Source organism: Phyllostomus discolor, chromosome 1, assembly GCF_004126475.2.
Source record: "Phyllostomus discolor isolate MPI-MPIP mPhyDis1 chromosome 1, mPhyDis1.pri.v3, whole genome shotgun sequence".
NCBI lineage: Eukaryota > Metazoa > Chordata > Mammalia > Chiroptera > Phyllostomidae > Phyllostomus > Phyllostomus discolor.
Window position 1 is genome coordinate 129,955,534 of NC_040903.2, and position 72,089 is coordinate 130,027,622.

The following is a 72,089-nucleotide window of genomic DNA, read 5'->3' on the forward strand; positions in this document are numbered from 1 at the left end:
TTCCAGCACTTGGGTCATTATTGCAATTTGTTGCTTTCTGCTTTTCTGTTTAAGTTGCTCAAGATAAGATGATACAAGGTTTTGTTGTTAATATTAGATACTACCTTTAGGGACAACTCTTTAAACCAGTAGCCCTTGTATCTACACTCCCCTGAAACTTCTTTTATTTTTTCAGTGTATTTAATTTCCTGGCTAGAGGTCTACTAAGCTTAAGGAGCATATTCAGAACTTAGAGTTACAATGAAAATTTTGGGTCAAAAACTAACATTAATGTGTGAGATTGCACACTTCGGGAAGAAGTTTTAATATTACATTTCTCTACCTCAGTTGTCTTCCGGTTGCCGATATTTATTTTGTCTAAATTCCATTTGGAGTATGGTTCAGAAATGTGTGGCACCTGTGCTAAAGACAGGGTACCAGGTGCTTTCAGGGAACTTGGGAAATGGGCTGTAAAGAGAAACTTGAGTTACCATAAATTTGGGGGCCTCACTTTCCAGAATCACCAAATTCCTTTTGGCCTTCCTAATCCAATGTGCACGTACATATTATTTTATTTTTTAAGGTATGTTTTATATTTTATTTTTCTAATTTAAATTTTATTTTTTCAATTACAGTTTTATTCAATGTTACTTTGTATTTGTTTTAGATATATAGCATAGTGGCTAGACAATCATGTACTACATGCACCTGCGTGTTAAAAGAGATCTCCTGAATGACATTGTCCAATGTCCTGCAAATCCCCAGTTAGGCCTTTGCATGAACCTCCCTGGCCTCTTAACCACACTCATTTCAAATTTTCCACAGACTTTCACAGTCTCCCTTCTGTCCTACACTGTGGATAGAGCAGAAACTTGACTCTATTGAAAGGTGTAAATGTGGCTTACACCTTTGGTGGTATGTGAGTTAATGTGGCTACTAGCTGGAGTCCATTGGAGAATACCTCCCAATTATCTCTCCTGATCATGTAGGGTCAATCTCAATAGGCTGAAGCTTTTTAGTCCATAAAATGTTTAGAAACAGAACCTTCTGGGAACCTCAGGTGACTGGCTACTGATGTTATCACTGCCACCCAGACTCTGGAGCTCTGTCAGATTTTGAGAATCTAGCCCAGGTCCCTTGCAAGTGAGAGACCCCAAAAGGATATCAATTTCCTATCTTCCAAGCCTTCTAAGACTATACTTTTAGTATCACTGCAACCCCTGCTCTCTGCTCTGTTAGCTGATCTGCAGCTTGAGGGCCTGGCTGTTGAACTCACAGAGGAAAACTCAAAAAGTTATGCAGGATTATTGTATTTTCTTCACTCAGAAGAATTAGAGAGTTTTTCCTGAAAGCCAACTATATAATGCCATAGGTGTTAAAGGTAAAAAGGAATCTAACCAAACAAGAATATGACTTTTCATTTACGTACCTAACACTTTCGCTTGCCTCATATAAAATTCATTCTATTCAAGAAATATTTATTGAGCCCCTACTATGTGACAGATACAATTCTAAATACTCTATGTTATCAGAGAACAGCAACAAAAACACTACCTACCCTCATCAAGCTTATAATTCCTTCACAGGTTTGCTGTAGTAACTGAGACATGTATTTGGCATAGTGCTTGGCACATCAAAACTACATCAGATGTAGATGATTTTTAATAGCAAATGGGATAAATGGCAATGTTCCAGGTAGGGCATAATCATCTTTGTCATCACTATGATAAATATTGTAAAATGAAGGATTCAAATTGATACTTTCTAAGTCAAAACATGACAAAATATATCCTTAGAGTCACTTATAAAATGGCATTAATCTAATAGTTGATATCCTGATTTTCACAGTAATATTCTAGTGTGAGTATTAACTTAATCCTAGCATAATTTACAAAATTTAAATATTAGTTCTGTTATAGCTGTCTTCTTTCAATTTTGAATAATTCTGAAATCTTCATCCCAAAAGTATGCCATCCTAGGAAAAGACATGTGTTTGATGAAAAGCTGAAAAAAGGGGGAAATTTAGCAATACAGTTTTCCATTATTAAGAATACTTCAGTCTTTTAAGTAATGCTTTCATTTTGCTGCAAATGATACTTAGTTGGAAATAAGGTATTTGATTACCTTTTAATCTTTAGAAATTGGGGATATCTGAGAATTTGCAGGATTGTAAAGTGTTCCCTTTAAAAAGAATTTAATGCTTTTAATAACTGCTTTACTTTGTATTAAAATCCTCAATAATGCAACAAAATGTTATTCTTTATTTTGTTAAATGCAAAGGCCAGAAATCATGGTTGGAAATTAAGAGATTAGTAGCATTAACAAAAAAAGAGTAAAAAACCTGATAGGACTTAAACAATTTTTTTCTACTAATTGGACTTTTATAACTGTAATACAGTCAGAAGACCTGCAATAAACACAGAACAAGAGATAATCCATATTAAATTTTAAAATGCTTTTTTAATATTAAACATTAAGAAAAGGCATTCTTCATCAAATATATCATAACCTAATGAAATTAGCACTGATACTGTTTAACAGTACTGGAAAATTTCCTTAGAATGTCCTTCTTTTGAATGGATATTTCTGTCCATTAGAATACAACCTAATACAGAAAACTGATCATAAGAAGTGAGACCTTCCATTCCTATGTGCTGTTCTATTTGACTTACAAAAAATACTTCTCTCAAAGATGTCTTCATCTTTCTCTACATGAATTTCTATTTGTTTTAAAGCATCTCAACTCATTACAATCCAGGATAACTCTGAGATTTCTGTTAAGGTGTCTTGGACAGATACTTAAGGTACCTGCAGTGTCTTGGCAGATACTTTTGTTTATTTGTTAGAATCATTACAAACCTATATAACTTTACCAGATAACTTTATCAGTGATCCTTGATGACTCAAAGTCCATAAATGTGATACATATTTAAGACAAAACAGTTGTGTTCTCTCTATTTATATCCAAACGCATTTCACAAAGGCTGTTTTGTAGTAGGTTGCAATGTCTCATGAACCTTATTCCACAGATGCAGAAAAGGATAAAGGAATTGTCTGTTTGCCTTTTTACTATCTTCAGGATGATAGAATGGTTTGTGATTTGTCTAACAAAATCACTTTAGCAATTTATTTATTTATTTTTTTAAAAAGATTTTATTTATTTATTTTTAGAGAGGGAAGGGAGAGAAAGAGAGAGAGAGAGAAACATCAATGTGCAGTTGCTGGGAGCCATGGCCTGCAACCTAGGCATGTGCCCTGACTGGGAATCGAACCTGCGATGCCTGGTCCACAGTCCAAGCTCAATCCACTGAGCTATGCCAGCCAGAGCTATCACTTTAGCAATTTAAAATGGAGGCAAGAAAATAAAATACAATGGAGCATAATCTCTCAGACTCCTCTGCACTAGTACAAGCTGTGGTTATTTCTTTAAGGTAATTTGGGTGATCTAGCAAACTTCTTCAGGGAAGCTAAAAAAAGGGGTGTAATTTTGGAAAAAGATGGTATATATCCAAGGTTCTGAGATAGTTTCTTTATAATATCACAGTGAGTGATGTCATAACCTTGAGAGTGTGAGAGAGAGTTGAGCAGGTCTTTGCAAAGGCCTTCCTAGTCACACTGTCACATCATGCTGCTTCAATGATCTGCACAGAACTTACTAATACTGATATTTTCTTATTTAACTATTTGTATGTTTCTTTATTGTCTCCCTTTACTAGAAGGTAAGAGATAGCTACTTTCTGAACAGATGACATTTCAACAGAGATTTATGTTATAGGAAACAATACAGGACATAGAAGTGAAAACTTCCTAGCCAGAGTAAGAATAGCTCATTCCAAAGCCCTATATTGAGAATGAGTTTGTCATGTTTGAGGGAAAGAAAGGACAGGATATCTAGAGAATAGCAGGGTAGAATAGCGTGGAAAGGTTTGGGAGAGGTGGATGAAGGCCAGGTCACATGGAGCTTGGTAAATCAGAATTAGGAGGTTGTATTATACTCTGATGGCAGGGTGTCATCAGCTGCAAGTGACATGATCTGTTCTAAACTGTCCAACTTTTGGCCTCTGTACCAAAAACAAACTAAGGGAAATTGGACAGGAGAGGAAGCAGAAAGGTAGTTGGGAAGACTGAAATATTCCAGTTAAGAGATATCATTGACCTGAACATGGAAGAAAGTAGTGATGATGGAGAGAAATGGTTGGATTCAGAATATATATTGGAGGTAAAAATCAGTCAGGCTTACAATAGATTGGATGTGAGAAATGAGATAAAAAGAACACTCAGTCTCAACTCCCTTCACTCTCCATAAGCACTCCATTTTCTTGTACCAGTTCTTTTGTAATGAAGTAAAATTTACATTCAGTAAAGTAAGAAAATATTAAATGTTCAGCTTGATATTTGTGTGTGTGTGGTTATACAAATACATGTATATGTACATATATATTGTACATATATATACAACGTATGTATATATTTGAATAACCAATCACCAAATCAAGACATAGATACTTGCCAAAGGCTCCCTTTAGTTGCTTCCTAGTTGATATCCTCAACTCTTATCCAGTCTTGATATTCTTCCCCAAACCTTTTATCACAACCCATTTTTCGAACTAGAACCAGATTAATCTTCCCAGACTGTTACTTTGTTCATTCCATTTTTCTGTTTGGTACCTCATTGTTACAAGATATCTAAATTTATGAACTTGTAGTTTCAAACCTTTCCATGACTCACCTCAATCTCCTTTCCCCACTTTTTCTCTTGTCATAGAGAAGACCAATGAGTAAATGACCTTACTCATTACTTTCTTCCAGGTAAGCCTTGCTTATTTCCATCTTCCATAGCTTTACATATATCAATCTTCTAATCTAGGATACTTTCTCTTCTTGGCTATACCCATTCCTTAGGGCCTCAGGTGGTTTTCCATTAAAATATTAGGATAATCCTCTATTTATCTGAAGTGTGTGGCATCTATATTGCTTTAATGTCTACACTGAACTCTCACATTTTGTTCTTTGAGAACATGTAGCATCCATGTTGCTTTGACAACTATACTGCTGTCTCTTCTCTTTTGTTGTTTAATATATCCATAACTTAAACATAGTATATGGCACAAGTTTGGTGTTCAATACATATTTGTTGACCATGTGATGAAAGAAATAATTAATATGCATTGCTAGTTATCTTTGATATTTTTATCCTATCTCCCTACTTAGATTTCATGTTCTCTACAGATCTAATTAGATCTTTACCAGATCTAATGCATCTCTTGCCTATCCTAAACGACTTCACACTGATTCAGGTAACTTGAGAGGCACAGAGGGTGGGGATGACAACGATACACCATTTATGCTCAAATTTGGTGTCTCAGTTGCAGATTATGTGATTTATGTATCTGGGAGACCCTTCTGTCAAACTTAAGCCTAAAGATGCATGCATAAAACATTTTCTGTAACTCTGAAAATGTACCATGTCTGCTCTGGTAAGTAGATTTTTTGCATAGGATTCAGATTAGATTATTTTTAAACATTTCTAATAAATGGGTATGTTATAGATATATGCATCACTTCTATGTAATAAAAACATGAGATTAAGAATAATCAATTCAGTGCTCTCAAAAATTTTAACGAGGGAATTAAACTGACCTTAGGGAAATTTGATTTTTAGAAAAAATAAGTAGCAGTCAGCTATGGCTTAGTGTAAAGGGCAATGGAAGATGAAATGGAGGACCTAGATTCAAGTTCTAATTCTTTCATTAACTAGATGTGTGACTTTGGAGAACTGGCTTAAATTCATTGAAATATAATACCCTTATCTTCAAAGTGGCTGTAACCAGAAAGCCTGTGAGAAGAGACTGAGATAGTACACAGGAAGATCTTTGGCGGTATACATGTCATATATAAATAACAAGGTGGTAAAAACACAATTTAAGAGAATAGGAAAATGTGCACACAGGTCCATTAAACCACAGCCATGTTGCATTACTGTCTTCTGTTCTTTGCTGGGCACACATCCCTCTAAGAAATGAATCATTTCTGGCTGATCCTTTTGCACTGGGAGTTATTGTCATGGTTCTTGTCTCATACCCCAAAGGTCCATTCTGGATTGTCACTTGAATTCCTCCAGGCACCCCTCCATTATTGTTGGATTACAACAGTCATGGAAATTACAAGTTGTCCTGGTTAGTGTGGCAGCTGGTAAACAAACAGCCCCCTCAGTTTTACATAAATAGCTCTTGGTACTTGGGAATTGCCAGATTAAAAACTGCAGTTTAAATGATTAAAAAAAAAAAACAATCTTTGCATTGTCTTAATAGTAAGCTACCAGTGAAGAGTCCAGGAAGCCACTTACCACTGAGTGATCTGTTATAAAAGTAGTTATAACCTTGATATCTCAGCTGCTACCTATTATTGTAAAAGAACAATTAGAATTTTTTTCTTAGAGAATAAAAAATTTCAGAAGTAAACATTTCATCTAAATATGTGTATAAAATAGTTTAGTAAAAAACTATGCCAGAGGAGTAAGATGTCCTATTCCAAGTATAAATATATGTATAAAATTACCTAGTACATAAGATAATTCTAAGTTTACAAAGGAGATCAGGGTTAATTTTATTACTAAGTGCCTTTATCCCTATTCACTTAATAATAGAGGCTACATCATCTATCTAAGTAAAAAATAAAAGTTTAAAGCAATTTAAAATTTCTTTAACAAGGTCAAAATTAAGTTTTCAGGTATTCTTTCCAGCATAAGTACAATGTCATGACTTTAATAGCAACTAAAAATAAATGGATACTTTTGAGTAATATTTTTTTCCTAAAGGAACACAGAATGTTTAAAATACATTGGGGACCTTACTAACCTCTCTGGAAATTAATGAATTCTTATAATATTCCTAAAGGTTATGGATAAAGATTTTCTAATTTTGTATAGCAGATGGGAAACCAAAGAGCTTGGCCAATTTTCAAGGATGGACTAACCAGAACTCTTGTGATGTTCTTCTTTTTTCAGTTTGTTTATCATTTGGCCTTGTCTTTTTTCTCTAATATAGAGTGAATAGGCAGATAATACATAAAAATTTGCTCTTTGTTTTGGAGTCATATCAATCCCTGAAGTTCCTGGGCATACTCTCTGAAATATTTAGAACTAAATGAAAAGCTTCTTTTTTAGTATGTAATATTGTCCTCTTATTTCCAATTATTTAATGTCCAACATACAGGTTTTATATATCCTCACATATAGTCATTTGACACACTAACATGGGCCATGTGACTGCAATGGAATGCAAGCCGAAGTGGCAAGTACAATATCCAAGCAGAAGCTTTGACAGTCCCAATGTGCTCCAGCCAGTTCTCCCTTCCTCTGCACTTACAATGGCATGCCCCAAATGGGAGAATTAGGAAAAATCAATGAAAGGAAAGATGTGTCATTAAAAACCAAGGCTAAGATATTTCACGCCTTCATATTCCCAATTACTGCATAAAAATACAAAAGTTGGACAGTGAAGAAGACTGATAGGGAAAAAATTGATTCATTTGGAATATGGTGTTGAAAGAGAGCTGTACAGATGGCCCAGACTGCAGAAAGATAAACCAATGGGTCTTGGAGGCAAAAATAACAAACCTGAAGGTGTCCTACTTTGAACACATCATGAAAAAGCAGAGTTCTTTGGAAAAGACAATGATGTGGGAGGCAGGGGAAGGAAGCAGCAGGAAAAGAGGAAAACCAAACATGAGATGGATCAATTTCATAAAAGAAGGCATGGGCATGATTCTACAGGAACTGAGCAGAGCTATTGAGAATGGGACGTGTGAGCATCAGACATTCATAGGGTCACCATGAGTTGGAGCAGACTCACCAGCATGTCAGACGTACCCAGAATAAGATAGGTAGAGTGGAGCTGCAGCTGATTCACAGGTGAATCATGACATGAATAAAAAATAAATATTTATTAGTGTAAAGCATTGAGATTTTGCAGTTGGAAATAACCTAGCAAAAGTTTTTGGCACACTGTGATAGATTTAAAATAAAAGGTCATTTTAGTTCTAATGCATAGAAACAGAGATTCCATTGGAAGCTTACATAAAAGCTTGATATTTGTATTTAGTTCATTGTCATTGAATTTTCATCTTAGTTATAGTATTGTCCAGGGCTTGAATAAACAAATACGTGTTCCTTATAAAAGAGACAAAGTATGAGCTTCAGTTTAGCACTCAGCTGTGAAAACACAGATAAGGTTCAGTAAACCCTTTTATGGATTTAAATTTGACCAGAGATATCGAAATTAAGAACAAATTGACAGTAACCAGAGGGGAGATGGGAGGGGATAATGTGGGAGGAAGGGGGAAGTGTTTTCAGGAACATGTATAAAGGACACATGGATAAAACCAAAGGGGGATAGGATCAAGGGTGGGAAGTGGTGATGGCTGGGGTGGGAGGGGACTGGTGGAGAAAGTGGAGACAACTGTACTTGAATGGCAATAAAAAAATGTGAAAAAAATTTGACCCTTACAAATGATTGTTAGATCTGTGACATGTAGTGATTTGTAATTTTGCTGAAGCATCCATTTGAATGGTATTCTCAGTGAATCTGTTGTTAGTCTACCATGATGCCTGTCACTGAGCTTGTGGGAAGGCCTAGTCCTATGCTCCTCAAAGCATAGTCCCTGGACCATCAGCATCAGGGTTCATCCTAAACTGACTGAATCAGAAACTCCTGGGTCAGGACCCAGTGACCTGTTTTAACCAGCTCTCCAGGAGATTCTAGTGTTTGTTAAAATTTGAGACCCATTGGCCTTGTCATTTTCCATGAAGGCCTTTGCTACTCTCTCTACCACAGAGTAAGACAGGACTTGGGAATTGGCACGTTAAAAGGCTTCCTGGTTGTTTCTGATACACGTGGCTTATTTCACTGGCTTACATTTTAAGAGATGATATAATAGTTATTCAGACTGTTACTCTTATATAGTAGTATAAAAGTGGAAATTTAGAAAGAGCAAATGTCAAGGGTCCCAAGCACATACAATTTAAGGTAATAAATTGATGTTCAAATACTCATTATTGTAAAGAATATTGGCTTTTGTAAAATAGCAAAACAGCAGATATGGTCCCACAATGTCTCCTGACATGCACAATAGGGAACTAGTCCACTAAAGAAAACATAAAACATAACAGTCTATTCCCTGCTTTTCTCGACCTCACATTGTACCTGCCTGCTCATCCTATGGTGTTGGAAATTCTGAAGACAAGGGACTAGAAGAGACTAGACTAAAAATGAGAAGTTTGGAAAACAGCGTTCCAAGGACAGAGATCTGAAATTAAAACATTCAGGGAGAAATCAAGGTCAAGTTGTAAAATGTAGCTCTGGCTGGGGTGAGGGTTAGGATGAAGAGGGATCCTAATTGGAGTAAATAAAAATAGTAAGAAAGAGAAAAGAAAGGGAAGGGAAGGGAAGGGAAGGGAAGGGAAGGGAAGGGAAGGGAAGGGAAGGGAGGAGAGGAGAGGAGAGGAGAGGAGAGGAGAGGAGAGGAGAGGAGAGGAGAGGAGAGGAGAGGAGAGGAGAGGAGAGGAGAGGAGAGGAGAGGAGAGGAGAGGAGAGGGGAGGACTAACTTCCCATCTTTTGTGGCAACATCAGGCACATGTTAAATCAGCACCAGTGAACCATAATCTGCTGCTGGTCTTAATGTAGAATTATTTCTTGTGGTTAGAATGTAAGTACAATGGGACCATGTGTCTTGTCAGTCTTGTTATCACACTATTCCAAACTCCTGATCAATCAGTGAGGTGCAGAGGCATCTTTACAGTGAAGCTAAGCCTCAAGCTTCCTCCCTTGCATGAGTCACTTACAATATATAATTTTACTTTTGTAATTCTGTATTATTTTCCTTAAAGAGAACTCTGCAAATTGCACAACTTTCAGATTTCCTCAAATATGGATCCAAATTTAGTGAGGAGGCAATCAATCAAGGTGATATATGCTTGAACAAAGGTGCCAGGAGGAGCACAAAAAGGGAAAGATTAAATTAATATGTTTAGAACAAACTCAGCTATACCCTGTAATTGACTGGATTGTTCAGGCACAAGGCAAAGGGAATGAAGGTCTATCTCCTTCATTCCCCATAGGATAGTCAAGAAAGACTATCCTATGTCTTTCTTTGGTGGTATTATTAAGTTCAAAGATAAGTCGTTTGTAACAGACCTGATATCAGGATATCAATTAACATTAAAAAGCATCTCAATGATACATTTCTTACCAAAATGGAGAAATAGCTAAATTATACCATAATTAGGTAGATTATAAACTAGTTAAGTGGCTGAACAAATGACTCATTGAAAAGTAAACATAAATCTGAAAGTGCTAAATGTCTAGGTCTTTATAGCTCTTCTTTCCAATATGTTTTTCAATGTTTTGAATCAAATTATAAGCTTATGCTCAATGTATTTACATGGTAATATAATTTTGAGGGGCAAAAAGATAAACAAAAAACTGACATGGAGTCAGAATTAGATTCTAAATAAATTTAATTGGGATACAATAAATTTAATTTAATTGGGATGCAATATTGTTCAATGTGGCTTTGAAGTTACTATTGCTCCTGAATTCTCTTTGTGTCAAGTGTGTAATGTCCACCTACTGAGGGTAATGTTATTCTAGGCACATTAATGGAAATGCTACCTCAACTCTAGAATCAATTAAAAAGAAGTGGTAGCCTCATTTGACTCCACAATGTTCACTGCTGTCTTCAAAGAATAGCCTGGCCCTGGCTGAGTGGCTCAGTCAATGAAATACTCCCAGCAAGTCCTGCCGCTCATGAACCTTAGCTCCCAGCTGCAGACCCACCAGCCAAGGATGTGGAGTAAAAGCATGTGGCATTTTTGCACACTCTGCTTTAAGACCCACCCATAATCCCCTGCCTTGGTGGATGTAGATGGGAGGATATGTCCTTCCCATCCAGTCACCCTCCTAGCTTTTGGGTCAGCCCTATGCACATCTTTTTGCTGCATCATGCACATGTGGTCCCAGTTGCAGCATGTGCTGTCTTTGGTGCTTCTCCACCCCTCCCATTTCCAGGGTGTGTCCCACCCATTACAATTTCCCCCTTTAACACTCTGGACACTTGTAATCTTATAAGGGCAGATGGATGGTGGTCTCATTCTTCTGTAACTACTTCTTACTGGACAAGGAGCATAGTCCTACCTATCCCCTGGTAAAGAGGTCCCTAACAAAAGGGCATCTGGAATGGAAGGGAGCCTTCACATGAAGGAGAAGGAAGTTGCAAAGTCCAGGTTAGTTGGTTGCCCCTGGAAAGCAGTATGCATGATGTTCAAAGGGTGGCTTTACTGGATAAGTTGGCATTCTTGCTGAGTTCTGGAGGTAACATATTTGGCACTATCAAAACTATAACAACTAAGTGTCGCAGGTTTGATTCCCAGTCAGGGTACATGCCTGGGTTGAAGGCCATGACCCCCAGCAACCACACATTGATATTTCTCTCTCTCTCTCTCTCTTTCTCCCTCCCTTCCCTCTCTAAAAATTAAATAAATAAAATCTTTAAAAAAACTATAACAACTAAATAACAAATGTAGGGACTAATTCTACAGTGTTCCTGATTAAGAAAAAGTGCCTTCATTGGAGGAAGGTGTGCAAGCATGTCACACCTGTCTGAAACCCTATTGCCTACTCAACTTAAATAGGCTGAGGGGAAAATCCCGAGATTCCCCCTTCAGCACTTCTGAACCCTTTCTGTCCAAACTTTAACGCAGAAAAAGAGAGCAGTTTTAAGGTGAAGCCAATAGGTTACCCCAAACTTCACAAACTCAACCATTTAGCCCAGCCAAACTGTTGAGTCCCAGGAGGTGGTGATGCAGGTGAGCTTCTCAAGTGGGGCCTACACCATTTCTGAGTCCACAGACTGTCTTTTGATACAATATTCAATTGCAAGGCTTTTACTGGAATGATATTAAGAAGTGACAACTCAGTATCATCAGGTGAAACCAGTTCAGCTCTCAAGGAAAAAGAAACATTGAAGACAGCTGCACTAGAGCTTGATGTTCATGACTGAGCATTGAGATTTTCCTTAAAAATGATTCTTCTCCCTAAGTTCAACCCCATTATCCTAAAAAGGATGCTAGTTTTCAATTTTGCCTCATTGTTTGTATAAAAACAAAAAGAATAGCACTGAACACATAGGCTGTTTAAGTCTGCTTTGCTGGAACTTACACAAGGAAACTTTAGACTGACCCTTAGTCAACCCTTGAGGGCACAAAATCCAAGCCCCACACCTGCTATTGGCATTACCTACAGTACCTGTATTCCTCAAGCCCTTGAGTTTCCTATCATTTTTAAGGTTCCTCTTTACTATCTGTCAGGGAAGCAACCTTCATTCCTTCCCTGGAAAGACTGCCATGAACCACATGACAAAAACCTACCAGGCCACTTATGCAGTTGGCTTTCATTAGCTCCCAAGGCTTTATGGTAACAATCAGAGCACAGGCATGCCTCCTTCAAGCATGACATTCCAGTCAAAGTCTTGGTTATTAAAATCATAATTTGAAACTGGTCTTATTGGTTTCATGCCAAGAAACTTTTCTATCATACTTCACTTATTAAGAATGCCAAATTCTGAGGACTTCTGGCCAAGATGGATCTGTAGGTGGATAAACTGTGCCTCCTCATACAACCAAAAGAAGGACAACAACAAATTTAAAAACAAAAAACAACCAGAATGACAGAAAGTCAAACTGTATGGAAGTCTTACAACCAAGGAGTTAAAGAAGAAACATTCATCCAGACTGATAGGAAGGGCAGAGGTGGGCAGCTGGGGTGAAGAAGACTCATGACAAAGTGGTGGTTGGAAAATTTGGGTGGTCAAAGCAGTGGCTGCCAGACCAGGTGATGTGGCAGTTGGTAGACCAGGCAGTCCCAATTTTTCATGCAAATAAACCAAGAGGAACAACTGAGGAGTGAGACAGATTGTGCAACACAGGGTTCCAGTGTGGAGAAATAAAGCCTCAAAACCTCTGACTGAAAAAATCTGTGGGGTTATGGTGGTGGGAGAAACTCCCAAGCTCACAAGAGAGTTTGCTGGAGAAACCTACAGGGTCCTAGAATGTACACAAACCTATCAACCTGTGAATGAGCACCAGAAGAGCCCAATTTGCTTGTGGGTATCAGAGGAAGTGACTGAAAGCAGGCTGAGAGCCCCACAAGCTGCATTGTTCCCTCTTGGACCCCTCCTCCCATACAGTGCCACAATGTAGCATCTTGGGTTGCCCCACCCTGGCAAATACCTAAGGCTCCACCTTTAACAGGCATGCCAAGGCAAAAAAAAAAAAAAAGGCCCAAATGAAAGAACAGATCAAAGCTCCAGAAAAAATACAACTAAGTGATGAGGAAATAGCCAATCTATCAGATGCAGTGTTCAAAACACTGGTAATCAGGATGCTTACAGAAATGGTTGAGTATGGTTGCAAAATAGAGGAAAGAGTGAAGGCTATACAAAGTGAAATAAAGGAAAATGCATAGGGAACCAACAGTGATGGGAAGGAAACTGGGACTCACATCAAGAGTTTGGACCAGAAGGAAAAAATAAGCATTCAACCAGAACAGAATGAAGAAACAAAATTTCAAAAAAATGAGGAAAGTCTTAGGAACCCCTGGCACAACTTTAAATGTTGTCCCATGAGGATGCGAGGCAAGGTGGTAGATGGGCTTGGCAAGGTAGCAGCTCGCAGACTGGGCAGTCCCACATTTGCATATAGATAAGCTGGTAGGAACAACTAGGGAGAGATACAGACCATGCAACCCAGGGTTCCAGAGTAAAAAACTAAAGCCTCAAACCCTCTGGCTGTAAAATCCTGTGGGGGTTGTGGTGGTGGGAGGAACTTGCAGCCTCACAGAAGAGTTCATTGAGGAGACCCACAGGGTCCTAGAACATACACAAACCCGCCAACCCAAGAATCAGCACCTGAAAGGCCCAATTTGCTTATAGGTGGCAAGGGAAGTGGCAGAAAGCAGGGTAAGAGCCAAGCAAGTGGCATTGTTCCCTCTCTGACCCCTCCCTGACATAGGGTGACACAATGCTGCAAAGTAGGTTGCTCAACCCTGGAGAATACTTAAGGTTCCAGACCGACCCTTACAATGTAACGGGTATGCTGAAACAAAGAACTATGGGCAAAATGAAAGAACAGATCAAAACTCCAGAAAAAGAACTAAGCAAAAAGGAGATAACCAACCTCTCAAATGCAGAGTTCAAAACACTGGTAATCAGCATGCTCACAGAAATGATTGAGAACGGGCGCAAAATAGAGGAAGAACTGAAGGCTCTGCAAAGTGAAATAAAAATATACAGGGAACCAACAGTGAAGGGAAGGAAACTGGGATTCAAATCAATGATTTGGAACAGAAGGAAGAAATAAACATTTTACTGGAACATATTGAAGGAACAAGAATTCAAAAAATGAGGAACCTCCAGGACAACTTTACATGTTCCAACATCTGAATCATAGGGGTGCCAGAAGGAGAAGAGGAAGAGCAAGAAACTGAAAACTTATTTGAAAACATAATGAAGGAGAACTTCCCTAATTTACTGAAGAAAATATACTTCTAAGAAGTCCAGGAAGCTCAGAGAGTCCCAAAGAAGTTAGACCCAAGGAAGCACACACCAAGGCACATCATAATTACATTACCCAAGATTAAAGATAAGGAGAGAACCTTAAAAGCAGCAAGAGAAAAGGGGAGATTTACCTACAAAGAAGTTCCCATAAGACTTCTCAAAACAACCCTGGCAGGCAAGAAGGGATTGGAAAGAAGTATTCCAAGTCATGAAAGACAAGGACCTACATCCAAAATTACTCTATCCACCAAAGCTATCATTTAGAACATAAGTGACAAACACAAGGCTCATGAGTCTAATCCAGCCCTCCACCTTGTTTCATCTGGCCCTGCACCTTGTTTCTACCTGGCAGCAGCACCAAGCTCTCACTTAACTGTTAAAGACTAGTTACATTTATACAGTCCTAAAATTACATTCGGCCCTTTGAAGGCAACCTCGAGGCTGATGTGGCCCCCAGTGAAAATGAGTTTGACACCCCTGATTTAGACTAGAAGGGCAGGTAAATTGCTTCCCAGATAAGGTCAAGTTAAAGGAGTTCATCATCACCAAGCCCTTATTATATTAAATGTTGAAGGGACTTATCTAAGAAAAAGGAGAAGATCAAAAATACGAACAGTAAAATGATAACAAACACACAACTATCAACAACTGAATCTAAAAAAACCCAAAAATGAATTAAGGAAACAAGAGGAACAGGAAGAGATTCACAGAAATAGAGATCATATGGAGGTTTATCAGCAGGTAGGGGGAGAGGGGAGAGTTGGGGAAAAAGTACAGGGAATAAGAAGCAAAAATGGAAGATACAAAATAGGGGGAAGTTAAGAATAGTATGGAAAATGGAGAAGCCAAAGAACTTATATGTACAACCCATGGACATGAACTAAGGTTGGGGAGTGATGGTGGGAGGGGTATGGGTCAGAGGGGAATAAAGAGGAGGAAAAATGAGACAACTGTAATAACATAATCAATAAAATATATTAAAAAAGAATTTCACTTTTAAATGCCTAAAAATGATAAATACAAGAAAACAAATGTGTATAGGAAAGTCTTAAAAGAGGAAATATGAATGGCTAATAAACATATAAAAACGTGTTCAACCTTTGCTCAAATTGAGAAGTGTGAATTCAGACCAGAATAAGACATCCATTTTTAATCACCAGATTGATAAGAATGCCATCTGACAACACCAATTATTGTAGAGCAGCAACTTTCAACCATTTTCATCTCCTGGCACGCATAAACTGATTCCTAAAATTCTGAGGCACACCAAAAAATATATGTTTTTGCCCAAACAAAAAGCATATAGGTAAAATTCACACTGGATAACTATTATTGTGTTAGCTGTTGTCATTTTTTAATTTGACAGTCTAAGGGAAAAGGAGTCAGTGCCCCTGACTAAATAATCAGGTATTTCACGTTGTAAAAACTCTTGTGCACACCAGTTGAAAATTGCTGTTGTAGAGGATGAAGATCAACATGAACACTCATAATGCAGGTGGGGGAATCCAGTGACACAGCCCTATGGAACAATGTATCATCTTCTTGAAACTTAAGCATTGGCATTCTGTACATACCAACAATTTCACTCCTAAGAAATTCTGGAAAATCCTGGAAAACTGCTCCACATGTTAACAGGACACGTGACAAAAAATATTTACAGTGGTGTTACTCTTAAGAAAAAAAGAAAGATTCCATTTTTGTTTTAAAAATGCATTCATAATTATTTTTCAAAGAATCTTTTTAATTATTGTAGTCTTTTCAAACATCACTCTTTACTAAATTGAATGGGATTTTTAAAAGATATATTTTAAAAAAGAATGCCAAATTCTAAAGGGATCAAGTAGGGAGAAAAATACAAAACAAAAAGGAAATCCTTGTGCTTCTAACATGCCCCAAAATTGCATTTCCATGCCTTATATCTTCTATTACTTCCTAACTTAATATAAAGTTTTAACCCTTAGGAACCTGTTTTTTAAAAAACAGAAACAAAACAAAAAAATCCAAAGCAAAGACAGAGTTCCAAAACAAACAAACAAACAAAAAAACATAAGAGAGGTCTAAAACTAGTCTTAAAATATTGTCTCCCACCACCTGGTCACACTACCTGGTCACAGAGACAGCCTTTCCCAGGTGCTAAATGGCACAAAGCTCCAATGGTAGAGACATTCCCTCACCTCAGCTGGCTCTAACTAGCATCAGACAACCTTTCCTAGGTCCAAATGGTATGAAACCCCAAATGGCAGAGCTATGTTCTCACCTTTGCTGGATTCTACCTGGCACTAATGGTACAAAACCCCAATGGTAGAGGCATTCTCTTGCCTACCAGTGTGTCCACTGTTCTCCTGGCAGAGACATGACCTCTCATCAATCAGTCTCACAGCAGAGACATCCTTTCTTGCCCCAGCTGGCTCTAACCAGCACCAGATGATCTTTCTTAGGTCCAAATGGCATGAAGCCCCAAACAGCAGGGACATGTTCTCATGCAAACCAGACCTCAAATGACCTTTATGAGGTCCAAATGGCATGAAGCTCCTAATGACAGAGACAAAGGATTCCTGGTGTAAATGAAACAGCTAAGTTCCCCAAGTCCCCAAAAGATCAGAAAGCAAGAAACAAAACAAAACCTAAAGCAAAGAATAACTGGATCCAAGTACTGAGGTTTCTTTCCTTTCAAAGAAAATCTTTTATCCCCTTCTATGGCCTCTACAACCTTCATAAACCTTTTTATTTTTTCAGCTTTCTATATACTTTACAACCTTCTACACACCTCCTGCAATCTTCATAGATCTTCTTACTCAGGAATAATCATAACTCACCTTCAGACCTTGTCCTTTTTAATGATGGAAAGGACCACACTCAAACTCAGTATCTGGCAGCTCAAAGTCCCTGAATCGCCAAACGCATAAATAGAGTGAAGGTACATTGTCACTTTACATTGGGGCCCACTGTCTTCCAAAATAGAAATTTCCAGTCTTTCTGACTGCAGGTCTAGCTTTCCTTTTCAGTGTCAACCACAGCAGCAGAGTTCAAATTCTCCTGAGGCAGTGCCCATTTTACTTGTGTGTGGTGGATCCAAGGCTTAATTTCTGTGAGCTTTAGAGAAGACTACATTGTCAGTAGGCCATCATAGGGACCAGCCCATTGCTTGGCTAACTGCTGTTTAGGTCCTTGAGTCTTCCAAGTCTTTAGTGAGGCTCAGTCCCCCAGATGCAATGGGTATAAGGGCTCATCAGATTGGTAGGTGGACTTGCAATGAGCCAACTTGTGCAGAATGGTTACTGTTTGCCATAAATGTTGTACATATTGCTCAATTTATGGCTCATGCTCCAAATCTAGGGGAGGTGCTCCCAGAACAGAGATTTGTAAGGGCCTCTCATAAACTATTTCAAAAATGCTTAACTTAAGCACACTTCTGGGTGCTACCCTAATCTGGAGTAAAGCAATGGTAAATGCCTGGTCCCATTTCAAACATGATTCCTGGCATATTTTTGCCAGGGTCTTTATTGTGTGGATCATTTTCTCAGTCTTTCCCGTAGATTGAGGTCTCCAAGATGCATGTAGTTTCCATCTTATTTGCAGTGCCTGTCCAACCTGCTGGGAGGTATCTGAAGTGAATGATGGTCCATTGTCACTCTGAATACTGTGAGGAAGTCCAAACCTAGGAATTATTTCTGTAAGAAGTTTCACTACCTCAGCAACCTTCTCAGTTCTATTGGGATATGCTTCTACCCATCTGGGAAAAGTGTCCACACAAACTAATGAAAATTTGAAATTCCCTCTGGTTTTAGGCATTTGTGTAAAGTCTACCTACCAGTCCTCAAATGGGCATAACCCTTTATTTTATATTGTATTCCCTTTTTCACTGGGGCACATTCTGTCTTAGGGTTGTTTTTGGCTTGGGTGATCCTTTGAACAGTCCTTTGCAAATGGGGTCTCTTCATATGTGATCTAATGAGGTCCATCATTAGAATGGGTCCCTTCCAGAATCATCCCTTCCAGAATGGGTCCCTTAATGTAGGTGTTTGAGGATGTAATACACTAGAGCCTTGGGAAGAAAGATCATACCATGGGTGTTGATCTTCCATATGGTATTGGGATCAGTGTTAGTGAATCCCCATTTGTGGACCCATTCCTCATATCATTCTGTGTAATGAGGTTTACATTCTGACAAGTCTAAACAGGGGATCAAAACCCCTAAGCATGGCAGCCCTCTGGCTACTTGTCATGCTGCATTATCAGCAGTTTGGTTTCCCTGGGAACTATCCCTTTGGTGTCCTGGGCAGTGCATTATGGCAACCTGGTCTGGTAGGTTCACTGCCTCTAACAATTGTATAATCTCCTCTTCATGTTTAACATCCTTGTTCCCAAGGGCTGAGTCCTCTCTCCTTCCATGTTGCTCTATGGGCATGGACTACCATGACTACATGGACTACATGGACCCCATATTTGGGGAAAGATGTTACCCTTCTTTCTCTGAGACAATACTAAGGCTTTTATGAGGGTTATCAACCCAGCCTTTTGTGTTGAGGTTCCCAGCACAAGGGCTTGGGCTTCTACTACCTTGTCTACAATGACTACTGCATACCCAGCTCATCATTGGCCATTGGCCACAAAGCTGCTCCTGTTTGCGTACAGCTCCCAGTCTGATGCTGCCAACAGTTGGTCCAGTAGATCCAGCCTGCTAGAATAAACTTGGTGAATAATTTTCATGCAGCCATGCTGGAGGTCTGAGTTTCCTTCCATGTCTGGAAACAGAGTGGCCTGATTCAAGGTTGTTGCAGTCTACAAGCTAACATTTGGGTTATCCAACAGAAGGACCTGGTGTTTTCCCATGCACCCTGCCATCAGCCACTACCCTGCTGTCTGTTCCAATAGACATAGAACCTGGTGTGATACCAATACCATAGTAGCCTGTCCCAAAGTGAAATTCTCAGTTTTCTATAAGATGTCACAGGTAGCTGCCACTGCTTGAAGACAAGGTGGCTATTCCTTTGCTGTGTGATCTAGTTTCTTTGAGAGATAGGCTATGAGTCTGGGAATGTTTCCAAGAGTCTGGGTTAGTTAACCCAGTCCAAACCCCTGCCTTTCACAAATGTACAATTTGAAAGGCTTCTGTCAATTGGGCAATCTTAGCATAGGAGCTGAAACCAGATTTTCCTTCAAGGCATCAAATGCTACCTTACAATCTGTTGTCCATTCTAAAGGTTCAGAGTTCAGTCTTTTCAAGGAATCATACAGTGGTTTTGCCATATGTCCAAAGTTTGGAATTCAAATTTGGCAATGCCCTGTAATCCCTAATAACCCATGAATCTGTCTTTGGTTTTCTGGGATTTTTAGTGTAGCAATGTATTGCTTTCTATCTGCCATCAAGCTCCTAGTGCTCTGCTTCAGTTGAAATCCCAGGTATGACAACTCCTGTTTACAAAACAGGGGCTTGTGAGGCAATGCCTTGTATCCCCTTTTAGCCAAGTGATATAGGATGGTGGTGGTGTTGAGCAAGCAGTCCTTGTAGGTACTGCTAGTTATCAATATGTCTTCTACATATTGTAGAAGAATTCCTGATCTCAATTGAATATCCCTGTAAGTCCTTGGCTAACACTTCACCAAATATAGCTAGGGAGTTCTTAAATCCTTGAGGTAGCACAGTCCAGCAGTATTGGAGTGTGGCTTTTGTTTCTGGGCCCTGCCTTTTGAAGATGAACAGTAATTGAGCCTGTTCATCTATTGAGATGCAGAAAAAGGCATCCTTCAAGTCCAGAAATTAAACCCATTTGCTATCCTCAGGTACTATGGTTAACAGAGTATAGGCGTTAGGCACCGTAGGGTGAATGTCCTGCACAATGTCATTTATGGCTCTAAGATCCTATAAAAATTTATATTGGTTAAAGTGAGTCTTTTTGACTGGAAGAAGGGGAGTGTTATAGACAGACTGTGTGTTTCCATCCTTCAAAGCCACTTAGGTTCACGTATTCATGCAGATGGAAGTATATTCAGGATCCATTGGATGTCTGGCATGCCTTTATCACAGGTGGGCGAGCCATGCATGCTTCAAGCTGCGTGTCTATCTGCATATCTTATGTCATGGCCCTTGCTCCCCAGCGTGACACCCTTTGTGGCACCTGTCCCCTTGTGTCTGTCATCATCACCACCCCCTGATGTGGGCCCCAGTTCGTGGGATCCACCACATTGTGGATGAGGCACAAGAAATTCACATGGACTACAGAGTCTTGTGGAGGAAAAGGGACAACATGGCTTTTTTCTCAAGGGGAGAAAAAGCCAAGGCCTCAACCATGACACGCCTTTATTTCTTTTCTCCAAAAGTTACCTGATGGCCCTCATTTACTATGCACAGGTTCAATTTAGGTGGTTACCTTTTACAGAAAATAAAGGAGATGATGCCACTAATCACATCACAGAAGAAGGATATTTGCAAATGAAAAGGCAAAAGTGGTTGAACCAGTTACACTCATCCTTGGAAGGTTTAGCATGGATTTTAGGAAGTTACTTTGCAGTAAATGTCCTTAATTCAGGGTGAGGGAGTTTTAGCAAAAGCAAGTCTCATAGTAGTCTAGGTACAGTGCAGGCCTGATTCCCCATGGGAGAACCTATCTGTGAGTGTGGGTTCTGTGCATCTCCGAGTGGGAGCAGGGCCCACACCACACAGAATGGTCTCCTACAACTCCCAGCAGGGAGTCCCTACCTATTTAAACACTAGAGGGGAACAAAGCAATAAAACTGCCAGAACATTACATAACATAACATAATTCTGTGCATGCAAGCCCAATTCATGTTATGGGAACAGCTTATCAGACCCAGTCTCAAGGCTATGAGAACACTGGTTATCAGGCCCCTCCAATGCTATGGGAACACTGCTCTCCTTAGTTACCCAGATACCTGGGTGAGGAAGCCAGACTGCCTCCACTTACCCCACAGACTGGTATTACTGAATTAGCCCCAAATTTAAGAAATTCTGCAATATTGGCTGAATCCCCTCTAATGCCTCCTTTTCAAGGGGGTACTGTTTCTTCCATGGGATCCACACCCCTTCTTTTAAGTTGAATTTTGTGAGTTGCACCTTAACTGCTTTACCTAGGTTCCATCAGCCTAAATGGTTCCATCAACCTGTTCATAGATCTCAGGTGGGAAGAGCTCATTTCTGGGACCTTCTGGGCAAGTTGGGGGCACCTGGGGCTGGAGAGAATGTTCCATTGGGACCTCTATACATAGCTGCTGCTTTTCAGGAGAAAAAGTTACTTGTGCATGCAATTTGCAAAGTAAATCTCCACCCAGCAGTGGAATAGGGTAGTCTTGCATGTAGAGAAAACTATGTGGGGTCTTTTGATTTCAAAGCTGGCATTCTAGGGGTTGAAGGAATGCCTGTTTCTATAATTATCCAGTCATTCCAGTAACCATTACTGTATCCAAACTTTTCTTGGTTACTTTTGTATTCAGCACTGAGTATGTAGCTCCTGTATCTACAAGAAAATCAATAGCTTGTTCCTCACCATCAGCTGCACCTGGGGCTCCTGTGAGGCAATAGTAATAGGTCAGGAGATGTCCAAGGGGGCCTCTAGGCCTCCTCATTCATCATTAAACTCCCCTTGCCTTTTTGGTGTTTTCCTGTGAGTGTTTTCAATCCTACTTTCCCCTTTGAATTTTTGGCACTCCTTTCTCCTGTGGGCTCCTCCTTGCAATAGGCACATTGATTGATGCCTAAAGGGCCTACATTTTTTCTTTAAGGTCCCACTTTTTTTTCTGGTCTCACCACCCTGTTTCTAACACCATGGCCTGCTTTGTCTTCCTTGTTTCCCAAGCATTGCAGGCTTTAAAGGCTATGTCTATCAGCTGAGAGGGATTCATTCTCACTGCCCCATCTAAGCTCTGGAGTTTCTTTCTGATATCTGGGATACTTTTCCCAATGAAAGTCATATTTGCCATCCACACATTCTACGATGCCTGTGGATCAGCATCAGTCTGCTTTCTATAGACCTGATAGATCCTCTCTAAAATTCAGAAGGGTTCTCATCTGACTTTTGCTGAAGGGCCTGTATCATAGTCAGGCTCTTTTGCTTGGGCACCCTCTTCTTAGGCCCTTCCAGTATGCATATTCTATAATGTTTGGGGAAGGCTAGGCTCCTACCATTTGGGTTCCAGCCAGACTCTGTCAAGGGAATTGCCTTGGCCAGGTTGGGAGTCTCACTGGGATTCTCTTGGTGGAGGTGTTGAGCCTCTTTATTAGTCTTATTTACAACCAGCTGTCTCTCATTTGCTGTTAGCAAGATATTAAGGAGAACCTGTATATCTGTCCAGTTTGGATAATGAGAGGCAAAAATGGCAAAGAAGCTATAAGATCTGCCATTCTCTGAGGATCCTCCCTATATGAGGGGTTGGAATTCTTCCAATTCAGCAAGTCTGGAGTGGAGAATGGAGTATGGGCCAATACACCAGGGCTGGCCCTCCTGAGTTACTCTGCCATAGGGTACTGTCTCAAAAGAAACTGTTTTGCTTGAGATAGTAATAGGGGACTCAAGACTTGGAAAATTTTAGCTGAAGGTAAAAAGCTGTAAGCCTAGCAAGTAATGAGTATGCTAGGCTTTTGTTTCAGAAACTACAGAGGCCCATCCTGGCTCCTGGGAAAAGCAGCCAACCTCCTGGGGCATTGGCTAGAGATTACCGCCTGGGGATATGTTGGAGGCATCCTGGCCTTTTGTGTGACCACCACCCCACTCTTGGGAATAGCTAACTGCCTAGAACAGGAATGCAGCTTTGCTCACCTAATCCTCCCTGAATTTCAAAGCCCTCACCACACCTTGCTTGTTTTCCCCCACCCGCCTTATAAAAGATCTGGCCAGGAAAGAGAAGGGAAGATGGTTTGTTAGGGTATGAACCCGCCATCTTCTCGAATCACCAGCCATCTGAATAAAGCACCCATAAAAGATTCAATCACTGTCATTGCTTATTGGATTTGGTAGTGACAGGCAGCCTGAACACTGGTGTCTTTTCCCATTACATATTTTGGTGACTCCGTGCTGGGACACACTTTGGGGCTCTCCAGTAAGTCTAGGTATTTGGTGGGAAGTCACACTGGCTGCCTGGACTGAGAAGCCCTGGGGGTTTGGGGTCAGAGAATCCCAAGCAGCTGCCAAGTGATTTCACTTGGGGGTTCTCACCCCCTTATTCCCAGCACCTCTCATCGTGCATCACACTGGATTGAATCGTTGCACTTTCTGTTTCAGGTTGAAATCCCAGGTCACAATTTAGGTCATCTGTTCTGTTTGGGTACCGTCTGTTTGGAGCTCCGTCTGGTCCGAAAGGACATCTGTTCTGTTCTGGCCTGAAAGGATGTCTGTTCAGAGCTCTGTGGAGTTCTGTCTGGTAGAATGGGGGAAAAGCCTCCATTACGAGAAACGGCCCTTTGGGCCAGTTCTAATTTGTCAACTTATGAGCATATATCGAAAGCGCATATTGTTTTGTTGTAGTACTGTTCTGTTTGTGTCCTGTATAACTTAGACTCAGGAGAATGCTGGTCACTGAATGGGTCTTTAAATTACTGTATTATACTGTAACTAGAGATTTTTTGTCAAAAATCAGAGAAGTGGGACAAATTGCCTTATCTAGAAGTGTTTGGGTTTACATGATAAAGATGCATGCAGAGTTAAAAAGAAAAAAAAGAGGAAAATCAGTTAATGGCTCAAAGAAAAAAGAATTTACATATGAAAGATAGAAGGTCAGAGGAGAGGGGCCAGGAAGATCTAGATATTATGACTGTTGCAGGTTGGTCAGAGTTCCTGCAGCCCCAGGTGTAACAGGGTGCAGCCAAGATGGGGGCCCCAAATAGGGATTTGAATGGGGTCCAGAACTCAAGGTATCCTGGAAATATTAGGATGTTCTCACCAACCCCCACCCCCCAGGTGTGGGTTGGGGGAAGGGACACATGGAGCAGGGCCTTTGAGAGCTGTTTCACATAGTAACAGCCTTGCAACTAACCTCTGGTGTGGTCATTTAACATATCTATAACCTTTAACTGGTTGCATATATATGTTAAATAGCTGTGGCCATGCTCTCAGCCAGGGGGAATGGAAATAACTTCCCCACCAAGATGTAACTACAGGGCAGGTTCCCTGAGTTACATCACCTGTGTGGGAGCTTGGAAAAGATTGGCTCCATGACATGGGGCCACACCTGCTCAGACTCATGATGGCAGCCCAGTAAAGCTGGAAGGATATGAGAGGGCTAGCAAGTATAGCTGATGGTGGGAGGAGTTGGAAATGGGCTGCAGAGAAAGATTGGCACAGGGATTTAAACCCAGTTGGGGCAGCCACTGGGGAGGGAACCACTCAGTCTTTAGCAGAGTGGGGACTCCTGCAGCCCTGCGAGAGAAAATCACCATGCAGGTTTAGCAGAGAACCACCACTTGGCTTGGGCAGAGTGGCAACCCCCCTCCTTGCAGCCATTGAGGAGGGAGAACCACATGGCTTTGACAGAGTGGAGACTCCCACAGCCATTGTGCAGAGAGGACCACTCGGCTGGGGCAGTGGAGAGAGAACCATGCTGTTTTGGCTGAGTGGGGAATCCCATGGCCCTGGGAGAGAGAACCTCGCGGCTTACCAGGGTGGGGACCCCTGCAGCTTTAGAAGGGAGAACCACCACCTGGCTTTAGCAGAGATCCCGGCGATACAGCTGATGGTGCTGGAAACCGAGGGAGGCCTACCAGCTGAGACAGATTGATTACTGGAAGAACTGGGGGCTACCTAAGCCAGGACTTCTATTTCTTTTCCTGAGATACGGTACCCCAGACTGGGCAAAGGGGGAAGGAAGGACTGTGTGTGTTTGTGGATGTTTTAAAGGACTTTGGGATTTTGATAAAGACAATTAGGTCACTACTTTAAGTTGTATACCATTAAATAAACATTTCCTTTTTTTTTTCATGAATCTCTGGCATTGAGAGACGTCTTTCCTCTGGCGGCAGACATAATGAACCTAGGGGGTTCCCTTCGGGTAATAGTACATTGCCCTCAGCCCCCCTTGGCTCCCTTGTTGTTCAGTAACATAGGGAATCCACTCCTGTGAGTGAAATGGGAAAAGTGCGCCTGAACTGGCATTGCTGTCTTGAATTGGTCAAGGAACCAGATTTGCTGGAGGAAAAGCCCCTACTGGGGCAGGGCAATATCCTTTTTGGAGACTTTTTAGTGAGAGTAAGGTCAGAAGGCCAGTCTACTAGATGTTATTTGGCACATACTCTGTTTTCTACATTGGATCTGTTAAACTGGAGAAGTTCAACCCCTTCTTATGGACATAACCCTGCTAAAATGACTGATTTGGTTGCATCAGTTTTTGCCACTTATCTCAGTTGGGGAGACATAGGAGCCTTATTGAATTCTTTGCTTCAGTAAGGGGGATGAGCAGAGGCTGGTGCTGGATAAGGCAAATGAAGAGGCTCGGAGGTTACACCAAGTAAACCCAGATGGGGCTCTGGGCCTTTCCAGGGCAATACCTGTAACTGAGCCCAACTGGGACCCTAAAGGGGATGTCCTTTCTCTCTTAGAGCATTATAAGAGATGCCTCCTTGAGGGAATGGGGAAAGGCATCCCTGAGCAGAAAAGTCTGAGTATTGTGCAGGCCATGCAACAGAAGTCCACAGAGGACCCTTCCCAACACCAGGAAACAGTTAAGGAGATTCTTGGGGATGGCAAGTGACTGCTGCATTTGAATTCCAAGCTTTGGGCTCACTGCTAATCCACTGTGTGAGGCTCTGAAGGGACCGGAACATAGCCCTTTAGAGTGGACTCAGGCTTTTGAGTCCCTGAAAGTGCACCTGGCTTCAGCACCAGCCTTGGGACTTTCAAACCTACTGAAGCCCTTTCAATGATATGTGTGTGAGAAACAGGGCATTGCCCTAGAATTTCCTCACCCAGATGCTTAGTGACATTTGCAGTCCATAGCATAATTGTCAAAGAAATTAAATCACACTGTCCAGGGGTGGCCAGCCTGCTTGAGAGTGGCAGCCACCTGCGAGCTCTTGGAGGAAGCTGAAAAAGTTTGCCTTGGGGCAGCCTATGCCAGTTATGTGTCGAAGCAAGTGTTGAGCCTGCTGGAGCAAAAGGGAAATATGTGGCTGACTGCTGAAAGAATGGGCAGGTACCAAGCCCTTTCTTCTCGACAATCCCAACGTCTCCCTCAAAAACTTTAAGTAAAGTAATTCCTGCCTTTTTCTCCCAGACCCTGACTCGGCTGCACTAATACATGACTGCGCTGAAATAACTAATGAAGTGTATTCTAGCAGAACTGATTTACAGAACCATTCTTTAGAAGAAGCAGACTGGACTCTGTACAGATGGAAGCAGTTATATGCACAAAGAAAGCAAAGAGGCTGGATATGCAGTTGTGACTCTTCAAGGAGTAGTGGAGGCCAAGGCCCTATCACCAGGAACCTCTGCATAGAAGGCTGAGCTGATCCCATTGACAAGGGCACTGGAATTATCACAGGAAAAAAGAGTAAACGTGTACACCAACTCAAGGTATGCCTTTTTGATTTTGCATGCACATAGTTCAATTATGTAAAGAAAGAGGACCGTTAACCTCCAATAGAAAGGAAATTAAGCACACAACAGAAATTTTAAAATTATTAAAGGCTGTTCAGGTACCTTTACAGGTGGCAGGTATGCACTGCCCAGGGCATCAGAAAGAGGCCACTTAAGTGGCTAGAGAAAGCAATCTGGCTGAACAGGCAACAAAAGAGGCTGCTAAAGGAATATTTATAATGCCGTTGATACTTGTTCTGGACTTGTCAAAATTTGACCCTGAATATTTGACTGCAGACTTAGAAAAAGTTAAGGAATGGAGTTTTAATGAAGAAGGTCCTGATAGTCAATAGAAAAAGAATAAGAAAGGAGCTATACTGTTTTCCTGAACATTTAGTAGAGCCAGTCATAAGCATTTGCACGAGGCCACACACTGTGGAAAAGACTTATTAACCACCTATGTCAACTGTGGCTCACAGGTCCTGGAATTTCTAAAGCAATAAGGAAAGTAATTGCTAGATGTGTTGTATGCCAGAAGAACAACCCCAAAACAGAACCCCACCAAAAGAAAGAAAGAAAGCAATATCAAGGACAGTGCCCATTTGAAGACTGGCAAATAGACTTTACCCAGATGCCAAGGCTCCGAGGGTGGAAATATTTGTTAACCTTTGTGGACACCTTTTCAGGATGGGTAGAAGCCTATCCCACTAGAACAGAGAAATCTTCAGAAGTAGTAAAGCATTATTGAAGGAAATAATTCCTTGCTTTGTTCTCCCTGACAGCATTCAGAGCAATAATGGACCTGCTTTTGTTTCAGAAATCACACAGGTTAGTAAAATCCTAGGAATTAATTGGAGACCACACAGCATGGAGACCCCAGGCTTCTGGGAAAGTAGAAAAGATGAACCACACCTTAAAGAAAAATATAGCCAAAGTGTCAAGAAGCTCATCTTCATTGGGATCAAGCTTTACTTATTACCCTGCTCAGGATAAGGGTGGCTCCTCGAAGTGGGATTCAGCTGAGTCCCTGTAAAATTGTGTACAGGTAGCCATTTCAGGTCACAATGGGGGTGAGAGATATGTGTATAGATAAAAATATGAAGGTAAGAAAATTGTGTGCAACTAAATCAGACCTTAGCTGTGATGAATGACCTTGCCTGTACTAAACTTTTCTCCCGCAGGTTTGCTGCATTCCTTTGAGCCTGCAGACAAAATGCTATTCAAGATTTGGATGACAGCATCTCCAAAAACCCAACTAGCAGGAAAGTGGACTGGACCTTGGGACATATTCCTCACCACCCCCACCATGGTGAAACTGATGGAAATAAAACTTTGGACTCATCACACCAGGATAAAGAAAGCACCAGAGGAACAATGGATCGCCGAGCCTCAAGAAAACCTGAAAGTCATCTTTCGGAAACAGTGACTTATGTTCTCTTCATTACCTCCTGTTTGACCCCTTGTTACAGACAACTTATTCCATTCAAATGGGATGAAAACATCTGGGTATAGTTGGCAAAAATTGTTCTGAATACTTCTGACTTTTGTCTTGCCGGAGGAACTTATGTAGAACAAACTTTCACTTCATGTCTTACAGGTGTCTGTACCCCTTTGGAAAGCCTTAGAAATTATACTGTGTTTGATGATATTGAAAAGAAAATTCCTTACTCTGATATTTATAATTAGGGACCAGTGGTAACTATAAAGGACAGGGAAATGTTTTCCTTAAAGGTCACTAATGTACCCCAGCTAGAGAGTGTACAACTTTTGTCAACTGTGCTAAAACTGTCTTGTGTTCTCAGCAGGTGTGAAGACGAATTGCACCACCACCAGTGATGTATCTTATGCTTATGTTTCTGTTAAACTGCCAACAGGATGGTTCCTGATATGTGGAATTGTTACAGAATAATTCAAGGGGGGTCTGGGATGATATACTATTACTGAAAAGAACCCCTAGGTCTGTTATGTCCGCCACCTATAGGAAAGATGTCTCTCAATGCCAGAAATTCATGAAAAGGAAAGGAAATGTTTATTTAATGCTATACAGACTTAAAGTAGTGACCTAATATCTTCATCAAAATCCCAAAGTCCCTTAAAACACCCACAAACACACATAGTCCTTCCTTCCCCCTTTGCGCAGTCTGGGGTACCGTATCTCAGGAAAGGAAATAGAAGCCCATGGCTCAGGCAGCTCCTGGTTCTTCCCAGTAATCCATCTCTGCTGGCAGGCCTCTCTGGGTTCCCAGCACCATCAGCTATGTCGCCGGGAATCTCTGCTCCAGCCACATGGTTCTCTCTCTCAGGGCCACAGGAGTCCCCACGCAACCAAAACCGCGTGCTTCTCCCTAAAAAGCTGCGGGGAGGGGGGTCACCACTCTGCCAAAGCCTCGTGGTTCTCCCTCCAATGGCTGCCACGTCTGGGTTTAAATCCCCACACCAATGCAGCCCCATTTCTGACTCCTCCCATACTCAGCTTCACATGCTAGAACGCATATCCTTCCAGCTTTACTGGACTGCCATCATGAGTCTGGGCAGGTGTGGCCCATGTCATGGAGCCAGTCATCTCTAAGCTCCCATGCAGATGATGTAACTCAGGGGACCTGCATCCCAGTCACATCTTGGTGGGAGAGTCCCTTTCCATCCCCCTGGCCCAGAGCATGGCCATAGCTATTTAGCATATCTAAGTGACCAGCCGAAGGCTATGGGTATGTTAAATGACTCTGCCATGGATTAGCTGAAAAGCTGCCCTGCATGTTCTTGCTCTGTGTGCCTCTTCCCCCAACTCACACCTGTGAAGGAAGGGATGAAGACATCTTAAAATCTCCTGGATGCCTTGAGTTCTGGACCCCATTTCAAATGCCTATTTGGGACCCCCCTCTGGGCTGCACTCTGTTACAGAATGACAGTCTATTCTTATGTTCCAGCAGACAGTTCTGGGGGACCATGCTCTCTGGGAAGACTGACAGTGTTTATGCCTCAGAAGCTCCACGTAACTCTGGTTCAATGGGATCTCTCCTTTACATCTGATTGTATCGATGACTTACACCTTTTAGCCCTGCTGAATATGTGTCCTTAATTATATTTGTAATGTCCACCATGGTAACTTATTTAATGTAGAAATGAGCAGATTAGCCTGTGCTGTGGCAAAAGCTTTGAATGCCACTTTGCAAGCCATCAGTGCCATTAGTCAAGAACTAAGACAAGTCAGAAAAGCAGTACTAGATGACTGTGCAGCTATAGACTGCCTTCTTGTAAGCATAATCATGGATGTGAAAAATTTAAAAGGACTCTGCTGTTTTAACTGATAGTTCACAGCTCATAGAACAAAAAAAAGTAAAGCAAGTGAATAATGTAATGTCTAATATAAAACAGGGAGAAGGATTCATTGGCATTGATTGATCTAAACTAACCTCCTGGCTTCCCAGCATATCTGGTCTTCAAGAAGCTTTTATTGTTTTTATCCTTGTCATTTTCTTCAGTATCATAGCTTGTTGCATACAATGTGCCTCCTTATGCAGGTCTGCAATTAGGTATATTCCTAACCTCCTCTCCCCACCGGATGGTCCAGTGCTAAGTTCTGATCTCATAGAAATGAGATGGTTTAATACTAATGGTGGGGAATAATAGGGGACTCAAGACTTGGAAAATTTTAGCTGAAGGTAAAAAGCTGTAAGCCTAGCAAGTAATGAGTATGTTAGGCTTTTGTTTCAGAAACTACAGATAAGGCCCATCCTGGCTCCTGGGAAAAGCAGCCAACCTCCTGGGGCACTGGCTAGAGATTACCACCTGGGGACATGTTGGAGGCATCCGGGCCTTTTGTGTGACCACCACCCCACTCTTGGGAATAGCTAACTGCCTAGAACAGGAATGCAGCTTTGCTCACCTAATCCTCCCTGAATTTCAAAGCCCTCACCACACCTTGCTTGTCTTCCCCCAACCACCTTATAAAAGATCTGGCCAGGAAAGAGAAGGGAAGATGGTTTGTTAGGGTATGAACCCGCCATCTTCTCGAATCACTGGCCATCTGAATAAAACACCCATAAAAGATTCAATCACTGTCATTGCTTATTGGATTTGGTAGTGACAGGCAGCCTGAACACTGGTGTCTTTTCTGGTTACAATAGGAGGTTCCCTGGCCTAGTTGAGTGCCTTGACAGCTCTTCAAAGGGGGGACCTATCCTTCGTCTTATTGAGGTGGGGCTGTTGCCTCTTTGGGCTCTATTTCAGGAGTAGCTTACAGTGGGAATGGCAATGGAGGGGGTCCTTCTGCTATGAATCTTGTGTTCCTTGAGTTCAGGGCATGAGTGAGGCCTATTTTCTCATTCTCCTTTTCTTCCTGTGTACTGTCAGGAAGAGGTTTCAAGGTCCCTTCCCTTCTCTGCACCATCAAGTGGACCTCTACCTCTGGTGAAATCCTGTTATGTAACAACAGAAATGCATTGACATTATAAATTTCATCCCATTTATGAAACTGTTGGCAGTACTGTTCCAGTTGCATAATAGTACAGTAATCTAGGGAATCATCCATGGGCCACCTTTCCCCACAGTCCAAAACGTACGTAGGCCACACAGTGTCATAGTAAAAAACCAATACTTCCTTGGACATTGGGTAATAGCCCAATGGTATGTACCCTAGTCCACTAAAATTCTACCCAGTGGTCTCCCTCCAGGAACCAACCTGAACAGCCCTGCTGGCCTGGATACACACACAACAGGCCCAACCCTATGGCCAAAAGAAGTCAGACAACCTGGGAACACAGAGAAGACGGGCATCCACAACTCCCTTATTCTGTGTGTGTGTGTGTGTGTGTGTGTGTGTGTTTCCACACCCTGTAAATGGGGGGTTTAATTGTAAAGTAACAAACTCTGTTGCTCAACATCCCTTCCAAAATGTCCAAGATGAAAGGAAGGACTGAGAGTTCAGCAGCACAAGGCGATCTCTGGAATCTCTTCTTACCAGCTCTTAGCCATCAGGGATCTGGAAGGTGGTGGCAGTGGCTGACTCCTTGGGGGAGGGGAGGCATCCAGGAGGCCAAACAGGGTGGCCGGTAGTCTGGGCAGAAAGGAGTTGAGCAGGTAGAAAGTTATTACACAATTACTTCCATAAAACCTGTGGCTATTGTAAAACTCTCTGCTTTCCAAATACTTTATTTTCTCTTTTCTGTCTACATACACCTTTTTCTTTTTACAGCACTCTTTCTGGGAGGGGGTGGCCAAGGAATGCAAGGGATGGAAGACAGTGAGGCTCCAAGTAGCTGGGCAGGTTTGAGAGAGGTTCAGGGAGAAGCAAGGTAAGGCAGCAAGGCAGTCCAGACTATTCACCCAGATGGGAGGTCGAGAAAATATCAAGAGACAGTGTTGTGGGCCTTTGCTCACCAGGACAGTGGGTTAAAGGTTGCATTTCCCCTGGATGGGGGTGGGTCTCCCAAAGGGCCCCTCCACCGTAGCAGAGGCCCCTTGTTCACAGACCCCCTTATTTACCCTCCCAGTCATCCTGGTGCCAGGGCCCCATCTGGTTGGGCCCCTTTCCACATTTCAATCGCCTCAAGCAGGAGTAGGGGATGGGGAAGAATTTGGGAACAAAAGCTGGCTTGTGCTTTGGGTCATCCTACGCCTTCCGCCAGCACTTGCAGTTATTTCTTTCCTGGGCAGAGAGCCCAGGAGCCTGGAGAGAGCTGGGTCAAAGAGGGTATCACAGCTTTGCCCCTACCCCACCCCTCTTCTCCATCTCCTGTTACTCTGTCAGTATGAATGAACTGCCCAACAGCCTGGGCTCCCCACTAGCCTACAAGTCAGGCCCCTCCCCCAGGGGTTGGCCCTTAAGACCTACATAAACCTGCAGTCCAGACCCAGTGTCTGTGAGGAGTCTTGGCCTCTAGGTGGGGAAGGAGCCAACTGTGGGATTGGAAAAGGACTTAAAAAAACCTATCTCTATCCCACTAGTGGGCCCTAAGAAGGACCTTGGAGGCCTAGAGGCTGAAACTACAAGGGATTCTGATGTTTCCCTTTTGGAATGGGCCATACTGAGCCCTCTTCAAGGACCTAAAGCTTCCTATTAAGGCGGAGCCCTCTGCCCCAAAGGGTTACAAAGACCTCAAGGACTCCCAGTGCCTCTTGAAATCAAACATTTGCCAGGCACAACTCCCTTATTCTAACAAATGCTCACAAGCAAGTTTTTCTGCCAAGCATTCTCACAAACAGTAACCCAAGCAATGGCCTCCCCAAAACTCAGCCAATTCTCACCTGGACGCCAGTTTGTAGCCCTAAAACTCAGGTGATCCTTCCCTCTTCCCTGAGTCTGTTTCCTTTCTACCTACCAGGAGTGTTTAAGTGGCCATACCTCTAGTGGACATGCAGAGAAATTAGTGACTGGGAAGTCTCCCAGTCCCACTCCTCGGGGTGGCGGTTGACCTGCTACAAGCAGCTAGGGCCCAATGTTGGGTGCCACTATTGTAACCAAACAACTCTTGAGATCCTACCACTAGCTGCCTATATGCAGTAACTCCAGAGACAAGCCTGGTGGAAAGGGAAAAAAAAAGGAATTTTTTACTTAAAATATGCACAGCAGATTTCTTGATGGGACCCCACACCCCAATGGAGGAGCATGTGAGCAGCTGGTGGGTGGCCACCGTGGTGGTAGCTTCTGGCAGCTTAACGTGCTCAGGGGAGGGGTGAGGCTTGCCACCCTGCAGCACCACCTCCTGGGACCTGCTGGCCCAAGCCTCCTCCTGGGCCCCTTTACCTGTAGTGCTCCTAGCAGCCCTAATGCTCCTGGTCAGGCCCAGAGCACTTGGGGAGGAATGCAGGGCCTGTTCCCTAGCTGCGCTGGGGCCATACCTGACAGGCCCACACTAGTGTGGACCGTGGGCAGGCAGCAGCCACCAAGGCTTCCCATCTGGGGAAGGGGTGCAGGGCTTGCCAGACATCTATGCTTTCTGAGCCCACTGGCCTGAGTCTCCTGGCTGCCCTCTCACCGGAACCTGCTGTGCTCCCAGCCAGGCAGGTCCCGAAGATCTTGGGCAGGGGCACAGGGAATCCTCCTGGCAAGGACCACCAACTAAGGAACCTCAACCCTCAGCTGCAGACCCACGAGCCTGAGGATAGGGGAGCAAAAGCATGCAACATTTCCTCACACTCTGCTTTTAAAGACCACCCCCACCCCCACCCCGGTCCTGTGCAATTCCCTGCACAGTGAACGTAGATGGGATGGTATGTCCCTCCTATCCAATCACCTCTCTAGCTTTCATCACGAGCCCTATGCACCTCTTCTTGCTGCATAATGTGTGGGTCCTCCAGGTGGTGAGGGCAATGCACACATGCACTGTCTTCTGTACTTCTCCACCCCTCCCTATTTCTGGAGGTGGCTGTCCCCTGTTACAGTTGGAGCATTGTCTCATACACCTAAAGGTTGCAGGTTTGATCCCCAGTTAGGGCACATACCTAAGTTGTGGGTTTAACCCCCAGTTGTGACATGTATGGGAGTTAAATGATCCATGTTACTCTATCACACTGATGTTTCTCCCTTTCTCCTTCCTGTCTTTCTAAAATAAATAAACATGTCCTTGGGTAAGGATTTAAAAGAAAAGAGTGGGCTGTTGATATGTTCTATCTGATATGACAGGTTTCTTTCTTTCTTGGACAGAGGGGAAGGGAGGGAGAAAGAGAGGGAGAGAAACATCAATGTGTGGTTGCCTCTTGCATGCACCCAACTGAGGACCTGGCTGCAACCCAGGCATGTGCCCTGATTGGATCAAACCAGTGACCCTTTGGTTCACAGGCTGGCACTCAATCCACTGAGCCACACCAGCCAGGGCAGGTTTTTTAACCCCCTTAAGACTAGTACTTGGAGGAATATCAGTAGGTTTGATTTTATTATAATAACTTTTTAATAGAAATATAAAAGACTCAAGTGTGGTAGTGAGTTGTTTAATCACAGATGACTACTTAGTAGGCATTTTAGGGGAGATAAGCATTTAGTGTTTGGTTATTTTATGTACTTTAAGGTTCTTTTTAAGCTAGGTTTTCAAGAGTCTATTACTCTCTGACTCCTTATAATTTTTATTTAAATTTTGGGTTGTTTGCCCAACTTCTTCTGAGTTGTTCTTTTAACCACTAATTGAACTGGCAGCAATCCATAGCATATACCTTTTTATGTTTTCATTGTTTCATTTCATGGATCCAAAAGAAATCCTTATAGAAAACTCATCTACTGTTTATTCTGGTTAAGTAGAATTCAGTTTATTTATAGTAAAGCTTAATATAGTATAGTTTCTGGCATAATTAAAGGGGCTAAACAACTTACCTTCACAAAATAAAGATAATGTATAGATGCCTATGGTGAAAGCCCCACTCAGCTTATAAACTGTAACCTGGCCATTCTAGATTTTCAGCTTGTTTTGTTGAAAAAGACTCTATACTCATACTCACTAAAGTTCACAGCCAACTAACAATTCAATTAGAATTAATAAATCATAATATCAACTATCTTTTGTCCAAAGAGTTATGCTAGAAAATATCCTTTTAAGGATTATTTTTCTATTGTTTCATACGACAAATTTCCACCATAAAAATATTTGAGGTATTATATTACTTGGACAATTAATTCTCTTAAAGATCAGTGAATAAAAAGGAGATTTAATAACAAAAGAGACAGTAAAATTAACCTTAATAAGCAGTTAGTATTACACAAGCATTTGTTATAAAACAACAAATAATGGGTGACCAAATTTACATTTAATTTTATTGCTTCTATGAACAAGACAAGTTAATTCTTCAATATAATTACTATAATTAAAAGGAAAAAAACTATTGATTAGTTGAAGTTATTTAAACATCATGAACAGTCATAGGAAATGGTGAAACAAAATGTCAAGAAGAACAATCAATAATCAAGTTCAGAAAATAACCAAATCAAATGGTAACTCCAATAGAGTACAACCATTATAAAGGGGGATGAGAGGTAATAGACAAATGTGCTATAAGGGCCTTTAGAATATATTTGTATTTATCCTGCAACATCTTTGTAAATTATGATTCACCCTATTACTTCCCCAAAGTCTTTGCAGGAAACTCAGAAATGTACAAGTGCAGTTGACCTCTAGGTTTCACCAGGCAGTTTATTGTTTGCAGCTGAAACTGTTACACTATCCAGGAACACCTGCAATCTAAAAGCTACTTTTGATGCTGAGCATCTTTTCATATGTCTCTGGGCCCTTTGCATGTCCTCCGTGGAGAAGTGTTTGTTCAAGTCCTTTGCCCTTTTTTTAATTGGGTTGTTTGTCTTCCTGGACTGGAGTCATGTGAGTTCTTTATATATTTTGGAGTTTAAACCCTTGTCTGAGGTATCATTGGCAAACATGTTTTCCCATACAGTTGGTTCTCTTTTTATTTTAATACTGTTTTCTTTAGCTGTGCAGAAGCTTTTTACTTTGATGAGATCCCATTTGCTTATTTTTTCCTTTATGTCCCTTGCTCTAAGGGACATATCTGTGAAAATATTGCTGCATGGAATATCTGAGATTTTCCTGCCTATGTTCTCCTCTAGGACTTTTATGGTGTCACAACTTATATTTAAGTCTTTTCTCCACCTTGAGTTTATTTTTGTTTATGGTGTAAGTTGGTGATCAAATTTCATTTTTTTTTGCATGTAGCTGTCCAGATCTCCCAACACCATTTGTTGAAGAGGTTATTCTTACTCCATTTTATGCTTCTGCCCCATTTGTCGAATATTAATTGACCATAGAGACTTTGGTTTATTTCTGAGCTCTCTATTCTGTTCCACTGGTCAATGTGTTTGTTCTTATGACAATACCAAACTGTTTTGATTACAGTGGCCTTGTAATACAGCATCACTAGTCATCAGAGAGATGCAAATTAAAACCACAATCAGATAACTCTTCACACCAGTCAGAATGGCCATCATAAACAAATCAACAAACAAGTGTTGGAGAGGATGTGGATAAAAGGGAACCCCAGTGCTGATGGGAATGCAGACTGGTGCAGCCACTGTGGAAAACAGTATGGAATTTCCTCAGAAAACTAAAAATGGAAATGCCTTTCAACCTGGCAATTCCACTGCTGGGATTATACCCTAAGAAACCTGAAACACCAATTCAAAAGAACCTATGCATCCCAATGTTCATAGCAGCACAATTTACAATAGCCAAGTGCTGGAACCACCTAAGTGCCCATCAGTAAATGAATCGATCAGAATACTATGGTACATTTACACGATGGAATACTACACAGCAGAAAGAAAGAAGGAACTCCTACCCTTAGTGACAGAATGAATGGATCTAGAAAGCATTACGCCTAGTGAAATAAGCCAGGTCGTGAAAGACAATGTCGTATGATCTCACCTATAAGTGGAAGCCAATGAACAAAACAAACAGGCAAGCAAAATATAACCAGAGACAGTGAAATTAAGAACAAACTGACATAAACCGGGGGAAGGTGGGAGGGGATAATGGGATGAAAAGGGGGAAGGGTTTCAGGAACATGTATAAAGGACACATGGACAAAACCAAAGATGGGTAGGATTGACGGTGGGAGGTGGGGATGGCTTGGGGGGGAGTGGTGGAGGTAAAATGGAGACAACTGTACTTGAACAACAATAAAAAGGAAATGTAAAAAAATAATAAAATCTATCTTGAAGGAATCAGTAGAGAAAGATATACTCATTAAAAAGCAATAAATGTACTTAAATGACTCACTCTTAAAATTATCCATCATATGTGTCACAGGCTGTTACTGAGTTGAAGTCTATGATATTCTGTTAAAATCAACATGTGACAAACTTGAAGAAATTATTAATATTTATAGAAAAGATAGTAGGAAAATATGTGGAATTTTCTGGCCTAGCAAAGTATCTAAAACAAGAACAAATTGTGTGCTTAGGATAGGTTTTAAAAATTTATCTTAAAGCTACCTTTTGTTATGTATCATCATCATCATTATAATTTTATATTATTATATTTAATTACTGTCATGGAGCCTAATGTTGACTTTACAATTCACCTGTAGTGCTGCAATTCTGATAAGGTCTCAGTAATAGTCTTAATAAATTGTCTTGAGAGACCTCTATTCACATACAGGATTTATGTTCACTATAATGTCATTAGCAGGGCTCAAGAATATCAGCAAAACAAATAAGAGCTACAGGATTTAGTGAGTGATTCCAGGAGGAACCACAGGTCAATTGAAGCATGAACTGGTGACTCTGCTCAAACTCCACATTCTTAGGGAAGCTTTACCTAATCACCAATCTAAGATAGCCCTTTCATAGCACTGTGTCATTGCTTATCATATTTTTTCATAGCATTCATCAGCACCCGATACTGTTAGCATGTTGATTCATTTGTTCTTCATCTCTCCCCCCTTTTAGAATGTGAGATCCATGAGGACTGAGATGTTATTTGATTTTTTTCATAGTCCTGCAAGCCGAAACAGTGCCTAAAATATTAGTGACTTTCAATAAATGCTTGTTAAATGACTGAAACCCAGGGGAAGTAGAATATCTGTCATTGAGTGAAAAACATAATTCTTGAAATCCCTCTGTCTTGAAAACATTCAGGATACTGAACAGCAATTACTCAGAAATTACTAAAAGCATGTGAAAAATAAATTTCTCTGAACCCAGTTTTCCCACTGTGATAGTACAGACCATACAGAGCCCCAAAAACCTATAAAGCTTTCTTATGAAAAATAGGTGTACTGAGGAGAGTCCAGATTTTTTAGAATCTCCCTCTTCTGTGGAGCAGATTATGAGAACAGCACAGGCACTGACATGACACTGGATACACACAGTCAGAAATATTCACGTAGAATATTCTGAGCAATTGGAATCCAGTTATGGTCCATTGCTCTCAGGAGTGAATTAAAAAATAAATTTAGAGATATTCTGGGGATAATTAACACCAGAGAAGTTGAACTGAATATAGTAAAAAAATAATACATGAGATACTTTTAATATGATTACAGAGTTTTCAGCATTTATGATTGTATTAGGGTTGTTTATTTTGGCAAAGGAAAGGATTTCAGTACTGTGGCAGTGACGTTAGTAAGCCACAGGAAGCTGTTACTCCTTTACTTAAGGTTTTCGGTAAGTTCACACAATGGCTGGGGGACCAGCAGTTTTCAGAAATTCATCTCAGAAGACCCAGAACTGTTGGGAGGACTCACTGAGAAGAATTACTGATCTCACAGTCTGTGTGGGAGGGAAAGAAAAGACATGTACTCAAAGCAGACATTGCGCCCAACACTTAGATTAGCTGGTAGCAACTGAGGCAAAACCAGAGAGATCCTTTGTTGAAACAGTAATGTTTGTGGAAGCAATTTGAATTAATAAATGAAACTATTCCACTTTCTGTGAAGCTAATGGTACTGTTTTTGTTTTTATTTTCTATTAGGCACTCAGAAAGCACTGGCTGCTGGAGAAAACTTGGTCATAATCCTATCCTTTTAACTTTTATTCATAAGAACAAATCACAAGTAATATGTTATTTAGAAAAAAACTGTGATAGACTATTTTTGAGGTATAGATGATGGCAGTTCTCTAAGATAAGGAAAGTTTTCTCAAAAGCAGTCAAATATCCTTAATGGCATGATTACAGGACTCTGACATGATGACCCATTTTGAAATTTGATGAAAATGGCAAGTTAGTGTAGGGGATGTAAATTTCTATCAGCATTACTCTGGTTCTGTTTATTAATCCTTTTTAGCCTTTTACTTTTAAAGCACTGGTATGTTCATCTTCTCTTAGTTCCACTTAGTTTATCAGCAGTGTGTGTTTTGTTATATGCAAAAAATACTGATTTCCCCTCTTTATCCCATTTGCTCTGCTGTCTTATTCAGTGTCAACAAAACAGCCTTGTTTATAACAGAGGTGTAACCCAAATCAGCATTAGACATGCAGTAGGCAGTTTCTGATTCAGATCCCAACACTTACTTCTAACATTTTTTTACTGTTGTTTAATTACAGTTGTCCCCATTCCCACTTACCCACACCCTGTTGCACTCTCCTGCCCCATCCACCCCCTCAACCCCCATTCCCACAGTCAATCCTTACCCTGTTGTCCTTGTCTTTGAGTCCTTTATATGTTTCTTGACTTGACTCTTCCCCTGCTTTCCCCTGTTATTCCCCTCCACCCTCCCCTCTGGTCATTGTCAGTTTGTTCTTTATTTCCTTGCCTTTGGTTCTATTTCGCTAGCTTGCTTGTTTTGTTGATTAGGTTCCATGGTATTTGTCTCTTACTGCCTGGCTTATTTCACTTAGCATAATGCTCTCCAGATCCATCCATGCTATCTTGAAGAGTAGGAGCTCCTTCTTTCTTTCTGCTACACAGTATTTCATTGTTTTTAATCCAGTCATTTACTGATGGGCACTTAAGTTGTTTTCAGATCTTGGCTATTGTAAACAACATAGCTGTGAACATTGAGGTGCATAAATTCTTTTGAATTGGTATTTCAGGATTCTTAGGGTATAATCCGAGCAGTGTAATCACTGGATCAAAAGGCAGTTCCATTTTTAGTTTTCTGAGGAAATTCCATACAGTTTTCCATAGTGGCTGCTCCAGTTTGCATTCCCACCAACAACAGTGCACTAGGGTTTCCTTTTCTCCACAACCTCTCCAGTAACATTCTTTTCTTGATAACATTCCTCATTTCATGTGAAAATAAGCTTTATGTTTACTGTCAAATGGGAAATAGAAAAATCATGCTGTGGTATAGCAATACTGTGACAAGGCATTAATATAAAAAGACATTATTCTTAGAGTTTTAACTAGAAAGCACTAATGGTTGCCCATTTTCATACCCAAAGCCTGAGAAACACTTTGCATATTTAAGAACATAGTAATGAAATTCTTGATTTGATTTTTCTCCTTGCCTAATTTTTCAGCACATTCTGATTTTAACATATTTTGTTTTCATTTTAGGAGAGTTATTTTAGTCCAGTCCTTTATTTGCCTTCATTTTTTTCCTCCTGTTTCATTTTCCTGATTAAAACTCGACATATTTATTCAAAGCAAGAAATGAATAAGAATAGCTTTCCAGATTATTTCCTGAAGATAAAATTCAGCTTCAAATCCAAGGAAAATAAAACTGAATTTCCATACCCAGTTAAAGATTTTGAACAACAAAGCAGTCTAAGAAGTTGTTTGCTATTATTGTCTTTGGGGTTTTTTTTTATCAAGCCATTTTACAATGCCTAACGATTCTTCAAAATTTAGTATCTGGCTGCTCACTAATTCTCTGTGCTCTTCAGATCACTGACTGACTTTTGCATTTTTATTAGCTGAAGGTTGTTAAACGTTTCATGCACTGTAATTTTTCTACAACACAAACACTTTGGCTTATAGGAATAGCACTGTTTTGTCACAGGTTTCAAAACTTATCCGCCTTCTATTTTAATCAGTCTACGCATGCCTCCATAATGTTATACTGCCAAGCCTAGGTCAGTCACCTGCTGGCATCCTTCCCTTCCTCCTTATCCTCTACTCTACCTAATTCTCCACTGTCCCTCTGAGTTCCTCAGCAAACACTCCCACATTCACAAAGCAGGAATTAGATATGCATCCTTTGACATTGGTTAAAAACAATAACTTCTTGTTGTTGTTGGCTACCACCATAGTTAGCCTCACATAGTGGCAGACTCAGTGGGGTGAGACAGAGAGAATGCCGAGGCAGGGAATATTTTAAGCACTCTTCATAGCCACTCCATGCAAAGGGTAAATACTTAGGAAAAAATATTTCCTCTCCAAGTGGGATAGAAAGTAATTTAGTAAGAGAAGAGATAGGAAGGGCTATTGAGCAGCAGATAAAACAAAATTAAAGGCTCAGAAGGATGAGGAACAGCAGAACAGAAAGGAACCAATGCTGGAGAGTAATCGATCTAACATGGTTCAGAAACATACTCGCTCTCCAATCCTTTTCCAACTGTCACAATTCCTGGTCAAGAAGCATTATAAATCAATTTAAGATAATTATTTCTAAATAAAATTTTCTCTCTTGGCCTTGGAAATTGTCAACATAATTTCAGGGTCAAAATACTTAAAATATGGAAAAATGTAAAACATCTAGTTTGTTTTTATTTTATTCTAAAAGAGTATGGGGCTCAGGTGAATTAAAATATTTGAGCATTACTAAAGCAAGAGATAGTGCTTTAATATGTCTTAGATTGGTATTTGTGAAACCCTCTAGAGATTGGGTTGCTGTTAGGCAAAATGAAAAGGCCAATTGCTGCACAACAGAAAAAGGACTGGGGTGTGCTTTGTATACTTAATTGAGAAGGCACAAATCAAATCACTTTATCAGATCCTGGAAAGTAGAAACTGGGTTATTTTGCTGTCTTCATAGGGCCTGGGAAAAATGGGTTCTGATTCATTCACTTATTAATGTAGTCAACAAATCTTGCCCAAATTATTACTGCCTGGTGTTAATTGTTGAGTAAGTGACAGCATAAAAAGTTATTTTATTTCTAAAAAATTCTTGATATATTTAGTAAAGAGCTTAGTTAAACACACTGCTGTGCCAGGCCCTTCCGTAGGCTCCGCTTAGGGCCAAGAATTTGCATTTCTAATCAGTTCTTAGGCTACTGATGCTGCTAGTCTGGGTGTTGCCAAATGGTACTTAGGGTTCTGCTGTCCATCGCCACCCTCTAGGCAAAAATTCCAGAGGCAAAGGTTTGATAGTAAAGGAAAGGAGTCTATTCAAAAGCAGTTACTTAAGCCTGTCAAGTCACAACTTTAATCACTTAAGCCTATCAATTAAGGATAAACTCTAAGACCTGAGTTCTCCAATCTATTTCCCTGTTAGTTTTTAGTTATCTCATTTCTATAAAGTTAGCTTACAAACTAAAAACAACATAAGATACAAAAGCTACATAATTTTGGAAGAATGGCAGGTTTCTGCCTCAGAGCCTGCTCCCTCTACAATACTCAAAGAATAACCCTGCCACCCACTGCCAGGCCTGCCTGATCCTAGGCTGTGCCCAGAGTTCCTTCCCATCCAAAATACCATCCATTGGGAAATGCAAGCAGCCGCGGCAGGATCATCCAGCAGCCTCAAGAAAAAGGAGCTTGAGAGCCGGAGCCAAAACTTGAGGGAGAGCCAACGGAGCCAAAACTTGAGGGAGAGCCAACTCTCCCTGAGCCACAGAGCCAGCCCTCTTTTTATTTCCATTAGCTCTGGAGGCATTTGGCTTCTCAGACAATCCCATCCTGGACTGCCCACAATTACTTCCACAAACTCTTCCTACAGCCCCTCCCTGCTTCTCCCCAGTGATCTGAGTTATCTTAATCAGATCTCTTTGTATCATGGGGATCATGCTTTGAGAACACAGTCCAACCTATCAATGGTTGCAGGGGTGTTCAATCTTTTGGTGTCTCTGGGTCACACTGGAAGAAGAAGAGTTGTCTTGGGCCACACATTAAATACATTGTGACATGTAATCACAAAAAAAAACCTCATAACGTTTTAAGTAAATTTATGATTTTGTGTTGGGCCACATTCACAGCCATCCTGGGCTGCATGTGGCCCACAGGCCACAGGTTGGACACCTCTGATTATATTTTAATTGATTGAAGCATTTACTTGCTCCATGTATATCAGTTATTTTGACCAAACTAAATTTTTAAAAAATTGTTGTTTCTCCCAAATGAGAAGTATCCAACTTTCTCCAGACAAAATTGTGGAGTAATCAGCTAAGCAGCACCATTTTTGTTAGTCTGTTAGGTCCCCTGCTGCAGTTGCACTGCCCAGATTCAGCAGATGCACCTGGAGCTAGCTGAGGTGATAGATCTAGGTGGGAAGCTCAAAGCCATCAGGGAAGGAATCTCTCAAGGAAATAAGAGTTGTGTGAATTTAAATAAGCACTAGTAGATGAGAACTGGGGGCTACTCTTCCCTAGAGATGTGGATTTCTTACTAGATAGATGCTGCTGAGATGCCTTCTCTCCTCTTCCCTAGCTTCATCAGCTGTCCCTGCGTGACTGAAGCACCAGTTTGATGGTAACAGCTATTCTTAGTTGTCCTTTCCCTGACCTCTTTATAACAAAATATTAATGAGCTAGCTTTCTCTTCCTTCCTTCCTTCCTTCCTTCCTTCCTTCCTTCCTTCCTTCCTTCCTCCCTCCCTCCCTCCCTCCCTCCCTCCCTCCCTTCCTTCCTTCTTCACTTTGCTTTTGACAGCAGTTTTAAGTTCACAGCAAAATTGAGTGGAAAGTACAGAGTTCCCACATAACCCTGACCCCAACCCCCAACACAACCTCTCCTGCTATCAACATCCCACACCAGAGATACACTCATTATAATCTAGGAACGTACATATTGACACATCATTATGATTCTAAGTCCATAATTTACATTGGGGTTCACTCTTGGTGTTATATATTCTATGGATTTTGACAAATATATGATGTGTATTCAACATTATACTATCATATATAATAGTTACACTGCCCCAAAAGTCCTCTGTGTTCTGCTGATTCATCCCTCCCTCCTGCTAGTCCTTGGTAGACACTGATCTTTTTATTGTCTCCATAGTTTGGCTTTCCCAGAATGTCACATAGTTGGGATCATTATAGTATGTAACCTTTTCAGATTGGCTTCTTTCTCTTAGTAAGAAGTATTTAAAAGTTCTTCCCTGTTTTTTTCATAGCTCATTTCTTTTTGGTACTAAATAATATTTCATTGTCTGGATATACCATGGCTTATTTATTTACCTACTGAAGGACATCCTGTTTGCCTCAAAGTTTTGGCAACTATGAATAAAGCTTTACTTATGTGCAAGCTGTCTGTGAACCCAGTTTTCACCTCCTTGGGGTAAATACCAAGAAGCATGATTGATGCATTATATGTAAGGGTATAGTTTGTTTTGTAAGAAAAACTGCTAGATTTTCTTTCAAAGTGTCTGTACCATTTGCATTTCCACCAGCAATGTATGAGCGTACCTGTTGTTTCACATCACCAGCATCTGGTGTTGTCAATGTTATGAATTTTGGCTATTCCAGTGGGTTTGTAGTAGTTTCATTGTTGTTTTGATTTGAAATTTCCTACTGACATATGATTTTGAGCATATTTTTTACACTTATTTGCCATCTGTATATCTTCTCTGGTATTCCCATTATACTTATTTACACCTTTCATAGTTTTTCCACTGTTTTTGGAATTTCTGTTCTCTTTTTTTTGTCTTTTTTCTCTTTGCTTTACAGTTTTTGCAGCTTCTATTGTCATATCTTTATGCTCAGCAGTTCTCTTGTCGGCCATGACCATTTTATCAAAGAGCCCATCAAAGGCATTCTTCACTTCTGTTAAGATGTTTTTGATCTCTATTATTTATATTTATTATTTCTTAGAATTTCTATCTCTCTGCTTACTTTACCTATCTGTTCTTGGATGTTGTCTACTTTTCCATTAGAGTCCTTAGCATATTAGTTACAGTTGATTTCATTATCTAATAATTTCAACATCCCAGCCATAACTGGGTCTGGTTCTGATGCTTGATCTGTCTCTTCAAAATGCATTTTTTGCCTTTTAACATAACTGGTAATTTTTGGTTGAAAAGGGAACATAATGTAAAAGGACCTGTACTAAACAGGCCATAAGTAAGGTGGCAAGTTATTGGGAAATGGGAAACAGTTTACAATCCTATGATTAGGTCTCAGTCTTTAGTGAAATTGTGAGCATGGGCTGTGAATTTCACACATGTTTCTCAGTTCTTGTTTTATTTTTCCTACTTTAGGTGGGACAGGATGACTAGAGAGGGCTGTTGTTTGGTATTTCCCTTTCCCCATGTTTATTAAATAGTGTCTCCTAAGGAAAGACCTTTTGAAAAGAACAGAATGTTCTGTCATATATTTCAAAATGATTATTTTCTTTCTTCTCCTGTGAATGCACAAGGAAATTTTTCTCTGCTTCTCATTGTAGAAAGCTGGAGAATTCCTAGAGGTAAAATTAAAAAAAAAAAGTGTGAGAGCCTTCCAATAACTGGGTCCCCATGGATTTTTTATCTCAGGGTTGTCTACACTGCCTCCAGCATGATAGCCTTGTCTACCCCCAGCATTAGTTCCCACAGTGGCTTCTGCTCATGGGCTTCTGTTCAGGTGAGTGCACTCTGTACCTGCCTGTCTGTCTCTCTCATTCTGGAGACAGGGGTTTACTCTGTGATCTCACTTCTCTGGTAGCTAAAAGAAGAATCATTGATTTTCAGTTTGTTCAGCTTTTTTACTTGTTTTTAAGGTAGAATGGTGACTTTTAAGTTCCTTACATGTTGGACTAGAAACTTTTTTAAAATTAAATTTAAACATTGTTTAAATGTAGAGGGTCATAGAGGTTTCAAGTGTACATTTTTATAATAATTATCTATATATTGCTTTGTGTGCCCACCACCAAAAGTCAAATCATCTTCCACTACCCAATATTTGGCCCCCTTTACTCCTCCCAACCCCTCTACACCCTCCCCTCTGGTAACCACTGTACTGTTTGTTGCCTGTGTCTATGAGTTTCCGTTTTATATCCGACGTATAAATAAAACCATATGGTTCTTAGCTTTTTCTGACTTATTTATTTTACTTAGCATAATATTCTCAAGGTCCATTCATTTAACCACAAATGTTAGTATTTCATCTTTTCTTATGGCTGAGTAATATTCCTTCGTATATGTACCACATCTTCATTATCCAATCAGTCCTCTACCAAAGGACATTTTCACTGTCTCCATGTCTTGGCCACTGTGAATAAGTCTATAATGAACATAAGGGTGCATATGTCTTTGCAAATAAATGTTTTTGAGTTCCTTGGGTAGATACCCAGGAGAGTTATTGCTGAGTCATATGGTAACTCTGTAATTTTTTGAGGAACCACCAGACTATTTTCCATAGTGGCTGTACCAGTCTACCTTCCCATCAGCAGTGAATGAGGGTTTTCTTTTCTTTATAAACTCTCCAACAAGTGTTATTTATCCTGTTGATAATAGCTGTTCTAACAAGTGTGGGGCATAGTTTTGATTTACATTTCCCTAATAGCTAGTGAAGTTGATCTTATCAATAAATGCAGAAAGAGCATTTGATAAAATATAACATCCACATATGGTTAAAACACTCAATAATATAGGTATAGAAGGAAAGTACCTCAACACAATAAAGGTCGTATATGACAAACCCTCAGCTAATACCATACTCATTGGTGAAAAACTGAAAGCTTTTCCTTTAAAATCAATAACAAGACAATGATGCCCACTCTTACCACTCCTATTCAGCATAGGTTTGTAAGGCCTAGTCAGAGCAATCAGGCAAGAGAAAATAAATAAAAGGCATCCAAATTGGGAAGAAGGAAGTAAAAGCGTCACTTTTGGCAGATAACATAATTCTATACACAGAAAACTCTAGAGACTTCACAAAAAACTATTTGAAATAGTAAACAAATACAGTAAAGTTTCAGGATACGACATCAATGTACAAAAATCCACAGCTTTTCTATATACTAATAATGAAACTTCAGGGAAAAAATGAAAAAAATTCCTTTTGCAATCACCACAAAAGAATAAAATACCTCAGAATAAACAACAAAATATGTTAAGTACCTATATACTGAAAACTACAAAGCATTATTAAAAGATTGGAAAAGACATAATAAAGTGGAAAGATATTTTGTGTTCATTGACTGGGAGCTTCAACATAGTTAAAATGGTTATATTACCTAAAGCTATATACAGGTTTAATGCAATCCCCATCAAAATTCCAGTGTTGTTTTTTAAAGAAATAGAACAAAACATCATTATATTTATATGGAACCACAGAAGACCCCAGATAGCAAAAGCAATCCCAAGAAAAACAACAAAGTTGGAGGTATCACAGTACTTTAACTTCAAATTATACTACAGAGATACAATAATCAAAACAGCATGGTAGTGGGGGAAACACACACACACACACATACACAAATGAACAACCAACAACAGCAAAAAATAACACAGACACATAAACCAATGGAACAGTATTGAGAGCTCAGGAATAAAACCACATGAAAATGGGGAAATAATTTTTGACAAACCAAAAACATACAATGGAGTAAAGAAAGCTTCTTCAATAAATGGTGCTGGGAAAATTGGAAAGTCATATGCAAAAGAATGTAACTAGATTACAAGTTTACCCCCATTTACAAATATTCAAAATGGATCAAAGACCTAAATATAATTTCTGAAACAATAAAATGCATATTATGAAATAACACATAGGAACTAAACTTATGGACCTTGGTTGTAGAGAGCATTTTATGAATTTGCCCCCAAAGACACAGGAAGTAAAGGCAAAAATAAATGAATGGGACTATATCAAACTAAAAAGCTTCTGCACAGCAAAAGAAACCAACAACAAAACATAAAGCAACAAACAAAATGGCAGGTGGTATTTGCAAACAACAGCTCTGACAAGGGATTACTATCCAAAATATGTAAAGAACTCATACAACTCAATACCAAACAAATAATTTAATTAAGAAATGGGCAGAGGACCTGAACAGACACCTCTCCCAAGAAGACATACAAACAGCCAACAGATACAGGAAAGTTTTTGAAATTTTTCTCTCTTGGTTTCTAAAACCCTGTATTATGCATATTCCTCTTAGATTTCTCTGAACTCAGCCTCCAAATGTGTGTGAAAGTCCTGGTTGTAGCTTCTGGCCCTTCATACACTCCACTTCCCCTCTCCCAGCGGAAATGTCTTTTATTTAGTTTGTATCAGATGATGCTGCCATGTGCATGCTATCCAACTCTTTTTGTCTAGCCTAAACTTCAAACCCAAACTCATCCAGTGTTGCATTCCAACAACATTTGTTGTTGGTATATACCTTGTGTGGGTATCACCAATGAATAGATGTATGGATACAGAAGAAGACGGCTGGTCAAAACCTCACCCTATGTCCTATAACTGTCTATTTGCCATGACCGCAAACAAATTCTTGCTTTTCCACCAAAACTAAATTTTTCACAATATATGTCTACTGCATTGTTTAAATTGCTGTCCCACTCTCTCAGTTCAAAACCTCAGCTGCAACTTTGTTGCTGTCCTCTTCCTGGGAACCCCACGTGTTCCATCAGTTAGTAAATTTGCTGTTTGTTCACAATCTCTCTCTCAGTCATGTCATGTTTTCCTTTCTTGCTGTTATCATCATCCTCACTTAAATCTTAGACACTTAAACTTAAAATCTTTGTCTGGATTGTTAACTTTCTGACGAACATTTTTGAAGGAAAATCTGCTGATTGCTTTGTCTCTCTTCATCTGTTTATGTTGGTATATGTACATTCCACTCCTAACCTGCATTCTTCTCACTTTACATATGCTTCTTAAGGCATCTTATTCCTGAAGCAGCATCCATTGTTGATAAGGTCCAGGACTCTAAACCCACTTTTCTTTAGCCCAGATTAATTCCAATTCCAAGAGACTTTAAAATTTCATTTGGATATCTCACATTCATCCCAACTAGTCAGAGGAAGTCCAGGTGGTTGGCTGCCTAGGGGTCTCTCAGGGTGGAATTTGGTGACTTGTCATAGTTTAGCTTTTTAGGTTCATAAATATGATCTTGGCTAGTTTTCTAAAGTCAACTAAAGATAGGGGAGCCAAATGATCCTAGTAGGTTCACAAGTGACATTAACTAAATTCCCAATTTTCTAACATACCAGAAAGTATAAAATTTTTCATATGGATCAGTATATCAGCAAAGCAACTCTCTTTCTCAAAGTATCAGTAAAGGACATCACATGAAAACAGAAGACAACTATATCTTCAAACAAGCCTCTGACCTCTCCGCAGATATATCCAGGTCAAAGAAAGACCACATATAACATCAGCTTGGTGAGAGCCTATTTCTTCACTAGTTTCTGTCTTCATAGGCTGTCTTATCAGTGAAAAATGCTGAACACACACCACCACCTCTACTCTTTGACAAATTATCTTCTACATTTATCATGTTTTACATTGACACAGGAATTGTTAAGACTACCTCATAGCAATTATAGAAGAAGAAGAAGAAGAAGAAGGAGGAGGAGGAGGAGGAGGAGGAGGAGAAAAGAAGGAGGAAGAAGAAGAAGAAGAAAGAAGAAGAAGAAGAAGAAGAAGAAGAAGAAGAAGAAGAAGAAGAAGAAGAAGAAGAAGAAGAAATCTTGATCTTTATCTGCATTTACCCATTTTGGCTCAGAAAATGTTACATTTAGCATATATTTAGCCAATCTTATTCATAAAGTGTTGTTTTACACATTGACTCTCATGATCTGGGGTGGTCTTGTGTACACAATTATATTTTTCTATCTGGGTGAATGGAATCAATGTATATTGTCACTCAGAATCTTAGAGTCATCCTTTTGACTCTTGCTCTCTGGCTACCACATTAAATCCAACACCTGCAACAGCCCTCCTAACTGTCTTAATGATCCAATCTTTCCAACCTATTCTTGATACTGTGACAGTGTCAAACACAGCCTGCTGTTTTCCCTAGTCAAAGCTTTCAATTCCTTCCTATATTTAAAATTCTTAGTATGAAATGAGCTATGAGCTATGCTTGGTCTGAGCACTATAGACTACTTATAATACTAATCCATTCAACTCTTACATTTATTTTCATACTCGTTTTGGCATTTTATATTTTTGCAGAAATGTATTCACTTTATTCATATTTACTGAAGAACACTACAACATCATTATTCCATGTAATGTGACATTATAAATTCTATTATATTCAATATTTATATATGTGTTACTTTAGTTATAATTGTGGTATGAACAACCTTTATTGTTAAGTGGTTTTCAGGCATTTTTTTCAGTTTATCATATTCCAACATTTGGATGTGCCATGATTTATTTATCTAGTCTGGTGGCAGGTTGTATTTTCCACCTACTATTCACTTAACACTCCTTCTTTAAAAAATAAATGAGGTCTATATTCTCTTCATTTGACAATATATAGGGTTTTGACTCATAGGTGTCCAAAGGAATGCAGCAGAAGTAATGGTTTATGACTTTCTAGGCAAGGTAGAAACAGGCAATGCAGCTTCAGCCATCTTTGTGGGAACACAGTGGTAGGGCAAGTAAGAAGGGAGAGAAGTAATAAGGGAGAGAGAAGTAAGAAGGGAGTTGCTCCAGTTACTGCTCCTGTGGAACAAATGATCCCAAAATTAGTAACTTAATTTTATCATGTTCACAAGAATGCCTGTCTCTTTTCTACAATATCTGGAGCCTCAGCTAGGAAGATTCAATGACTATGGTGATTCAATTGGTAGGACTGATATCTTCTGAATATTTACTTAAATGATTTTGTTCAGTAGAAGATACTCTCAAATTTGGAAGCTGTATGCTTTGTATTTGGGAACCCTACCTCCATATCTAATCTCTATAGCCCTTAAGATTTCTCTTTACTGCCATAAGAAATGGACAATAAAAGCCAATTTATCAATATATTCCAGTGGTTATTTACCTCAGAAGTCACATGTTGGAACCAAAAAATGGACTTGGTGTTTTCTAGTATCAGTGTCATCTTTCAGGGTGTGGTTGTGCCTGATTTCTGCCCCCAAATAGTTCTCTGGCTCATGATTTCTAAGAAGGAACACTTCACCTAGTGTTTGTCATACAAGTTTTAATAATGTCTCTCTCCATTTTTATTTTTGTTTTCTCATCTGTAGAAGAATGTTAAGGGGTATATATGCAGTTCAGAAATTGTGAAGAGAGGCACAGCCTCATTTGGGAGTTTTATAGTCTTGGAGTCCTGTAACAAAGGGTGTAACCTCTCACGTAGAAAGTAATTAGAAGGGTTCTTACCTGTGACAAGAAAAAATTCCTTGGTGTAAAAATTAGATGATATGAACACTTTGAAAGTTCTTGTAAAATTTTCCTTCTAAAAAGCAATTTCTATTATGATTCCTCTCTACAGGTATACATATTTTTAATATGGGCCATGCTTCCATTTTTTCAAGGAGAATAAAATCATAAAGAATCATGCACAGGAAAACCTTCAGTTTAAAAACTGAAAGCTAATCTTTCATCTCACACTTATAAATTGATTTGACATAAAGAATCTAAAGGAACCATTCATACACTGATTAACTTAGGTCTTATATCATAAATAAATATATACTTTAATTATTTTGAATATAATTTATTTTAAAAGTGATATGATATCCCACAATGACTATTCAGAAAACAATTGTCTAATAATAATTGCAGTTACACAATTCACACCAGCACATTTAGATTGATGAATTACCATATTTTAACCAGTTAGTGAAAAAGTTATTTCCTAAAGATATTCTTAAAAGTTACTTTGTTACCAGAATTACATTTTTTTAGTATCATATCAGGATCTTTGCTGTTATCATTAACCAATATGTTTATTCAATCATGGTGTAAATAGCTTTAATCTGAGAGTTTCAAGGTAAGCTTCCTGAAATCTGAAACTTCTCTCCTTAAGGGAAAAATATTTCCCAGGAAACACTGACAGTTATTTTGGAGCATGACGCAACTGCTTTCCTTTCTTATGAGCCCTGTGCTTTAATGACTCACAATAGTTAAATAAACTGAAATGTAAAGAGTTAGGAAAATTGTATGAATTTAAAATAGTCCAGTTAGAAGTCTTAGGCAAATCTCAAATCATTCAACAGTCTGCACTTATTCTAATTTCTGCCCTGATTTTTCTATCAAATGAGAAGAAATAACTATGGATATGTGAATTTTTCTCCTTTTTAATGCATTAGCTATAATTGGGTAGTGATGGTGTTACACCTGTGAAAATGGTGAGTTGACCATATGCTTTAGCTTCCATTCCTTGCTCAAACCTGAGTAACACAACAGTAAAGAAATTTTTAAATAACATAAAAGAACAAAGATAATTGGAGAGAAGACAAAAGTGACAAATTTTTGGAAACTGGAAAGCAGATGAAGTAGAAACCTAAATCCTAAATTGGCAGTGGGAATCTGAAGAACAACTTAACTTTATACTGAAGAACTCTAATAGATTCAAATTAAAGATACTATTAACCTTTGGGGGGGGGGGGATTGGGACTTAAAATTTTAAAAAGGAGCTATTTGACAGCTTCTTCCTTATCCCAGGAGTTTTAGTCTCTGCAAAATACAAAATATGCTGCTTCTAGACTGAAGGACTATACAATAGGGAGAGTGCAGCCAGGTTTTTGTCCTTAAGTAGGAGATTAGAAGCACTTTCTCTGAAGACTCTAACTAGTCTATGTAGCCAACGGGAAAGAGCATCATATGCTTACTGACGCTAAAGCTTCATTGCAGAAACACCCTTAGATGACAAGCGGCATACTTGTACACAGAGCTTTCAATACACTGTTCAGTACATTGCTCTTAAATCCCAAAGAGCAGATCACATTCCTATAATGTACAAGAAGAGAGCAGAGGTTTGAGAAGACAAAGAGGTTTGGGGACAAAGAAGATTCAAAATGTATCAAGGAGGAGAAACCGGGTTTCATAAGAAAGCATTAAGAAAATGGCTTGGACATAAAGCAAAATGGCATGATTGCAGCTACAAGGACAACTCTGGAGTATCACAAACAATCAAGTAATGCTTCAAAATACTAAGGGAAAATTATTTTCTTTCTGAAATTCCAGACTCAACAAATATCAACTACATGTGAGAGTAAAATAAAGTCACTGTCAGACACAGAAGGTCTACCTGGAGGATGTGCTCCATGAAAATGAAGGAATAAGCAAAAACAACAAAACAAAACAAAACAAAACAAAAAGTAAAAGATACAGAGACAGACACACATGGGGTCCAGGAAGCAAGAAAACAATAAAAGAAAAAAAGATGAATACAGTTTCCAAGACTGCAGAGCTCCAGTAGCCTCAGAAATGAATCAGCTTGTGTTGCAGCATGTTAGGGCTGAGAGACCTCTTCAAGAAGGAAAGGATGGGACACCAGTGTACCTAACAAATAAAGAAGAGATTCAACAAACTGGGTGCAATGTACACTTGAACTCTGTACTATACTATCCTTACAACTCTTTTGTAAATCTAAAACTAGTCTAATTTTTTTTTAATATTTAAAAAATAGAACTATATTGACAGATGAAAGTCAGGGAGGTGGCTGAAAGAATTAAGCCCTTATTATTCTTTGAGACTAAAATTTGAACATCAAGAAGTTACAATATAAGCATGTTATTTAAAGATGTGGAGGTCGATATCTACATAAAAGATGTGGAAAGTAAGAAATAGAAGTAATCAGAAGACTGCTGTTACAGTAACATGTCTTATTACACTGTTTGATGCTAAATCATAGGCATTTATAACTTGATAAAAATAGAAAATAAATATAAAAGGAAAAGATGTGGTCCTGCAAACATTATCCAGATTTTCTAGGGAAAGTCTAATATTCAGTAATCTTTCCCATTGCTCTCCCCCCACATTACCTTGTTAAACCACATCTATGATGCTTCAAGAAATAATTTAAGTTGAAAAATTCATGCACTCTAGGAGGGAAAACAACAGTAACAGGTCTACATAATTGCACATTTATCTTTTGGATATAAATGACATTACTGAAATGATGCCCCAAAATATTATTCTTCATCCTAGGTTAAAGAAAATTGTTCAGTGTTTACACCAAGTACTTCTGTTTTCCACAAGTGCATGTTACACCACCTTCCATTTTAGAAAAGCAAGGTAAAGTATAAATTAAAGAAGTTTTATTTTATCTTCTTTATTTAATCAGATATTTCAGGTTACATAACAAAACTCATGTTTATACTTTCCCAAATACTTGCAAATATAAATATTCTGAAAAATGCTTAAAAGTGGATAAAGGAAATGTTTACTGTAAGAGTATTCATGTGTGGCCTTTGAATCACCCTTTAACTATCATTAATGTATTTGCATATTGGTGAAAATGGGGATCCGTTTATACCATTTATCCTTTATAAGCATCAGAGCATATAATTAGGAAAGTCTTACTCATCTCTTTTAAATTAGTAGGCAACAAAAATTTATTCAAGTAGCCATTAGAAGTATGAATTAAATTCTTTAAATTATCTTTGATTCTTCTAGACATAACCAAGTTCTCATCTATATATATTGCACTTGAAGTTTTTTCTCTGGTTCATATCACTTGTATCTTTATCACTTTTATTCCAGAAGACAAAGTGTCCTTGTTGAAGTGCCATTCCTCTATGTCAGTGGGTCCTGTGACCTACACAAGGCTCTGGTAATAATACGCAAATGTCTTATATTGATTACAGTGTGTTTCAGTAATTGTGCCAGATAATTGCATTATCTGGAGCATGCCTGTCTTCTTCAGTTTATACCACACTGCATCTACTTTGATATCTTCCTGTCATCCACCCACCTCACATAACTAAATTAGCAAGACTCAGTTGTAAGACTTGGATTGGAACCTGAGAGAATGAGAATGAACTTTAAGTCAACATTAAATTTTATTCTAGGCTTCAAAATGAGTCAATGGATATATGACCTTAAGGTTTTTAAAAAATCATCCACAAATGAACTACTCTGATTGAAATAAAAATTATTTTAACTTTGTGTTTAGGCATGTGGATAATTTTTAGAACTAAACTTTTATTCATATGATAATTAACAAAATGGTTTTGTGAATTAGCTTATTTCTTTGAATTTTCTTCCTTAGTAAGAAATTTCATAACACTTGAAAAGTATGGGACTGTGTATATAGACTCTTTTCTAGACTTTCTAGTAATAAAGTAATGCCCAAATGATTATAGCTCCTCCTTACTATTACCTTTATTATTAAAGAAAAGATTTAACATTAATCTGAATCAGATATAATACAATCCCTGGTACAATCCCAATGGTACAGCTACTGGTGAGAGGAATAAAGTTATTTAATTTGGTCACCTTGTTCTAGGCCTACAGATAATTTAAATCATATAAGAGGTGGAAGAGAGCTAGGAGAAGCCTGCCTAGAGATCCAGCTTTGGACATAGCCTTTCAATGCCTTATCACTGCTTTTCCCCACATTCAGCCCCTAACTTTCCCTCCATGCTCTTAATTTACACTCTGTTCACCTTGTGCTGTATCCTGCAGGGGAGCCTTCATTTTGTTCTAAAAAAAAAATTCTCCTACGTTGTTAATTTTTTACTGTTTATAAAAATTATAATAAAATAATAGTTATAATTTATTAGATCCTCACACAAATTATCTCAATTTATGATAGCTGTATCAGTACTATTATCTATTTGCAGTTGAAGGAATTTGAGTATTGAGAAGTTAAATGAAATGTTCAAAGGTAGACCACCAGTTCGGACCTGATCCAATGATGTCAACACCTCCATGCTACAGGAGGTGTTTAACTTCCATGCTATAGGTATCTGGTCATCTGAAGTCCATACTCTTCAGTCACACTACTCCTAGTTTATTGCCACGTTCTCCAACAGCCAGGATGCATCCAAAGCTCCTGCAGAGATTTTATCTTCTTGGAAAGACTTCTTTCCTAACAGTATCTTCAGGGGGACCCTTTTGATTTGATTCCCTAACCTCACAGTTTCTGCATCTCCTCAGTTTGAAACTCCTTCTTTGATGTTTAATATTTTTAAAATAAATCTTGGCTTTATTACCTGTTTTTGTTTATTTGTTTTTTGCCTGCATTATCTCCTCTCTCCTTTTTACTGTCTGTGGGCATTCCCCTAGTTTTCTTCTTAGCTCCTTTCTCTCCAGTCTATACACTTTGTTGCTTTGAACTTTACATAAGCCCTGAAGACAACGCATGTCACATCACATCTTCTAATAAGAGTTTGCTGTGTTATTTGAAAATTTTTTAATTCTGCTAGAAAAACTATAAAGCAAAAGAGTTGAATGAAACAATAGGAAGTGGTAAGTAGCTTATAACATGTAGGCAAAACTCATGGCATATGCTAAGTATGAATAATGAGTAAACAAGTAGGTTGGGAGACACAGGCAGAATGCATGAGAGTAAATTAGTAACCTGTAATGAATATTAATAATTGAATTAAAGAAAAATGTAATGAAACAAATAAGAATATTACTTAAAAGCAAAAAAGGATTGGAAAGCCAAGTCATGACCATGCCCTATCTCCAGCCCCATCAGAAGTACTAATATTTCTTTGAAGGCTTTTAGTATTTTGTGTGAACTTCTTGTTTCCTACATTTTTCTAGCATGTACACATCCTATCTCTGCATTTAGAATGAAAGCTCCCAGGGGACAAGCATACTGACATCCACATTCTTTGTTCCCGGGAGGACTTGGCTTCCAGAGCTGCTGCCTAACACAGTTGAAGGAACGATGGCATAGCATGGGCATATTGGCTAGAAGTTAACTGCTTCTCTTTCATTGCCATTTGCATAAGTGACTGATATTTTTTAAATTAGGCATTTTAGCAAGTGTTAGTGCTCTCTAGCTCTTTCAATAGTTAAACATGTATCACACTGGTAATTTAGAAGGAGTTTCTTTTCTTTTTACTAAAAACAAACAAAAATGTTTTACACACATATATGCTGATGTGTTATACTCACACCTTATTTTTAATGTAATAATAATAGTATGTAATATAGAGATAGTACCATACAGCAGATAGAAGTACTGACTTTTGGAGTCCATCACTGGGTTTTAAGATTTGGATTTGTAGCTTACTATCTCTGCGACCTTGAGTAAGTGTATTTTTTACCTATCTTCTCCAGCATCCTCAACTATAAATGTTAGAAAATTAGAAATGGTGCCTAGTACATAGGGCTATTGTATAGAATACATGAGTTAAAACAGGTAAAAGTGCTTCAGCAGTGCCTCGCAAGGGTTAAGCTGTCAATACATACCAATTCTTGTTATAGAAGCTATGAATCCTACCAAGCCATTTTAAATAGATTTTTCTCTCTGTACTCTGTCTGAATAACCTTTCAGCCAGAACTGTTTGCCTATTTAACCAGATTCCAGTCTCACATCCTCCCTAGATAACAAATACATACACACTCCTTATGAAGGCTAAGAAAAGCTGAAAATGATGCTGATAGTCATTAACTCTAATTACACTCCATTTGTATGTCTGTTTTGTCCTGTTGAGTTTATGACCCATTTTCACATTCATGGTATCACTGGAGTTTCACAACACCTCTGCCAAAAAAGTGGCCAGCTATTATTCCTCATTTTTGAAATATAAGGAAACTAAAGCAGAAGAGGGGTGGCCTTGGCCACCTGGAAGAAGACCATGAATTCAGGGCATTATAAGTCCTGGCCATAGACCTTCTTTCTCCCCGAAACTTGTAGAAATGGTTCTACTGGCATCTTAAGAGCTGGAATATCTTGCAGCCAATAGTCCATGACTTGTCATGACCCATACTCTACTTCTTTTTAAAATTTCCAGTAGAGAGAAGTACTTTATTATTTATTCTACTTAAGGATTTTTCTACCAGGATCATCCCTCTGTTCAAGGATATCTCCAAGTTCAGAGGAAATAGAAAGTAGGACCTCCTCACAAAAACTGTTGTAGTTCTCTTATTTGTACCACACTGCTTTTGTCAAGTCGAGTGGCAGCATATGTTAGAACACCACTGGCTCAGAGATGCTTTGTTTGGGTTTATTTATATTTGCCATTTACCAGCTGCATGACGTTAAAGAAGTTACTTAACTTCCCTGTGCCTCAGTTGCCCCATCTGTAAAATGGAAATAACAATATTACCTACCTCATAGGGTTCTTGTAATAAATCATATGGGTAAAGTACTCAAGAGAGCACCTGACAAAGTCGGTGTGAACTCATGTTGTTATTAGGTATGAGAAAGCAGTCTGACCTCTTTCCCTTTAGCTGGTATTGCTTCAGCTGCCTAATAAAAGAACTGTCACTGTAAAATCCCAAAGGACCAGATCCCATAACGATTAAATGCTTAAATCACAGTGCAGCATCACACCTCTCACCTGAGATCTTTGACTTTCAGAGCTGCTTTCTCTCATAGACCTTGAATGAAAATATTCATAATCTCATATTGCCCCAAAATATATCTTGACAAGTCTGTTTCCTGACTTTTACCCTCATCACTATGATCACCCTCTGGCTCCCTCTGAGGAATAGGTTACTATGGCAACACTCACCACCCACAGTTAACCATCAAATTTCATTTCTCAGATACAACTATTAGAAAATAAATGGCCCGTGTAACATTCTTTGTGTTTGTTTCCATGTTCATTTGTGAAATCTTGTACCTGTTTGAGACATTCATACATATAATAAAAATGCCTTTGTAAATATTTGAACAATAATTCATTAATTCAGACAATAAACCTCCCCCTACCAGTTGTATTCTCAATGTTTTTAAAATAGCTTTCTGTCAACATAAGGTAAAAAAAACAAAGCACAGTCATAAGCTATTTCAGTTCCAGATTTTATTTAGTCAAACTGCTTCTTATTTGTAATAAGAACATGAATGAATTATAACATATTATTTGTCAAAAAGAAATTTTCCTTTTTTATTTTCATACCCAAGGCAAAAATGACTTATTCAACTGTTTCAGAAACAAGAACAGAAATGGAAAATTTTTACCTCTTTTCAATAGCCTCCCCACCAAATACATCCTTATTCCCCCAATCTAAGACAAAATAATGACACATCGTATGTGTATTGCAAGTGACCAACACTACACATTTCTAGGGTATTTTTCATGGTGGATGGTCTGGGAAGATGTTGGGAACCACCCTGCCTGGTTTCAGAAGCTGTAACCCTCCATGGCTAAGGCTGAGTGGGTGATTTTCAGACCCTAAGCCACTAAGGAGACAAAGCTTATCTTCCTGGCAAGGGCACAGCTTCTGCTCCTTTTACTTCACCCTGCCTGGCCCCCAATGCTTGATCGGTTAGCCAATGACAGGTAAGATTCCCCAAAGGGGGAATGACCTAAGACAGGCACAATCATGTGGAAGACCCATAAGGAAGGACTTGGGGGCTACAGCAAAAGGGGGTGATGGACCCTAGACCCTCAGCTTTGACAAAACCTGAGTCCTCATTCTGTTTGCAAGAAGTCTCTTAATTTCTTGGCTGCCTTACTTCCCCTGCCTGACTTAAGCTTGAAATAATGACAGAGGGCGGGGAAGCCCTGTGCTGGAAAGGGTGGGTTCCCAGGGTGATCAGGCCTAAGAAAGAATATGTAAAATCCTGTGAAACCTGCTTTGTTAAGAATGCTCTCAATTGAATGATAAAGGTCCGAGCAGGAAATGAGTTTGTTTCCCAAAGTTTTGTAGCCCTTTAGCTAATAGACCCTGACTCAAAATAGGTCCTCAGCATTCATTGTATGTTATCTATTGTTTCATCCTTACTGCCTGACAATGATTAATGAGCTTTACCTGTATTCCTGTGTAAATGAACCCAATAAAAGCCCATTGAGGAAAAGGCTCCTGGCCCTTCTCCTTTGAGAGATTGACCACCTTCCCTCTTTTCCTCCCCAAGCAGATCATGTCTTGGTAAACTTATTCTCATCCATGGCGGCAGGCAGGGGGCCCTGTGGGAAGATCCCCCCACAGGAAGACCTAGTCCAAGCTCCAACATTGGGAGAATCACTTGTCAGTAGCTACCATGCTCCTTTCTTTCCATGCCTTACTTCCCAGCCTTCTCTTGGTGATTCTTTAATAAAACCTGGTTATACTTGAGTCTTCCCAATTGTGGAGGCCTTGAGAAGGAAAGGAGGAAGCTCTACTCCATCAACTGCATCTCTTGACCCTGTTGAGAGTTAGAGATGAACAAACAGAAACCCAGCCCTGCCCCTCTCTTCATTTTTCCACCATTTACAATATCTTCGCCTCCTTCCACTTCCTCCCTCTCTCTGACAATAGCTTTTAACTATACCAGTGAATATTATTTAGAACCAAAACACCATTTAACAATAATATATATGAATATAATAACACTGTAAATTTAAGAAAAGAGGAAAGCTAGGAAAGATTTAGGAGAATGTCCTTAGAATAACTTTTCAGAATAAAAATATCTACATTAAGGAATTGTGATCAAGTACCATTAAAAATCAGTTTATGTGAGTAAAATAGGTGGTTTTCATTTCTTTAAACAAATAGGCCTTTGTTCGCTTTTAAACTTGATTAGGAAATCTCAGTTAATTCATTTAAAACAATTAAGAGTCATTTATCTATCTAGACAAAGGAGACAAGTAGAACTTGCAGGAGCATAAAACTTAGATGACATTTAAAAAGCAGGACTTATGAGATTATAAATATGATCTGTAAAAATAAATGAAAATAAATGCTGATTTAGTCTCTATCTGTGTTGAATAGAGAGACATTCTAAAATGTTAAAGGAAGGTGCATTTTTCTTTAATTCAGAGAAAGTGACTTTGAAATTCTTCCACAAATTCTAAATATCTGACAAGTCCTTCCCACCATACTGACATTTTCTATTAAGAGTTGAATAAATATTACAGCAAAAAAATCAATGAAGTAATTCCTTTTTGGAGAAGCAATGTGAGTAGGTGGTAGAGAGGTGATGGATATATATCAGGAAAACTGATATCACCATAGGCAGCAAGGTGCCTGAGATTAAGAAACTGCATGGGATGAGATAATTACCTATGGCTGAAAATCTAGCATTCTAGTAATGGAGATCAGTAAAGGATCTCACTAAAATTGGGAAGGGGTGGGAGGATTTACTTTATTGTAAGTTGTTCCCAGTGTGTTTTTTGAATACTAGAATAATATAATTTTTGACATATAAGTATTTATTTTTTCATAGCTAATGCACTATACTTCCTGGTAACTATAATTTTAAGCAACTTAAGTACCAGTTAAAAGAGATAAGATTTAAACATAGTGCAAAGAAAAAATATTACTTCTTTGTACATGAAATAGGAAAAAACTGAAGCAATTTCCTGAGATAAGGTTGACAACTACAAACCAAAAGGAACTCCCCGATAGTAAAATCCAAACCAAACCAAATTTTAGCTAAACTGCATCTTGATTGTCTCAGGTGGAGATAGTTGTTGCTAAATTCAATAGTTTCTAGAATTTAAGAAACTAAGTTGCTAAATTCAATGGTTTCTAGAATTTAAGAAACTAAGCTTTCTTCATTTAAGACCAAAATATTTGAAATTAATAAAAGGTCTAGTACAATAGACTCTTTTGACTATTTGGGATACAGCATGGAAATTCACCAAGAGCTTTGCAGTTTTGGGATTAAGCCTGTAGTGCGTGTTAGTGGAAAGAAAAAAAGCAATTTCCTCTCTCTCATCATGTCAATAAGATCATGTTTTCCAGACCATTCTTCTTGTGTCCAGCAGCACTGATAAGAGAAAGAAGTAAGAGGGGTGTCCAACCTTTCAGCATCTCTGGGCCACACTGGAAGAAAGAAGTTCTCTTGGGCCACACGTTAAATGCACACAAACTCAAACGAAAACTGGTGGGGGAAAAAAGGTTTTAAGTAAATTTATGATTTTGTGTTGGGCTACAATCATATCCATTCTGGGCCTCATGCAGCTCGCAGACTATGCATCCTACACCCCTGTGTGTACTTGAATTCCTTTGACAGCATATACAGTTTAAACCTGTTATCGTGTTTTGTCAGCTTCTTACTTACAGAACTAAAAGACTTATACCTTGAGGCTATTTTCTATACAACTGCTTTGAAAGGAAAGTGTATGGGCGTGCTGATATCTGAGCAGTGTCTGATATAATGATGTAATGTGGGAATAACACTGCTCTCAGGAAAATGACCTCAGCTGTGTACAGACAAAGGACTCAAAATGAACAATGCTAGCCCCACAAGCAATTGAACATTCTGATTCATCAAATAAAGCATGTGTCCTTTATTTTAATTATGAAAAGGCAAATCATAGTTCTGACCAGCCTCTAGCAATAAAACAGGACACCTATGGGCTTCAATGATTAGCTATTGATATTAATTAAAAAATCTGTTTATTAACCTACTTGCCCTGGAGGGTATAGATATAGTTCCATTACAAAGTATTAATGACTTTAAGAAAGTAGTTGGGATTTGGGCTATCACACAGGAAATAATACAAGTAGTGTGTTTACATAGCAGAGGATTCTAGTCCTGTTAGATGGAAATAAAGCATGCAAATACTTTAAACTGGGGGCAGGAATGTGGAGGGTGAGAAAAGGGGAAGATCTAAATTTTACAATGACCTTGGAGGTAGTATGGAGGTCAGATTGGGTAGGGTGGGAGGTGGCAGGGGAGGAGTTTCGAGAGTGGAGACAGAGAGTCCAATTTAGAAGCTATATAAAACCCTAGGTAACTTAGGGAAGAGGCTCTGGAAACAGAAAGAGCACAAAGGATATAATCAAGAGACAAATCGAACATGGAACCACAGGAAAGAGTGGCCAACTGTTCATGAAAGAGAGAAAGAGAAAGATCCGAGGATATCTGTGATTTCTCCTTTGGGGAAAGGTCTTGACCTGAACTAAGCAGTTTATATGATTTTGACATAAAAGAATGAAACTTCAGTCTGAAAGTGAGGTTCTTTGGGTGTTAGGAAACCTATGCAAATACTGACTATAGGTTAGACACCTGGTAGAATTCAGAATTCAAGGGTCAGTTAACTGCAGTTGATACATGCATAAAAGTGAAAAGCAGGTGCTGCGTGCAGTGTTCTCACCACCATTGCAACAGTTCTGAAAAGGGAGCTCTAATACTCAGTCTGGGGCTCAAAGACTTGGTGCTAAGCTACCATTCTCATTCATTCCTGCAGTAGGATTTGATCCTGTTTCTATTCTCAAGACACCTACTCTCCCTTGGCCTTCATCTTAAATGATGCATCCTGACCCTTCTAGGACCAGTGAATCTAAGTGCATGCTCTCTGTAATCTACTTTGGTAGCTCCCTGTTGCTTTTCTTCATAGCACTTATAACACTTTATAACTATCCATCTGTTGATTTACTTATTTTCTTTCTGTGATCATAAATTCCTTTAAAGTAAAGAGATATTTCTGTCTTGTTTATCACTGTATTTCCATTATGGAACTCAGCTTCAAGGATGCAGGAGGTGCCCAGTAATAAATGTTGAATGAAGGAATGAATTCCCCCTTTCAGAGCCATTGTCTATAATGATTTGGATGCCTCAGGGACACTGCCTCCATGAGCAAGAATTTGAAAGTCAATCTTTTTTTTAAGGCTTTTATTAATTTGTTTTTAGGGAGGGGGAAGGAAGGGAAAAAGAGAGGGAGAGAAACATTGATGTGTGGTTGCCCCTTGTACCCCCGCTCCAAATGGGAACCTAGCCTGCAACCCAGGCATGTGCCCTGACTGGGAATCGAACTGGTGACCCTTTGACTTGCAGGCCTGTACTCAATCCACTGAGACACACCAACCAGGGCTGAAATTCAATCTTATGTGATTGGAGAGGAAGTGAAAAAAATAGGATGATGGGAAAATACAACTGGATTTAATGTCTGACTAGATAGTGGAGATGGAGAAGGAAGAACTTAGTGACTCAAACCTGGGTGACTAGAAACTTTTTCTCTCTAATCTCATATTCTTGGGGAATGTCACACTACAGGGCACAGAATTAGATTCTCTATTTGGCAAAGTTAAAGTTGTACTCAGATTTAAATTACAAAGTGATCATATGATTATTTTATTTTTAATTTTTTAAGGAATTGTCACAACTCTTTTCCAAAACAGCAATCCATTTTTCATTCCCACCAACAAAGCACAACATGAATATACTTAAGGCTACTGAACTGATACTTAAATATAGTCAAGATGGTACATTTTATGTTATGTGTGGGTTTTTTACCAAAATTTTATTTTAACACGAAGTGCTAATTGAGCACCCACTGGATGCTTCTAGGCACATTTGTGGCATCTCAGCTGACAGATGCTGCAGAGACTACTGGCATCTCTAAAGTCAAGTGTTTCAGGGAGGAGCTAGAGGAAGTGGAACGTTGGATAATAAACCCCTTCCAGCTTTGCCACTGCCCTGAGTCTTTATCCAGATGGACTCAAGCATTCCCATTATTCCTAAAAGCCCGAATATCATTTTTTAGATTGACTGTGAAGTAGTACAAAAATAAATTAGAAAATTTTATAAATTGTATTTGGCCCTTCTTCTAGCATTTACTATTCTGTTTTCATTAAGCCACACTAAGATGAACTTGAGATGATTTCATCCTCTTTTATCACTTGATCTTCCTTTAAAGTGTCCTATACTTTAATTATTAATATTGGTGGGGATGCTGGTAACTCAAAATATCCAAAGAATATTGACTTCTGATACCTCTCTCATATTTGTGTCCTCTTTTAAAAGAATCCAGAATATTTTTACCAGTTTCAAAAACTAAAAAGACCAAACTTCCTGAACATAAACATACTCTTAAAAATAAACATATTACATTTATTTTGTTTATAAATACGTGTGTGTGTGTGTGTGTGTGTGTGTGTGTGTGTATGTGTGCATGGCTTCCAGGTAGACAAGATTTGGAGAGAGGAGATTGGGAAGAGTCCATGCAGGGTTGAGAAACAGCAAAGGCAGAGGTTGTTTATTCAAGAGGCCAGCGAGTTGAATTCTTGTCCTTTGTTTTTAAAGAGGGATAAGACAGAGCTTATTCTGAAACGTGAACAGAGACAGAGAATGACTAGAAGGACTTGCCCCCTCACTGCTGGGATGAGATTTCAGGGTATATCAAAGTTATGGTGCGTCTGTCACTCAATAAAGGGGACCCAGCAGAGCCTTTTCAGAATTCTCTCAGTACAGAGGGAGACAGGATTTCCTGCTCTGCCGATGAAACCTTTTCTGTGTTGAAATCAGCTTTTTCCTTTCTACAGTTGCTCAAAGAGAATCCAGGAGTGACTGGGGAGGGATTTACACAGCCTTTTCCCTGAAAGTGTTCCTGCTGGCTTTCCATGCCATTGGGAGGAAGACTGAAAGCACAGAAGAGGTGCTCTACACCTTCCTCCACGCCTTCCCCACCTCTGAATGTACATTTAGAGAACACCTCAAGAATGCTGCAGTCATTCAAGACTATCCCAGATTATAATGGACAATGTATTTCTAAACTCCATTCTTGCTTTCTACCTCTATGTTCTATGACTTAGGATGAGCCTGTTAAATAGAAGATCAGGAAAACAATAATTCTCAAGAGGATTCCTCACTCAGATATCCAGCTGGCACCTACATATATACACGAAGAATGTGTGTAGAAGGGATAATATTAAACAGTGACATATTCACAAATATACATATTTGAAATTGTAAATTTCTAAATATTGTTCTAAATTTCTAAATATTGAGTTTCTAAAATTGTGAATGCTAAATATTAGCTATTGAAAGAAAGTTGGTATGAAGTATTCCAACCTGTCAATAACTACAAGGCCAAACCCATAATAAGACCATTCACAAAAAGTGTAATTTAGCATAATGACTTTCAGTTTTTCATAGATAGATGTGTGTATACTATAACTGTGGGACAGCAAGCAGCACTTTTCCTTATCTCCCCACTATAATAAATCATGTCATATTATGTGAATTTAGTACAAAACAAAGATATAACACAAAGATATATGGTATTTGATTTTATTGAATAAATTTGCCTAAATTTTTGCTATCTTAAAAATTTAAATCTGAATGTCAGATGAGAACCTTCTGAATGTCTTGGGTTTGAAATGCTATGTGATAGTAAGAATAAATCACATATCTGGAATAGACGAGCCAATGTAGAAACTCTTGTGTAGGGGTGTGTGAATTTATCAGATGCATAGGCCTTAAAATGGGCCAGATAGTAAGTCTGGCTAAAAACAATTTCAAGGTTCCCACTGCCTCCTTTCTATAAGGTAAATGCTGATTATCCCTGGAAATTACAATGTGATAACAGATAAGCCTAATGGGATTTGAATTTAAGTAGCTGTGAGTTTTCCCCTCCCCCTTCTAACTCTGGGAAGCAGAAGTTCTGCAGGTGCCCACAGAAAAGGCACACTTTCAGATGTAAGGCATGTCCTGCCTGGTGTTCAAGCACACTTACAATACAAATCCTTCAAGATCAGATCATAGTATGAAACTAGGGCTGGATCAAGCACCACAGTAAACTGTCCAGAAACCTGAATGAAAATGCTACCCACTTTGTTACAATAAGAAGTTCTTAACAACAGTTCTGAAAGAAGTACTTCAGATCAATGTATTAAGAGGCACACTAGCCTAGTCAATGGGCCTAAGACTGCTTGCTCCATGGAATAATGATCTGATTCTTGACAAAAAAGCTAGAAAATTCCATGTGTTCAGCTATTAACAGACCACACAACCAAGATGAAATCTAATGGGGAAGAAAGAACACAAAAACATGAAATGAGCACTGAGCCTACTTTTGCCCTTAGATTTTTGCTGCCAATCCTGGTAATTTTGAACTTGTTTTGATAACCTAATGGGGAAAGAGAAATGAGTGTCTAAACCCAACCCCACACAAGAAGATTCTCCGACCAATCAGCTGAACTATGTTGTCAACGTCAGGGCCAACCAGAAGTTAACCCACCTCTCCTAATTCCAGAGAACTGCAAGTGAAGTTGCCTTAGGTTAAGCAGAGCAGACAGGACATATACCAAAGAAGTTGTTAACCACAAACTGGCCTTGTGCTATTTTCGGACTTAAATGGCAGTTTCCTAGTTGTTTGAAAAGCTGTGCATAAGTGTTTCAGACACTTCCCTATATGTATATTATATTTCACAATTTCTAAAAATGCAGGGGGGAGATGGTGGAAGATTCATTTATACACCCATTTACTCAATTCTAGTAAGTACTACCTTTTTTATGAAACTTAAGTGTGAGAGGAAAAACAATCAAACAAGATAATTTCAGAGGTTAATAATTATTATGAAGAAAACAAAATTGGTTGATATCATAGAAGGAGGCTGGGGATGGAAGATTGCTTATTGGGGTACTGGCGATTGGGCTGCCTGAAAAGAGCTCACTGAGGTGCTGGCAATGGAACTCAGACCAGAGGGACAAGAAGATAAAGCTAGAAAGGGACAGAGGAGCTAACATTTTGTAGGTCTCAGTAAAGATTTTGAGCTTTATGTATTTTAGGAGCAGTGGAAAGTCACGAAAGGGATTTACACAGAATAGAGACATAATTAATTAGACTAAAGTTCTTAAAGATAACCTGATGACTATGAAGAATGGATTCCATGGGGTCAGGGAGATGCAGGCACACCAGTAAGAAGACATGATGGAGACAGAGTAAGATGATCAAGATGAAGACATAAAACTAGGTCCATTCAAATGATTCTGGAGACTTAGAATTGAATATTCTTTGCATATACTTCTGGTAGGGACTCTGTCCCCTGAAGAAAATCATTAATCTCTAGGTCCTATCTTTCTGGCTATAGCAATTGAGCCAATGACTGGCAAATTACTGAAGCTGGATCAGTAAGAATCCTTTCTCAGGATTTTCTTAATGGAGCTAAAGGGGAACACTCTCCTTTAGTAAAATGTTATAAGGGTATGACATGAAAACTGCCACTGGTCTTGTCTGAGGTTATTTTGGAAAAGGCCAAAGGAAGCAGGACAGGATACAGCCATGCCAAGGAAAGAGAAAAGGAGAGAGATTAAGACAAATCCTGGTGTGATAAAACCTCCTGGCTGTAGTGGTTTTTAGAAGTACACCATTTAACTATTGGAAATACTCCAGAATTTTTCCAAGTTACATTGATCAAATAATTCCCTTTTGCATTAGCTAGCTTGAGTTAAATTTCTGTCAATTTAAATTGAAAAATCCTGACCAGTATAATATGTGAAGGAGGTGCCTATAGGAGGGACATCTTGGGAGATAAATGTCATTCATTAAAATGATGAAGGCAAGATGACAAACTGGCTCAGGAGGGAAGAACCAAAGTTCTGTACAGAAAATAAGAATTTGAAATACCTATGAGATATCAAAGTGGAAATATTCAGTAGTTGGTGGATATATGAATTTAGAGCTTAGTCAAGAAGAATGAAGTATGGACATAAGTTTGGGCATCACTGGCATAGAGATTATATCCAAAACCATAGGACAATATGAGATGAGATCATGAGGAAGAGACAGTCCAGTGGAAAGATAAGAGGATCCAGGACAAGGCCCTGAAGAACTACAAGATCTGTGCACCTGATACCACAGATCAGATAGGTGCCAAATTTTAGAAAAGGAGAAAGTCTGCAACCTGCCCACTATGTCCCCAACTCTACACAGCTGTGGTTTGTTTCCCAGATGATGTTAACTAACTACAAGTTTAACTTGCATTGTCATTTGTCACAAAAATAAAGACTGGGTAAGGGGTATGTGTATGTGTGTGAAAGAGGGAGTGTGTGTGTGTGTGTAATCATGTGACTTTAAGTAAGGAGACTGATTTTTTTAGTGTGGCTCATAAACCAGCTCTGTAGGCAATTTTGAGAAAATATCTGATTAGTAAGACAAACATTTATACTTGAGAACTTGTTACACATTTGGATTATAACAAGCCTCTTGTGTGCACAAGTCACTCCTCTATTATTTCTTCATTATAAACTTGGCAATGGAAAAGTGTACTCATTCTGTAATGGTGACCAAAGAATAAGTTTTTATATTATGTCCATGTACATGGAATATGGGCACAACTGCCTCCGTGTAGAGAGCAGTTTGAATAAACAAGCTCAAAGTTTATTTTTTTAAAGTTTCTTATTTCTGTTAGTCATTTTGTTCACTAAACCAGAAAAATACCTACCATCGTGACATACATTCTGAAATGACTGACTGTATATGCACATGTGTGTTTGTCTTAAATACAATGTCATCTAAAAGAAGTCTTTATTCAGATGCATATGAATTTGTTAGGTTATGAGTCTATGTGATCTGTTGGGTTAATAGTCAAACCACATATCCTCATTAGGACATGTATATAATGACAACTACAAGTTGTGTTTTCAACAAATACAATTACCAGATTTTATCATTCATTAAGCACTTCACAGATACTTGAGAGATAGAATTTAAAATTTTTTCAGTTAAAAATATAAAAATGTTGATCACTGGTCATTTTGATACAGTCCAAAACAGTTCTAAAAGGCTATAAATCTTCACAATGCTTAGCCTGTGTAGATTAGTTTCTGAGCAGCATACTCTCCCATTGGAATGCTGTCTCCTTCTCAATTTCCTCTAAAGTCTTTTCATATGTCTTAAGTAAAATCAGAAATATGTGAAGATAGAGGTGTTGTTTTCTTTCAATAATGATTCAATAGTGATAGAAGTTATTCAGGAAGGATCAACAATTTATAAATTTATGAGATTACATGGGATATGATTATTAAAGTTGTATCTTTCTCCATTTCTGTTTCTGATACTTTAAATTAATACTCAAATTGAAAATGTACTAAACATATTCTTTATATATTCTCTCATATACTTCCTTATACATCCCCTGGATAGCCTTGTAAAAATGAATGAACAAATAATAGCATATATGATTACCAATAATACACAGACTGTGTGAAAAGTCCAGAAACATAAGGAAAATATTTTATTTACTATGTTTTTTCAGATTAATAACTGCTAAAATTTAAAAATGCTTTACCTATAAAAGAATGTGGAGAATAAAGAAATATACATCATATATCTACAATATTTTATAGAAATGTAAGTGCATCGTGATTTTATTTTTACTTTACATGGCGGAACTCAGCTGCTCAGAATCTGATTAATGATAATTTTTGGTTTGTGTCATTCTCATCATTTGTTTAGACATAGCCACTTTTATTCATTTTTAAAATTACTGAATTATTTATTTTTCATAGCGGAATAATCATCTATAAATCCACTATCCAAAACAAAAGCTAGGACTCTAACAATAGCCCACATCCACCCTCTAGTTCCCCACCAACCCATCCCCCTCCTTCCTCCTACCCAAGGGATCCACCACCCAGAATCTTAGGTTCCTTGTTTCTTTGATCTCATTTTAGTGGCATGTAGATCAATATAAATTAATTAATCACAAAATTATATGCCTTAGTTTGAGCTAATTTTTTTTCTAACTCTTCTCTCATATCATTGTAGGCATGGTTAGGACAGTGATATGTAGTTTTTACTGCCACAATGTTCTCTTCTAATACCTGACCTCCCTAGGCAGAATGCCTGGACATGAGATCATGTATTCACTATAAGCTCTCCAGACATTCATTCTTCCTTACTCTAGAAACCCCATCTCATCCCAATGATTTAAAAACATCAAAAAAATTTCTATTGACTGCATAGGTTTATAAAAGCTTTTATTTTATTAAAATATACAGTGCTATACAGACACATTTACAAACTCACAATCATTAGATTGCAAAGGCATACAGAACTGGCCCAAGTGGTTAACGATTTTTAAAAGCTAGTCAATCAGATTTCTGAATTTTCATGTTCCTTTCTCATAAGGCTTCAGTTAATTTAAATGCAAAGTCACATTTAAGTTTAATCTTGGGCATCTGAAATAAAGGACTAATGAATGACTTTTAAATTGGGCAACAGCAAGAACAGGAGAGAAATGCTGCTGCAAACCTCCTCAGTCAGCAAAAGCAAGGTGAGTGTGATGACAATTCAAGGTTTTACTACCCTTTGTTAAGATACATGGAATTTTCAAGAGTAGAAGAGTGAGGGTAGTGATTAAAATGAGGTAGGGGCATAAAAATGTGGTCCTGAAACCTTTCTGCCTATCCCACTTCAGTAACCTGGACAGTAGCGTCCAGTACAACAAAGTGAGTTTGCAAGTGTGGTGTACGTTATTCATGAAATGGCAACTTTCATTCTGAATATAGATATTTAAAAGCATCAAGCATGTTTGAGGGGGCTTAGTTGAAACTGTGCATTTCTGATTATAACATTTGCTCACTGTGAGCCAATGCAGACATATATTTCTCAAAATGATGTCGAATTGCCAGAGATGCTAACCAGAAAATTCTTTTATAGACAGTGCTGTGTTTAACCTTTCCTTTCTTCACTTTTCTTTAATACCCCCTACTCCTAAATGAGTTGAATTGGTTCTATTTAAACAAAAGACACATTGAAATTCTCAA

General features: G+C 39.1%; 2 long non-coding RNA genes across 2 annotated transcripts; one reads left to right on the plus strand and one right to left on the minus strand.

Moving 5' to 3' along the window:
- Positions 1 to 8,556: 8,556 nt before the first annotated feature.
- LOC118501284 lies at positions 8,557 to 28,580 on the plus strand. The gene is made up of 4 exons (XR_004903909.1): positions 8,557 to 8,569; positions 13,438 to 13,441; positions 24,448 to 24,455; positions 28,293 to 28,580. It is a non-coding gene; the product is annotated as an uncharacterized LOC118501284 (long non-coding RNA).
- On the minus strand, positions 26,047 to 37,370 carry LOC118501283. The gene is made up of 3 exons (XR_004903908.1): positions 37,358 to 37,370; positions 33,199 to 33,204; positions 26,047 to 26,269 (listed from the first exon to the last, which is right to left on the minus strand). It is a non-coding gene; the product is annotated as an uncharacterized LOC118501283 (long non-coding RNA).
- Positions 37,371 to 72,089: the final 34,719 nt, after the last annotated feature.